The following is a 72,089-nucleotide window of genomic DNA, read 5'->3' as shown; positions in this document are numbered from 1 at the left end:
ATCGTAAATAACACTGCGGTAAACATAAGGATGCATTATCTTTTTGAATTAGTGTTTCCATTTTCTTTGGGTAAATACCCAATAGTAGAATTATTGAATCATATGATATCTCTATTTTTAATTTTTTGAGGAAACTCCGTATTATTTCCCAGTGTCTACACCAATTTGCATTCCAAAAATGACAAGAAGTAACAAGTGTTGGTGAGGATGTGGAGAAAAGGGAACCCTCATACACTGTTGGTGGGAATGAAATAATTATTAGTGAATAAATGGATACATATTTATCAGTAAACATGATGGAGAACATTTATTTCTCTCTCCCCTGCCCCGCCCCTTTCCTGCTTCCCTCCCTCCCTCTCTGTTTTCTCTTTGGAAAGTTTAGCAGTGTTTCTATTGTTTTTAAGCCTCCAGGATTTGGGCTTATGTTGAGTAGTTCACCATGCACATGACTGTGATACTCTAAGGTCTTGATGCAAGAGGGCTTTCTCAGGTGAGTGTCCAGTCTTCTACATCTTTAATTTGAGGGTCTTTGCTTTTGTATTTTCATACTCTCTTAAATAGTCTTCTCGAGTGTGTAAGCTAATTTTAAATCTCATTCATTTTAAACTTATTCAGTAAATATTTATTAGATGGCTCCTATGAGCCAGCCTCTGTGCAAGAATCTTGGAACACAGCAGGGAGAATAGCACCAGTGTTATCCTTCAGTGCGTTCCAGGGAACTTGTAGTCTACTCGGAAGGAGGATGCAAATCCAATGATGGTGGGAATCTTGAAATTAGGAGTGTTCTTTGTCTGTTTCCTTCACTGTTGTGCTCCCGGTGTGTAGAAGGGTTTCGGCCAGCTAATTAATTGCTGTACAGTGCATGTTTGTTGAAAGGATTGAGGAGGGAAAAAAAGAATAGGGTTATAGTAGAGCACTTTTATAGAAAAAAAGAAGAGGAAGAAGAAAAAGAAGAAGAGGAGGAGGAGACGAGAATGGGAAGAGGGGGAGGAAGAGCAGGAAGGGGGTAAAGAACACCACTTGACCTAGGAGATCCTTTTACCTGAGGGTTTACAAAAGACTTCCTTGGATATGGGCACTTGAACTGAGGTCTGAAATACGGATAGGAGATGGTGGAGGTGGGGAAGGAGAGTATTCCTTTTTTTTTTTAATTTTTAACGTTTATTTATTATTGAGAGACAGAGAGACACAGAGCATGAGCAGGGGAGGGGCAGAAAGAGGAGGAGACCTAGAATCTGAAGCAGGCTCCAGGCTCTGAGCTGTCAGCACAGAGCCTGACATGGGGCTCGAACTCACAAACTGTGAGATCATGACCTAAGCTGAAGTCAGACGCTTAACTGACTGAGCCACTCAGGCGCCCCAGAAGGAGAGTGTTCTAAATAGAGGGAATAGCATGTTAAAGGTGCTGTGGTTGGAAGGGGTCTCTAACTGCCTGGCGGCTGATATGGTCGGGCTGCAAGGCATGAGAGGGTGCCCCATAAAGCTGCAGAGACTGGCAGGGACCATGCCACGACAGACGTCGCTGCCTGTGCACAGGAATTTTATTTTCATTCTAACAGCACAATGAGAATAAGACAAAAGCTCCACTTTCTTTAGAAACTCAACAGTCTGGGTTGCCGGTTATCAGAATACTGTGTACTGCATTCTGATAGTACATTCTGATAGTACATTTCCTAAAGAAATGTACTCACATTTCCTAAAGAAAGAATATGAGGAGTGGTCCATGTTGTGCCCACCGGCTTATATGGAAATTTTCTCAATTGTCAAATGTTTGGAAACAGAGTATGATGAAAAGGAGCTCATTTCTTTCACAGTGGAATCTCGAAGATTTTACTATTAATGTAATTTGCCTTTCAGTTTACCTTAAACAAATTCTATTAGCATGTGCTAGAAAAGTGTAAGACATTTGAAGTCCTCGGCTGTGGACTGAATGTTTGTGTCCCCCCAAAGTTCGTATGTGCAAGCCCTAATCCCCAGTGTGAAGGTATGTGGAGACAAGGCCTTAGGAAGGTAATTAGGTTGAGATGATGTCGGGAGGGTGGGGCCCCCATGATGTGATTAGTGCCCTTATCAGAAAAGATAGGAGAGAACTCGCTTCCTTTCTCTGATTTCTTCCATGTGAGGATGCAATGAGAAGTCACCCACTTACAAACCAGAAAGACCACTCTCACCAGGAAGCGAATTGGCCAGCACCTTGATTTTGGACTTCCAGCCTCTAGAACTGTGAGGAATACATTTCTGTTGTTTAAGCCCCCTCAGTGTGTGGTAATTTGTTATGGCAACCTGAACTCCCCAAGATGCCTCTTTCCACATATTTTGAAATTACCACAGGCATTACACATAACGGGACTCATTTACAACGATAGGTATAGATTTCTAACGATAGGTCTAGATTTTTGGAAAGCTACGAATCTTGGAATGTGAAGAAGGGCTTTTTTTGGATCCCATTTTTGCTTCAACCATCGTTCCAAAGGTCCCCACGAAAACATGGTCGTCCTTGCCGGGTGACTGCTGCTTTCACGGTCACAGCTTCCAGATCTGTGACACAGCCTATTCTGTATGCCCCAAGAGTGCCCGCATCATCCTTGGCACATTTCTTGGCCAACCCCACGTCTTCCTTGCAGGCAGCCCTCCCCTCCCCGTTGAAATGGAGGCTCCCCTTTCGTGACTCTTCTTAAGAGTCAAGCGACGTCCTTATTTCCCACTCATAAAGCAGTTAAAGGGGTGCATTCCTTTTTCTCTTTCCTGCTCCTCCTACTAATCTGTAGGCTCCCGTAGGACAGAGAAGACCACACCTCTGTTCTGTCACTCACCTCTGTGACTTGGGGTAAGTTCTAAAATCTCCTCTACCCTGTGTTTCATTGTCTGTAAAAGAACAATAACAACACAAATGCTTCTATAGAGCATCTATATACTGAATGTTGTATCCTTTCTCACAACATCCCTGTGAGGCAGATGCTAATATCATTTCTATTTTCAAAATGGGAAAACCCGGCACACTGAGAGGTGAATTAATCTGCCCAGGGCTATATAGCTCACAAGTGGTACAGGTAAGCGGGGCAGCCGGCAAGAACATCTGGCCCTCAGCAGATCTATAGTGTGTGTCTTAGCTATCGCGTGATCATCGGAATCCTTTCTTATTGATTTTTGTGAGTTAAACGAGATGATTTTATTTGTGAAAAGCTGAACATGGTGCCAAGGCCAACATTGATCCTTGATTCTCAATGACGATGATTTATATTTTTCAATTAAATTTAATTTCTCCTATGGTCAGATGAAGAAAATAGAAAATTTGTAAAAAGTTTTGTTTGTTTGTTTGTTTGTTCGTTTGTTTGTGTTTGGTCTGATCTGAGCTTTGCTCTTGTTTCAGTCTTTAACCCTTAATGCAGTGAAATGAATGGAAGGCTGTCCGGAATGGTTGTGTTTTGTCTTGTTTTTCTACACAGCTCTGCACCGTTTCTATGACTGGAAACTTAAATTCTGTGTAACTCTAAGTTTCCTTTTGAATAGATTACAACAAGTGGAACTGACTTTTCCAATTACCTACTCAATTGACCTGGTACAAAGAAGGTTAAAGTTCCCACCTAATATATGATCATTAAAGCTTTTCATGTAGCTTTTCAGACAAGGCTGTCTGGGAAAGCCCTGACACAACATCATTTTTGGTGCCAGACTGATAAAGCATTTAGCATTTGTCAGTTACAGAAGGAGAAGACGATATATTAATTAGATGTACTACTTCTCCCGGACAACATGGAAAGAATTTTCTGTTTTTTCAAAAAGAAACATGTCAGATAATAAAAGGTAAATATAGGGTGGCTTAGATCATGGAAAGAACCCCTTAAATAATGCCAGAAGTTTGAAATCTATTACATGTATGAATATGTAATTATTTAGGAAACATTTACTGAACAATATTCTTCATCATCACTCTGTTAATTTCACGTTGATAATTTCACCAAGGATGATTGCCAATGCCTGGTACCAGCTAAGGTAAATGAAGAAAAGAAGTTTTGGGGAAAAAACCATCACTTACCTAGAAAACCAACTTCTCAGCTGCCACACGCCTCTTCAACTTTGTAAACATTTTTTTTTTTTTGCCTATTTCCGAAATGTTGCAAAAACAAACAGTGAGTAAATCCAATAATTGTCTTCCAAGATTTTAGTCTTAGTTGAAATCAATCATGTGGGCCATTTATCTCCTCTTTTTCCCTCCCTCCCCCACCAGCAGACCGGTGTGGGCTGGTAACTTGAATGCAGTTCATCCACATGTGTTTCAGTTTGGGGATCCTTCACCATAATTGATGAAGGATTCTTTTTCTTTTTCTTTAAGACAGACACACAGCATGCTTTAGGAACTGGGCTTCACAAAAGGACTCTAAATTCCATCTTTATACACTTTACAAGATTTTTGAACATTGAGCTCTAGACACCAGTATCCAGAGAGAAAAAATGTCAGCATCGCATCTTTCATAGCAACATTTTGTGCCCGTGAGCCAATTCATTTTTATCTTACTTAGAGAACCAGCTACTTACTGTAAAAACAATGTGTTGCATTATATTATACTGAAACCCGTAGGAAGATCTTATCTTCCTGTTAACTTACACTATGGTGCAAACCAAACTAGATTTGGTTTCTTAATTTACTTCCCTTTATGGAAATAAAAAAAGTTGTTTTTGTTTGTGAGTCTGGTTTTTGCTACAGCGTATCAGATTTCAGCATATATTCATAATAGAAACTTAGGTTTAGTTCCAACAATCAAAATAGCTGTTGCTAATGTTTCTCTCTCCTCTTTTTCTCTCTGTAAGAATAAACTGAGGCATAGAAGAGTTAGGAAAGCATCTAAGAAGACATGTCTAGAACGAGTAGTCATGACAAAATCCAGATTTTCTACCTTTGATAAGGGCTCTGTTTTAATTATATTCTAAGTGATACAGACTCATGAAGAAAATACAGATCATGGCATTTTCTTTGTATTTTAAAGTCTCCATTTAAAACATCATTTTTGGTGCCCGTGTCAGTTCCAGCAGGTGGTTACATATTCATACATTAATAAAATGTAATATTTAATTATGCCACAGAATATGTCATTATTTCCCTTCGTTCTGAGGGGCAACAATCTTTCTGCTCTTAGACATAGGGCTTGGAAATGAGAGGCAAAACTTTAGAATATCGTCTTCAGTTTTTGTTACATTTTGCAGCTCTCAGGGTATCGCATGTAATACCACTATGAAATATTTTATGAAGAATCAGTGTCTTGATATGTGCATGTTAACGTCGGCTTTGTATGTGTTCGTTAGCATTAGAGAGTGCAAATACTTGGAGAAACTGCGTATGTGCTAAACTAGCTGTGAGTCATGAATCCTCTCTGGATCTAGTCGGGACTTATCTTATCACAGGCCAGTGGGGAGCAGAGATTGTGAGGCTCCTCCCACATACATTTAGATACACAAGGCCAGCTGTCTTGGTGTGGCTGATGCCCAAGATAAATGTCGAAGATGAATACATGTGGCTATCCCGGGCTTTTTGGGGGGAAAAACTCTGTAATGCGTTACACCCAACATCTCCTTGTGATGTCAAGACACTAAGTCAGTTTGGGTTATCAACTAGTCGTTACCAGCATAGCTGAGAACTGAGCAAGAGACTTAATCGTATTATGTTCTTATTCTAATAAGAGTATTTTAATTCTAAATATTCTTTGATTCAGGACTTTCTCTTTAATGTCCCCACACGTCACATTTGCAATTGTTTTAGAATGAGGATCGATAGGCTCAGGCTTTGGAGATGGTTACCCAGAAATGTTAAATTATTAGCTCTTTCCAAACCATACTGAGAGAGAACTTTAGCTTTACTGTACATGTTTACAATGGTTTTCTTTTGCCAATTGAAGGAGACACAAGAGCTTAGCATGGGCTCATGCACAGGTTTTATAGGATGTCAGACAAAATGATTTTTTATTGAGGAAGGGTCAAGCAAGTTGTGTTTTCTGTTGTGTCACACTATACAATATGAGGGCCATGTTATAAAAATTCAGGGCTCCCACAAGAAGGCAAAGGCTAAGAATGGTGATTTAAGACTACATTATCCTGTTTCTAATTCCTTCTCTTTCTTCCTGCGGAAATGTAGTTGCAGAAGCTGGGAGAAGGGATTGGAGCGTGGGCTTCTATCTCTGCCTCGAAGAGAGTCGTAAAGTCTGTTTTACGAGTGTCTCTCTAGCCTCGTTCCACTTTTCCAAATTAAAGGAGACAATATGACAATCCCACCAGACTCTGATCTTCCATCTTAATTTGCAAACTCAACAGCAACATCAGTACCTGGTTTAAGTAGCTCCGATAACACAGCGTTGAAATTAACGGCTTCTCTATAGAAATTCAGCAAAGTGGTCTGTGTATTTTTCTTTTAAAGAATATCTTAAGCCATTCTTTCTTTTAAAGAATATCTTAATTACAGAAGTCATTATTTCTTAAAATTGACCTACTCTATGTCGATTTCTTAGTTTGGACAAACAAACATACCATGGTAATATATGATATTAGCAATGGGAGGACCTGGGTAAAAGGAATCTCAGTGCTGTTCTTACAAAGTTCCTGTAAATCTCAAGTCATTCTAAAGAAAATTGATGTATGCATTGCAAAGCCATTATACTTGTCCTAATACATTTGTCTGTGACAGCCTAAAGACTGGGAAGCAAATGTGAAGCGCAGTATTTCTGCGTCAGATTAACGGAGAGTTTTCACGGTGTAGACTGTGGCCCATCTCCATGATTTTAAGAACTAAGAGTACTTTGTTTCTTAACATATGCCATTAAAAGGACTATGTGAGCTTGTCTGAAGCATATTCACCAACTGTTGGCTTTGTAGTCAGGCCAAACAGAGTCTTCACGTATTTTGCGAGGGCCCTTCACCTGCACGGGGCTTGTCAGAGAGCTGAAACTAAACCTTGACCAACAGTGTCTCTTGATTAAGGCTTCAAACGACCACCCACTTCTAGGGGTGAGAGGCTAATTCCGACTCCCCATCAGGCCCATTTTAGACCTTAGGAAAACAAGCATTTCATTTAAGTCTTCCCAAACAGGACAGAACTTGTTAGGAGCTGTGGTTCTAGCATTGGGAACAGTCAAGATTAAACCTCAGTACTATTTAAACGGAAAAGAGGTTAGAGTTTACAGTTTATCTCATTAAAAAACAAGCAAGCAAACAAACAAAAGCTTCAGTGAGAGAAAAAAAAATGTGTGTGAGCTTTATCTACATGTAATGAGATGCCATTGATCATCTGGAGAGAAAAATTGTATCCTTTGAGATGCAAATCTGTATACAGTGCTTCTGGAATCTAAATCAGTTTCTTTTTTGCAGTGAACATTACTAATGAAAACCAAAAAATACATTAACCTGCAGAGAGAAAATAAATGTATTGCCAAAACTTTACAAATCACAGTGAATTGAGTAACAACAAAACTTCAAATGAAGGAAACAATGCGGTAATTGGGCCCCTTGTCCTATATAATACACTTGTTGGCATACATTATGGGTTTGCTATCTTCTAAGAGTATTAAATCATTGTACAAGAACATTGCCAAAAAAACTCTTCATTTCCTTTTAGTGACTTCTTACTGCCCTCAGTGGAAGTTTAATAGAAAAGGAAGGACATGATGTAGTTTTAATGACAGGAAACCCATAGCCTTCCAAATGAATAAATTCCATCACTGGCTGCCACAAAGTGTGCTAATTATTTCCTTTGATAAATTAAAAGCTATAAAAGTCCAAAGTATATAAGCATGTGGTTTACAGTTATAATCAACCTGTCTGCATCACTGAAAGTTCATATTATCCTCATTATTTAATAAACAGTACATTTATTTTTTTATTCCAGAAAATTATATCAAAAACATGTGTTAAACTTTTACTGATCTGACAGATTGCTAAATAAACTAATTAACCACCATGTTTCTGAACTTCAGGATGCTAAAATCAAGTATTAATCAATTCCCCAATACCAAACTTTGAGGGTAAAAAATAAACTATATTTATAAAGGAGATATAAGCATATTTATGAAAAGATGAAACAAAATCAAGCCAAGGCCAATTGTGTTCTAAATGTCTAAAGGAATTATAATATCATACTTGATTTCATTAACTTATTTTAAATACCACCGAAATCAAAATTTGGGAGCTGAATACGGCAATTCTTTTACTCAACCAAATTTATTATGTTCCTCTGTATGCTCTGTATGAATGTATTAGCTCCACGAATATTTATTTAACATGTACTATGTGTTCTGGGGATATAATAGTAGCCAACATAGATTCCCATCCTTGCCTTCATGTGGCTTGCCATATGGTGGGAGAGGCATGAATATAGCGATCATACAATTGTAAACTTGGAAATGGGGTCAAGGGGTTTGCAGTTTGATGAAAGCCTACCGACTCTAGGGAGAACAGTCCATGTCATAGAGCTTAGACTTTCCTCATGGAAGGGGTGTCAAACTGAAATATGAGCAATGGGTTGAAAAGGACAAGGAGAATTTCAGGCAGAAGTATGGCATACGCAGCAGCTTTGTGGCGGGACTAAGAGAAGGACCCTGGGACATCAGGGCAGGAGGTGAAGCTGACCAGAGTCTAGCTTGCCAACCCAGTGCCTTTGCATACCCTTTCCTCGAGGTAGATGAGGACTGCACATAGATTGCTGAGTGGAGTATGGTGGCATTTCATTCTCCGTCACCACCTTGCTGAAAGCCCAGATGCAGGATGTGACCTGTACAACATTCATATATGGAAACCTAATCCCTAATGTGTAAGTACTTAGAGGAAGGGCTTCTGGGAAGTGATGAGGTCATGAGGTGGAGCCCTCCTCAGTGGGGTTAGTATTCTTATAAAAGAGGCTCCAGAGAGCTTTCTTGCCCCTTCTACTGTATAAGGACCCAGCAAGAAGAGACCATGCCATGTATGAACCAGGAGGCTGGTGGCCACCAGACACCAAATCTGCCAGTGCCTTACTTAGTCTTGGGCTTTGCAACTTATAGAACTGTGAGAAATAAATTTCCATTGTTTATAAACTACTCAGTCAATGGTATTTTGTTATAGCAGCCCGAAAGGACTAAGGCACAAGACTTTGCCACTTTGTAGCAAATAAAAAAGAACAGCTTGTACTAAACTTATGCATATTAAATGAACTAATTTTACAACTTTAATTTTGTACAATTTCCAACATGTCTCAAGTTCTAACTCTACGTAGCTCTTCAACTAACGTGAACATAACATCTTGGTATATTCATCCTGGTTTTTGCTTTGTCTTGTCATTGCATTCAAACGTGGTATCTTTTGTGTTCTCAAACATTTGCTCTCACCCTATTTAGACTGGTTAGAATATAAGATAATTAATGTAATTTAGCGGACACGTACATATGGTTAAATCAAGGTTTCATAATGCCTTACATAAAGGTAATATGGTTCTGCTAGAATTTAAAGGCTGTTTTAATAATGTCTTACAGTGGAGCTATAAAGTAAATTCATTCATTCATTTATCGTATTTTTCAATGTTTATTTATTTTTGAGAGAAGGAGAGAGAGTGTGTTTATGGGACTGTCTGAAGACAGAGGACCCGAAGTGGTCTCTACACAGACAACAGAGAACACGATGTGAGGCTTGAACCCATGGATCGTGAGTTCATGACCTGAGCTGAAGTCAGATGCTTAACCAACTTAGCCACCCAGATGCCCCTATTCTTTTTTTTAACTCTTAAAAACTTTTTTAACTTTTAAGAGTCAGGTCTACTTTTATTAGGATCTATGAGAGAGAGTAGAAGCCTCAAGAAATCAGTTCTAGCCCTTGCCCAGAAGGTACCCACTCATACTGGGGAGATGGGCACCTAAACAGGTGATTAAGAGATAGGGATTTATGAGCAACAAGACTCTGACAGAGTATCTTGACTCAGGGGTTGAGGGAAGTCATTGTGGGCGGAGACTGTAGGGAGCTAGGCTGGTAAAGAATGGGGGAAGAGTCTTTCAGATGGAAAGGTCAAGCAGGGGATGAGAAAAGCATGTTGCTGGAACACAAGTGTGGGGAAGAGAGAAGCCAGGGCTGACACTGAATGGTAGGAGGGGCCAGGCCAAAGGGAAGCTTGGATGGTAATCAACTTGGACTTAATATTTTAGAGATGGGGAGCTATTGAAGAACCTTGCTTTTTCTCCTGGGATCCATCCAAGGAGTCCGTACCCGGGTTTAAGGCTTCAAATGCTACACTGTTCTTTACAACTGTGCCAGGGGTCTAGCAGGTGTGTCACAAGTGTTTTGCAGAATGACACAATCAGGAACATGGTGGGAAGACTGTTTTGTAATATAGTTTCATAGCTCAGCTTGGCATTTTAAGTCTGTCACTGGATGTCTGGGTAGAAGAAAAGTTTGAGAGGGCCCCAGCTCTAAGCACAGATGTCAGTGAGGAAAGCGTTGCAATTCTTTAGAGGAGAGAACTTCTCTTGGTGCCCTGGAAGAGAAGACACAAACCTAAGAGGAGTTTAGGAGATAGAAAACAAGGGTCACACTTACTGCTTAATTGAATGTTTGGAGTATGGTGGGAGGGCGAAATCACAGATGACTCTTTGACTCCTAGCTTGGAGAGCAGAATAGAATGTGGACAATCAGAAAAGATAAAGGCACTGAAAGCACCAAAGCATTCACACATTGGATTAGGAAAAAAATCGGTGCAACAGGAAATTTCCACAAACACAGACTTTGTTCTTATCCACATGGAATGGCATTTAGTGACACATAATTGTCCGTGACACCATTAAGAAGTTTTTCTTTGGCCAGATGATGGTACTCTAACAGTGCTTACACAGGCGTCTTCTTGGCATTGTTCAAGACAAACCCTTCCTGTGGCAAATGCAGTGCATTTTCTTCTATTCTATCTATACATTCTTTCTTGTCATTTCAGATACTTATTAATCACACCTAACCTCGCATATCTGTTTTCTCTTCTCAGTTCTAAATAAACCTAATCCTTTAGCTTCCACTCAGAGACTTTATTTTGCAAACCATGAATCACTTTGCTTCTCTTGGGATCCCATCCAAGGAGTTCATTCCTCAATTTCAAGGCCTTAAATCAGACACATTTTTCCTACATTTCTACGCCTTGCATCCAGTAGGTGTTTGATAAGTCTTTTCAAAATGATAAAATCCTGAGGACGGTGGGAAGACTGTCTGGTAACTCCTACCTGCTAGAACCTTATTTATTCCAGCCTTTTATCAGCACATTTTTAATCATTAACATGGCATTGGTGACTTATATCTGATCCTCTATAATCCTGTCTTTTGTTTATGCTGTATTCGCCTGTAACCAGGTCTTATCATCATTTCTGTACGGTTTGTTCTCCCCTTTTCACTTGTTCCGATTAAGCTTTTATTCTCATTATTTCTGTTTATTCTCAAGGTCACTTAAAATTATAATTATCTTCTCCAAGTTGCTGAGCTTCCCACTCAACTTGGTGCCACTGGTAATTTACTGAGCTCCTCCCAAATTCATCTGTGCCATTAAAGATGTTATAAAATATTTCTGGCTCAGGATGACTCTTTTGAAAACACACTCATGTTCTCCAGGCTGATATTGCATCGTGGATAACGGACTCTTGAATATTTTTCTAACAAGCTTCTGTTTTCATCTAGTTGCAAAAGAGCTTAAGTGATAGTGAATAAAATAACATACTTCGATACAGTATTCTACTTTATAGAATCCCATAGATCTGTAGATCATTTTATTTGATGCTTAGATAACTTTGCAAAGTAGGAGGAAGAAGTGTACCTTTATTCCTGTTTCAAAGGCATAGGAGCTGACATTCAGGTTAAGTGACTTGAATAAGGTCACTCAGCTAGCCATTAGTAGAACCAGCTCTTAAATGCATATTTTCTGGCTTCAAAACCAATGTCCTTGCTACTCTATCATGCGGAGCCACTCTTTATACATTAATACATGGCTTAATACTAAATTAAGATCTCTAATTAAAAAATTCTGACTGCTCTATCCCAACATTGGTCTTCCCATTCTTTTAATACCTAAGACATAATTGGTCTGTACAACACAATTCAATTCGACATATACTAGATACTGACCTAAACACTGAAGGGTACATAAAATGATCATGACACTTCCTGAGGGAGCTACTTAGTAGATATCAAGGGGACAGACACCGAGGACCACAGAGGAGGACAAAATTATAGAGTGCTATCTAGCACCTATTTATGTGGAGTTTTGAATTTTTATGTTTACTATTTTAAGAAAAATGGCTCACTCCTTGGAGGCAAATTGTGTATGTAGTCTGCATTTGCACCTTCTAATCACACATAGCAGACTCTGGGAAAATAGTATGGATGTTTAAAATACCTGGTTGAACTTCATATATATTGAATTCCTACTCTATGTCCAGTGCTGTACTAGGCATAGTGTGGAATGTGTAACTCTGTCTCTTGCAAAGGGAACACTAATGAATTGGGAATGCATGATAGACATTTAGAACACTCCTTGACCAGATTAGACTGTTGACTTTTGAGTACAGCCCAGGTTTTGAGGAGAGGGGAGGAGGAAATAAGCTTGGAAAGATCACGTTGGTCTGTATTATAGAAGACCTTGAAAGTCAAGCAAAAAAGCTAGACTTGATGTGGTAAAAAAGAAGTATAATTTCCATATCAAACAAATCCATTACCAAGGTTGAGAAGAAACGTTGAGATTATATCATCAGGGTGCCTGGGTGGCTCAGTCAGTTAAGCATCTGCCTCTCGATTTTGGCTCAGGTCATGATGTCACAGTTGTGAGACTGAGCCCCACATCGAGCTCCACCCTGAGCGTAGAGTCTGCTTGGGATTCTCTCTCTCCTTCTCTCTCTCTCTCTCTCTCTGCCACTCCCCCACTTGTACTCTGTCTCTGTCTCTCTCTCTCTCAAAAAAAGTATTAAAATTCTTTTTTAATGTTTATTTATTTTTGAGAGAAAGAGAGAGAGAGTGCGAGTGAGGGAGGGACAGAGAGAGAGGGAGACATAGCATCTGAGGCAGGCTCCAGGCTCTGAGCTGTCAGCACACAGTCTGACCTGGAGCTCAAACTCACAGACTGCAAGATCATGACCTGAGCTGAAGTCGGACGCTCAACCGATTGAGCCACCCAGGCGCCCCAATATTAAAAAAAATTTTTTTTAAAGACTGCATCAATTGTTTTGTGTGTGGTAATGTAAGCATTATGGTTTCTGTTATTTGAGAAATAATAAAATAAAGAAGAAGCCCTTCCTACCTCCTTGAAATGAAATATGTTTACCTGAGTGTTACTTTTGCCTACCTAGAATGTCTGGACATTCTTTATCTAGCACATTAATGGCATCCTTCTTTTTTTGGAATCTCAGTCTTAGCTCTTTTTCTCCTTTCGCCACACATTTGTTGCTTCTGGAGCTAATGAACTGTCTCAGCCATCATTTGTGTTGGCGAATACTTATCAAAACCATAATGTTTTCAGTCCAAGATGATTTGAGTTCCAATAATGCTACTCATTCTGTCCTTTACTCAATTGACCCATCTATTCATTTGACATGAATAGAGAAGGCAAATTACATGGAAGGAATCTGGACTGTGTGGGTAATGTAAAGAATAAAGAGACCAAAAAAAAAAAAAAAAAAAAAAAAAGAGTAAAAAGAGACAGTTGAGGGCCCTGAGGGCTCCAACCCAGTAGTGCATTACAGTGTAATACATCCCAAGCCTCTTGTATATTCTCACATTTAAGAATACCACTGTAGCGTGGTGTTCATTCCATCACATAGAATATAATTTAAAATATTTAAACATCTCATTAATACATTTCTGATATTACATAAGTTAGACTTACTTTTTTCATGACCCCGAACAAAACCATTCATGTGGGTACTAGGGGGTTGGCTAGGGCCACTCAATGGCAAGTATGCTGTTCTCAAATGGTTTTCTTGTTTAAAGATTCTGCCTCAACAACTTTCTTTCTTTCTTTTTTTATTTATTTTTGAGACAGAAAGAGACAGAGGATGAGCAGGGGAGGGGCAGAGAGAGAGGGAGACACAGGATCCGAAGCAGGCTCCAGGCTCTGAGCTGTCAGCACAGAGCCCAAGGTGGGGCTCGAACTCACAGACTGTGAGATCGTGACCTGAGCTGCAGCCGGACGCTTAACCAACTAAGCCACCCAGGCGCCCCGACCTCAACAACTTTCAAATAATCACATGCCGTTGAACTTTTGTTATCGCTAAGCACAGTCAAACCCATAAAAGTTAAATCTGAGAATGTTTAGGTCTACTGAAGTGAGAAATAAAGGTATTTTTGTAGAAAGAGGTCCAAGTATAAGTAGCTTTAAAATGACGTCCAAAAAATTGGGATATGGTGGGTTCAGTAAGGGGGACCTACTATTAGATCAGGAATAAACATAACCAGCATGTCTGGCCATGGCAGGCAAAATGTCATTAAAGTTGCAGATTAGGGTCAGGAAAACAGAAAAAAGACTATCGCAGTGGTTGGGTATGACGTTGTTAGCATAGCCGCTAGAATCGTAGCAATAAAAGCAGAAATGCAAAGATGAAAGAGTTTCAGTGCTGGCCCTCCAGAGACTTATGGTCCGGTGGGAGAGACAGACATGTAAACAGACTAGCACAACAACAAAAGAGGTGATGGATGAGAGATATGAACCAGAGCCTATGAGAGCACAAGAAACAACTGAGTCTGGAAGAAGGGGCTCCCAGTGATCAAAGCAGGGCCAGGTGTAGTTATGAGAGAGAGGATACTCTGAGCAAAAGATGGCAGTGGAAAGACAGTTCATGAGGCTAGAATCAGGTCCTAATGGGACTAGTACTTTCTGCTTGCCCTGTAAATAAAGCCATTTTAATTTTTTTTCAATGTTTATTTATTTTTGAGACAGAGAGAGACAGAGCATGAATGGGGAGGGGCAGAGAGAGAGGGAGACACAGGATCGGAAGCAGGCTCCCGGCTCTGAGCCATCAGCCCAGAGCCCGACGCGGGGCTCGAACTCACGAACTGTGAGATCGTGACCTGAGCTGAAGTCGGACGCTCAATCAACTGAGCCACCCAGGTGCCCCAAATAAAGCCATTTTAAATACCAGCATGGTATATTGCCAATCGTAATTTTAAAAGGTCACACCGGAAGTAGTTTGGAGCATGAATGGAGGAAAGAATCAGTGTGTCTAGTGGTAAGTAGATCAATGTGGGGAAAATAGCCTTGGTTGTTGTTTGGATTAAATAAATGTTGCTACATGAACAGCCTCTAGTGAGTGGTAAGCTCTTAATGAATGTGGCCTCTAGAATGACCACTATGGGCATATTGTTACTCTTATTTGTATTATTGCAAATCTCAGTGAGAAATGAGAAGTGATTAGAATATGTACTGGAGTTTCAGAAGTAGGGATGGAGAGGAAAGCCCAGATTCTCAAAAATCAGCAGGGGGAGGGGGTAGGAGAGGCCAGAATTAGGAAGATTTTGTTTGGATGACAGGGTAAGGCAGAGGGAGAGGTCTAGAATGTGCTTTGAGACTTTGAATTATGGCCCATTAGTAGATTGTGAAATCAATCTAGAGGGTTATGGCTGGCTATTAAAAAACAACAAGATAGAATAGAATTGAAAAGTTCACACGGAGTGTCACAGATAATTGTTTTGCAAAACTTTTATGTGCATGGTATATGTGAGGACATTTTCAGTGGGTCTATAGTGTATCAAGGCACTAGATTTAGCAGGGGTCTGAATGAGTCTGGTTGACTACAGTCCTCGAGGGTGGACAGCTCAGAGAAGACTAGCCCTCAGGTTCCCTGAGACCATGCTGATTCCAAGGGGGACAGGAGCTGAGAGAAAGAATGCTTATCTCTTTCTTTCAAACCTGTATATTAGATAAGAGGTCAATCCTCTTCGTGGATTAGAGATGTGAAGAAAGGGCAGAAGTGGTTTTTTTGTTTTGTTTCGTTTTTGTTGTTTTGTTTTGTTTTTAAGACATTCATCCATAGGGAGCAAGAGGAATTAGGAGTGTGTGCTCCTTTCTGCTAAATGATTTATCTTCCTCCAATTTTTGATGAGGTTATTGGTTATTGTCATACTTTTTCAAATGTTTTTGTTTATTTTTGAGAGAAAAGAGAGAGAGAGAGAGAGCATAAGCTGGTGAGAAAGAGAGGGAGACACAGAGTCTGAAGCAGGCTCCAGGCTCTGAGCTGTCAGCACAGAGCCTGATGCGGGACCTGAACCCACAAACCATGAGATCATGACCTGAGCCGAAGTCGGACGCTTAACCGACTGAGCCCCAGGCACCCCGTCATACTTTTTGTTTTCAGATAGATTGGCACTAAAATGGACTTGATGCAGCAGTTTTGTGGATTCGGAAATTCAACCTGACATCACTGCACTAAGATCTCTGAAGAATTTTTGCTCTCAGAAGGAACCAGTATCTTGCTTAAGTGTAAGAGCACTAGAGCTTATGGGTCTCTTGGTTTTCTTATTGCTCAAGGTGTTTGTTGTTATGAAGGCAAAGACTATTATAAGACTTTAGGGATGGAAACTGCACATAATTTGATTTTTAAAATAATTTATAACTGTCTATCATGAAGGCATATGTCCATGTCAAAATGTTAATTTGTGACACGGATCCAGATTCTAACTTCCAGAAAGTCCAAATCTCTAAGCTAATGGAACCAGTAGGGTACTGGACTGGGGGAAAGGAGGGAGATAGTGTGAAACTCACTGACTGGACCATAAGATTTCCAGTTTTCTAAGTTGTACACAGCTCTAGGATTTTTTTCAGTTCTTCCTTCTTCCTGACCCCCAAATACAACACCCTCCAAACCTTATTAATTCGCTCTTTGAAATGCCTTTTGATTCTGTTTCATCCTTTCTGCTCATAATACCACAAAGAATAGCATGACTTCCCTGTGCCTACATCTTTATGCCTTGCTTCCACTCTGCCTTCTCCAGACAGCCCTGCCCTAGACCCAAGGGCCCATCTTCTCAGGGGCTGCTTCAATGGGATGGTTTGCCTCACTCAAAACTCCTTGATGAGACAATTAGGTTTCCAGGTAAAAAAAAAACAAAGAGAAGGACTCTAGTCCTATCTTACATCATGCACATAATTCCAAATGGAATTAAAAGCTAAATGTGCATGGCAAAACAATAAATTGTTTAGAAGGAGATTAAGGAAAAAAACCTTCATTAAATGCAGGGTTACTAAGGGTTCTTTAAACAAACACAAGAAGCACTAACAACAATGAAAGAGATAAATAGCTCAGACTAAATTAAAATTAGAAAAAAATTAATGTTATTTAAGATTAAGTTTTATCCAAAGACACCATATAAAAAATGGAAAAACAAGCTTCAGAATAGCAGAGGGTATTTGCAACACATACCCAACAAAAGCCTAGAATCCAAAATATTTTAAAGGACTTCTACAAAAGAATATGGGAAAACAGACAGCCCAATAGAAGGAAAAAAAAAAAAAAAAACAAGCAAAAGAACAGGTGCTTTCCAGGAGAAAACAACAAAAACAAACAAAAAATACAACTCCTTGATGAATGTTTATCGTCTACAACTCAAACCCCAAATTCTGTCTTCAGGTCTTTCATAAACTTTTCCCCCCAAAGACTCACTTCCAACCAATTTCCTGAGACCCCCAAACAGTCAAATTTACTACATTTCTCAAGTAAACCTTATCTTTTCCTCTCTCCAAACTTTTAAGAGCTGATACATAGGCTGTAGCTTCTGAAATACTCCCCTGATTGCAATCACACATACACCATCAATCCCCTCAAGTAGGAGGGAAGACATATGTTCATTCATTTATTTTTAATATTATTTATTGTCAAACTGGCTAACATACAGCATGTACAGAGTGCTCTTGGTTTTAGGGGTAGATTCCCGTGGTTCATCGCTTACATACAGCACCCAGTGTAATTCATTTGTTTTAAAATTTCTCACGATCCTTGTATTCTTCCTTCGTATCAAATTTTTCCTTTCTCTGTTCATCTCCTTTCCTTTAACCAGACACTTAAACTCTTTGAGGTCGGAAAGCATATCTCCCTTTTAAAAAATCTCTACATTTTTTAGAATGTACTTTATGTAGAGTAGATATTTTTGATTGATGATAGTGGAAAAAAGGCCTTTCTGGATATTTTCTCAGTGTAAATGAGATCATCATAATAGCATCTGTAATCACTCTGAGGGTTTGCCCTTTAGCTCATTTAGTTTGAAAAAAACCTTTTCCTAAAATAAAAGTAATTTCTTTCTTTTTCCTTAATGTCATCCACATCCATATCTACTTTTTCTTCTCCCACCGAAGGACTCATGCTGATTCCACCTCCTAAGTATTTCTTGGATCTATCTTAGATCTCAGATCCTATCTCCTTCCCATTCCCACGGCCACTGCCTGGGTTTTGGTTCTCATAATTCCACCTGGAACTTTCCATCCACTCTTTCATGATGCTGAGCTGTCCTCTACACTGCTATGGGACTGAGTTCTTACACCCCTGCTTTGAAGGCTCTGTTTCCAGGCTAAGGCATGAAGCTCTCCAGGGAGACAGAAGCACAGTGGTCCCGCTTTAAACACAGACAGCCCAGAGCTTGCATCCTGGCAGTCCCACTTAGACTTGAGTGGGAACAGGAAGCAAAGGAGACAAAGAATGAATGCAAAAATCTTCCAAAGAAATGACCGCTTTTGGACAACAAGAGAGGAAGAGTAGTCAGCAATGAGTTTGGGCTTTTGAGTTTGAAAATGAAATGTATAATAAGATAGTAATAGAAATTTTTTAAAAGATATTTATTTATTTATTTAGAGAGAAAGAATCTCAAGCAGGCTCCAAGCTCATCACAGAGCCTGACGTGGGGCTTGATACAACTCTGGGATCGTGACCTGAGATGAAGCTAAGAGCTGGACGCTCAACTGACTGAACCACCCAGGCACCCAATAATAGGAAATTTATAGCAATGAGTAAGCAAATAGTTCTTGTTCAGTGAATGTTCATATGGTACCTTTGATCCTTAAAATATTCTCAGGAAATTGACAATCATTTTCTAGATTTGTTTATTGTTTTTCCGGCCAAGTCACTCAATCTCTGCATCAGTTTCCTCATTAAAAAATGTGGATAGTAATTCCTGCTCCATATGGGTATGATTAAATAAGATGAGAAATTACAATCTTAGAAAGGCAGCAGGCACGTAGTTTGGGGTGAAAAAAATGCCAAGTGTTACAAGATAATGGTGGTGGTATACAAAATATTTGACCATCTGGCACTCCTCTCCACCCAAACCAAATTAATCATACTCCTTAACACATCTCTCGGCCAGGGTGTTCTCAACATCCCCTTACTGAAAATAAAAAGTAAGTACCCTTGTCGTTCTTTAGAACCAATTCTCAATTACCTCTAATATTTCCTTATTATTGCAGAGAGTGTGAGTGATTCCTATTGCCAGAGTCCCCAAAAGTTTAACATAACTTTTGAAATACCTACAATATTATAATGGCATTATTATGTGATCATACGTTATGGTATTTAGCACATGGAATTTCATTATTACAAGGGAAATGCCTATTTGGAAATAGGGCTTATTGTTTTACTTTCTGACTATAAAATATATTTGTTGTAAAAAGGTCGGAGAAACACCTAAAAATTGAAAAAAAAAATGTCTGTAATGAGATTACCTAAAGATAACCATCATTTACAATCGATATGTTTACCTAGAATATCTTACGGCATTTAAAAAATTTTCATTGGGTTTGTTTTATATACAGTTTTGAATTCTGGTTTTTGTATTAGTTTTTGACTGTAAGATCACATCATTTAAGGGCATTTATCTCAATCATTTTGAATTGACCACAGTATCAAAGACTACGTGAACCATAAAATCTCCTGTGCTCTGGTCTTCTTGTCCTCGTTTTTTCCTTCCCTCATTTCAAAAGTGACTCGGGATGCTACATTAAATAAAACTTTGTTTCATGAATTAAAGTCTATTTAACCATTCTGGTGTTAGATACTCCACTCTCTTTTCTAAGAGATGAACCAATTCATTGTCCTTATTAGTTAATATTTCAAGTTTCACCTTGATATTATTTATAGGCTTTGCTTCGAACGTTTGCAAATAGTTAAGATGTGAAAAATTAAGTTGGCATGGTGATGTCTACATGCTGGCTTCCAATCATCATTCTTGTTTGTAAGAATAATTAGAGTGTTAAAGAGATGGAAAAAACATAGCACATTTGTTCTTGGGCAAAGAACACATTTACGTCTGGAAATTGCCCTTAAAAACAGCAACATTTAGTGTCAGCTACGTGGCAGCAGAATGGAATCCAAAGAGAATCTCACATTTTGTTATTTCTTTTAATGATTAGCTCTGCTTGGGAGGTTAGGTATATCTCTGAGGTGTGCTTTGATAAACTTTTCCTTATTCTTCTGGATGAGAAAAGCATAAAAAATATTCTTTTTTAAGGATTCATAAATGTAAGGTTACTATTTTTGGCTTCATATGACAAGTTTCCAGGCTTCTGGTTAGTGAAGGAAAGATCTGGAGGACATAAGCAAAATCATGGAGGTTGTTTTCATGAAGGATCCTTTAGAGAGAGAGAAAAAAAATAGACTATTATTATGATTAATAAATTATGAGGTGTGCTTTTTTTTGGGTCTACTTGTGTTTTAGCAGCCTATTGGCATCGGTTGCATTTTTTAATTATCTGGGAATATTTTACTTTTGGCCAGCTGAATGCTAAGAATGCTTCATGCAGTATTTTCTAATTTCCTAGTGTCACAACTGAGGTCAAGGGCTGTGAAGAGCTGCAAATCGAACAGCTCCTGAAAGTATACCCCCTGTGTAGGGTTGCTAGCTTAGAGAGAACTCCCTGAGAAAAAACAAGTATCCACACTTATGTGAATGTTGGCACTATCATGAATGAGAGGCACAATAATATTGTGATAAGATATGCTTCCTTTTTCAGTCAATGTGGGGACAAAGGAATGGAATAGAGATGAAACAGCTTCCCTGTGGCTCTTGGAGTTTAACTAAAACATACTTCCTTAAAATATTGTTTATTGCAGGGCGCCTGGGTGGCTTAATCGGGTAAGCCTCTGACTTCGGCTCAGGTCATGATCTCACGGTCTGTGAGTTCCAGCCCCGCATCGGGATCTGTGCTGACAGCTCGGAGCCTGGAGCCTGCTTCGGATTATGTGTCTCCCTCTCTCTCTGTCCCTCCCCGACTTGCACTCGGTTTCTCTCTCTCTCAACAATAAATAGACAGTTAAAAAATATATTGTTTATTGCAGTGATATTCATGTTACTTGGTTAAGGATGTCAACATCTTTACAGTCAAATTTCTCTTCAGAGGTTTTTCACATGTTTAGAAAAACTAACTCTGGCCTTCAAAATTGGCAAATAGTCCCTCAGAAAAGGAAAGACCCAGACATGTATGGGTCTGTAAAGGAATTCTCTCTTAAGAATTTTTCTCTTTGTTCAAAGAGGATTTCTTCATCAAAACAAAAGAAGCGAGTGTTGGAACTTGACTTACATGCACCAGTGAAATAATGTGAACACAGTAAAATTTAACCAGTGTCTGTCTGTTACGGACCAAATTGAATTAGTTTCTTTGAAGAAAATACTTGTCTAATGATTTTACTCACCGACTCTTAATTCTTTGCAAAAAGGATATAACTAGAGAAAATTTAAAAGGCTAGAGGAAGTATAAACAAATGATAAATTCAGGGCAAGAACTTTGCTCTGGACACCTTGTTTTGTTGTGGCTGTGTTTCATTTCTTTGCACAGCATTTTTAAGAGAACAGTGTTTGGCTGCTAGTTAGAGGGTTATACTCCCCTCTCTTTCAGGGAGAACCAGGCAAAGAAATTATGATGTGTGCCATATTGTAAAAAGAAACATTTGCTTCGAAGCTTGTAGCTGACATTTTTATGCAAGATCTTGTGCTTTCAAGGCAATGAAAAGCTGGGAAATGTTTTCCTTTTAGAGTGTGGGAGGATCTCACATTAAAATGAGCCATATTCACTGGTTTCTGATTATACATGTCATGTTTTGGCTTATTTCTTCCACTAGGTGCCGGTTAACCACAAGTTTGATATGCTTAACGTTGTTACAGAGCTGGACTCACCCTCCCTGCACGGCGGAGTCTGGACATACAGGTTTTCTTCTTTTCCTAGAGCTTTGGCAAAATGTTCCTGAGAGTGTTTTAGTAAAATATGAAGAAAGAGTTAAAGTCTTAGAGTGCTCTGTTAATTTAGTTTTGTTAGCTCATCACATGTCTGTAATTGCCATATCTCATCTTTAAATATTTTAAAATTTTCTTATTTTTTTTTCTAGTTTTCTAAAGAATTGTGTTTTTCTTGACAAGCCCAACATACATGTGAGAACCTTTATGGACCTGTCTTCGTGGGTTCCACCATCTACTTTCACCCCTGCCAGCAAAGGGCACTACAGGTAAATGAGACTCTCTTTGCCTCTCCTCACCTTGGCTTTTCGGTGGGTATATGAGCAAAGGGCACAGACCATGGGGCCCTCAGCTGGAACTTGTTCCTGCTCATGAGAAGAATGCCTCTTGATGTTGTGATCAATTATCCATATGGAGAAGTTGGGAGTAAAACTGCAGATCTCACACTTTACCCACATTGTTTAAAATGCGTATGAATTTATAAGCTTTAAAATAGAATAGCACAGATCCTGACGTAATCACCAACAAGCATAAACATAATGAACAAATGGATCTTGTAAGTTTTCTTATTCACAAATCAGCAAGTTAATCGGTAATAACACCTCTCTCACTGAATGCTGACTCCACAAAAGCAGAAATTATCCTCTATTTTGCTCACTGATGTCTCTTCAGTATTTAACCTTCCTTCCTTCCTTCCTTCCTTCCTTCCTTCCTTCCCTCAAGAAGTGTTTATTGAGCACCTAGTACACACCAAACCTGCCACGCACTGGGAGGAGAGTGATGAGTAAAACATGAACGACTCCTGTTTTCATGGGTGTGTAATTCAGTGGGATAAACAGGTATTAGACAAATGACCAAAAAAAGAAATAACAAATATAAAAATGCTAATAAGGCAAAAAGTGTACAAGAGATTTTAAGAGACACAGTAATTAGTGATACCAATAGTAATTAGTAATAGTAATCGTCTGGAGATGGTGGGGGTCAGGAAAGTCTTCTACAATGATGGTGACATTTAAGTGAGACCTGGATGATTACTAGGATTGGTCAGGAGTTCAATGAGTAGAAGAGTATCTCCAAGAGCAGCTGGAGAGGTGGTGCTCATGGAAGCATGGTAACTCATGGAAGATTGGTTAGGAATTGGGAATTTATTCTAAGTACTAAGAAATGTCATTACTGACTTTTGAGCAAGGAGTGACCCAGGTTATATTTTAAGATTATCCGACTGCTGCATGGAAATGGAATATAGGGAAGCAAGAGTAGAATGGGGGGAGAAAGATTAGGGACAGTCATAACAGCTCAGGCAAGGAGTTGTTGACTTATTTCCAACAGGGTGGCAATGAAAATGCAAAAGATAAGAGTGAGCGGGTTTGATATGTTTTGGAGGTCTGATCCATGGATCTTGGCGATGCTTTGGATATAGAGTTATAAATCTATAATCTATAAATGTAGACCTCACCAACATATAAATGGTTTTTAAAACCAGAGGGATCGTTAAGATGGCGTAGAGCAGTATTTCCCAAACTTGTTGGAACATAGAGATCCCGGAGAAATTATTTAAAATATATGCTCATAGGCTCTATCGCAGATCTACCGAGTCGGAATTTCTAGAATTGGTTAAGAGGTAATCTGTGTTCTTAATAAGCACCTAGCTGCTTTTTACAATCAGGTATATTTGGGAAACACCGAGCTAGACAACGCATATAGAATTCCGGTATTTCAAGGTGTCGGGAGGAGTGACGGTGAAAGTATGGGTATCAGGAAGAAGTACGGGAGAACAGAGGAAACATTAGGAACCACGGGGTCTGAATAAAAAATGGATGCTCTCAATTCCCCTGCTACAGACTTACCAGTCTTATGAAATGGCTTTATTGTATATTTTCACACTTCATGTTCCTTCCGAAGACGTCAGTATCTTTATTCGATATGGATTCATACACACAAGATTTTCCCATACATCTTACCAAATTATAAGGCAGCAGGCAATCGGAATTATTTTCTGCTCCTTCTGTAGTTAAAATGTTGTCTCCCTTGAGTAAAACAGTGCCCTATGAGCGATATAAGTATATTTTGACAGATTTAGAAGCCAGAGATAAAAATCCCTGCCTCATAAATGGAAGCAGCCCCAGAACCCTTTCCGTCAACATGATGTTTCCCCATTACAATGTGATCATTTAAAATCATAAACAGCAAGTATAATGAGGCTATGAAGATTGCATATGAGGTGTGACATTCTTTTCTGTGAATTTCATAACTGCCATTTTGATTTTATTGTGGTTTACTTCACCCTCAGTGGTGCTATTAGGAAAACCAAAAGAGTCTCTTGCTCTTAAAGTTTAAAGCTCTTGCTCTTAGCTAAGCCCAGGCCACTAAAAGAGAGGAGAAAATGCAACCCTACATTTCAACGTCACAGCCTTACACCCTAAATTCAAGTCAAATTATATCCGTCAGGATTCAAACGAATTTCTACAGTTATCTGTTTGCAGATTTAAAGTTTAAAGGAAAGTGCTAAATGGCATGAATGCATACGTTGCGCTTTGTATCTCTACATGAGTGCTTTCCATTGGTTGAGTTTATTCTATAAGGATTGGTCATTCTATTTTCTGCCTTGATTATCTAGTGTTTAAGTGAAGGTAAGTTTAGCCCATCTGTTTTATGTCTATGTGACATGCATCCTCCTTCTTTTTTGGCTCTATTCTCCCTTTTGGGTCTCGACTTCTATCAGTATTTTGGAAAGTCAGGAAGTCAGCCAGAATAAAATGAAGTCTAGCAGATTTTTTAATAGCATTTATTTAGGACAGTAATTCAGTGGCAGCGAGTCTACCATTAGCAACGATGTATTGGCTACTTTTATTATGCATGTCTGAATTCCTTGTCTGTCATGCTACACATAAACCCAGAAGAAAACGGTTAGCAGATTTGTGGTTTGCACTGTCTCTGAGACGTTGCTTTAAATACTTGATTCATAATCCTCTGGAGGCAAATCTCACCCTCTGGGATGGTGGGAGATCAAGGGGCTAGGATGACATGAGAAGCAGAGTTGGGCTTCTGTGCATTGCAAGACCCAATCCTTTCTCCAGCCCTAGCTGGAATTTTGAATCTCAAGCTTACGGCTAAGAACCCTGTCTCCTCGATTCTGCCCACTGCTAATTATCAACCAAGGCAATGACTAAAAAAAGTTGAAATTTAGACTCAACAGTGTATGGAAGACATACTTCCGAGCAATTCATGGCATAAGTAGGGACTGCCTGATGCAGAGGCATGTTGGGGATGTTTATGGTGACAACACTTGAATATAATGAAATATGGGTGAGTATCATCATAAGCTTTGAGGGAAGGCTAGTTATCAAAGGGCATCTGGATTTCATGGCAACAGCTGTGCCTATTTAACCTTCCGGGATAATGACTAACACTTCGCGTAGTGGCTTTTGTATCTCCACATATTTCATTTATATCAGACTCCTTAAGAAAAACATATGTCGTCGAAGAACTCAACTGGCATTTTCTTGGTAGGTGGGAAAGTTAATGAGGTAAGGAAGAATACCAAGAGAGTAGAAAGAGTGGTCTCGTATTCTAATATTGACCTCTGTTTGATTCCTTTGCAGTCTGTGTCCTCAGGATGTGATGGATGGAAGCGAGGATGGAATTAGGGCTAAATAAAATGACAAAAGTATGGGCCATAGTCATGACACTTGTCATCTCTGAAACTTAGTTTCTGCATCATAAGCTGAAATGACACCTCTTCTCCATATTCCACAAGGTTTTTCTCTAGAGATCAAGTGACGTATTTGAGGAAAGTCCTATAAAACTCTAAGATTTTATACCAATTTAAAAGCTGTTTTACTGAGATAGCCAAGGAAACGACAATTTTTAAAGAAATTAAGAAACTTTAGGGGCGCCTGGGAGGCTCAGTCGGTTGAGCGTCCGACTTCGGCTCAGGTCACGATCTCGCGGTTTGTGGGTTTGAGCCCCGCCGGTCTCTGCGCTGACAGCTCAGGGCCTGGAGCCTGTTTCGGATTCTGCGTCTCCCTCTCTCTCTGCCCCTCCCCCACCCGTGCTCTGTCTCCCTCTGTCTCAAAAATAAATAAACATTAAAAAAGGGTTATTTTTTTAAATAAATAAATAAAACCCTGAAAATGTTTTTTTTTAACGTTTTAAAGAAATTAATTTTACTGAAGAATTTTTAAGAACTTAAGAAGGTCACATAGTAGTAGTAAATAAACTTACTCAAATAAAAATAAAATAAAATAAATAACATTAGGGGAGTAAAATTTCAAAAGAAAAGAAAGTTCCTGAGAGAATAGACCTAAAAAAACGAAACAAAGCAAATACTAGTAGTAACAGCAATATTTGTAGTAGAATTTGTAGTTAGTAGATGTAGTGACAGCAGCCAGCATTTGTTGAGGATCCGACATATGCCAAGGACTGATCTGGATGCCAGGCTCCTTAGATACATTGCTTTTGTACTCACAGTTACTTTGTAAAGCAGATTAAAAAAAAAAAAATCTCAACTGGAAAAATGAAAAACTTGTGTCTCAGAGAAAAGTGAAGCAATTTGCCCAAAGTCACTCAACAAGCAAGCACAGAGCAGTGCCAACAACCACCAGTCGACGAATGTCACACGTGTCTGCACAGAACAAAAGGATACAGATTGCACTTGTTTCCCCTGACTTTGCTTTTATTCCTAATGCGTTCCTAATCTCATATTTTCATCTTTTGCATTAAGAACCCAAAGAATACAAGGCACTCGCTTTTCTTTGATTTAAAAAAAAAACAAAACACAACTGGCGTTTGTAAGAGACCATGAAGTTACCAAGATCTACAAGTGCAACTCTGTGTAAGGCATGCGAGTCATGAGCATACTGTATGTTTCTGAAATAACCCGATAGCGATTTTGAAAACACTTGTGCCTGAGTAAATGCGTTAGTGAGGTTAATGTCAGAGAAAAACAAGAAGGTAACTTTATAAAATATGCTACCCAATGGAAAATACCAGTGAAATTGCAAAATTTTCTTTTTCTTCACATGAATGTGACTGCAAGATAAATCCTAAAATGACTAAGCTTTGGATAGTTATTACTATTAGGATCAAACTGGATAGTTATTACAAATGGCAAAATAATTTAATACACACACTTAAATAATGATGCAGCCTCTTTTATACCATTAAAACTATGTTCTTCAAAAAAAACCCCATAAATATATAACACGAAAAAAAGCCCATACGATCGTGTCATCCATTGTAAGATATCACTAAGAGAAAACAAGATTCTTGTATCAGTTTAACTGAGAGTAAGTTTAAAGAAATTACTCATATCAATCAAGTATATATTATATATATATACTTATATATTTATATATAATATAATATATTTATATATATTTATATACTTATATATAAATATGTATAATTATATATATTTATATATTTATAAATATATATAATTATATAATTATATATTTATAAATGTATATATAAATATTTATATATAATATATATTTTTATATATTTATATAACAATATATATAAATATATATTTATATAACAATATATATAAATATATATTTATATAACAATATATATAAATATATATTTATATATAACAATATATATATAACAATATATATATAAATATATGTAAATATAAATATAAATAACAATATATATAAATATATATAAAAATATATATATAAATATATATTTATATATTATATATTATATTTTTATATATATATAATATATATATATATATAAAACAACCTTGCAACTTGCTTTTAAAACATTCAGATTAAAAGGAGAAACACTGGGAAGCCTGGGTGGCTCAGTTGGTTAAACATCCAACGCTTGATTTCAGCTCAGGTCATGATCTCACGGCTTGTGAGATGAAACCCTCTGAGAGCTGTTTTGCCTCAATGTGAAGTAAGTTGGTGCTCTGTGGGGGGCTCCACGCTGGAAGCACAGAGCCTTCTTGGGATTCTCTCTCTCTCTCCTCTCTCTGTATGTTCTCTCTCCTTTTTGTCTCCTCTTCCTCTGTCCCTCCCCCATTGCTCTCTCTCTCTCCCTCAAAATACATTAATAAACATTAAAAAAAAAAAGGAAAAACTCTTCCACCTATCAAAAGGCCAAAGGGTTAAACAATTTAAACCAAGTAAGCCTTTCTGTGACTGGCAGGCTTACTGGCTGCTGGTGGAAGGGAAGGTGATACAATCTTCATGAAAAGAGATTTGGAAATGTCATCAAATAACTTCGAAAGTTTCATGTTTCTTGATCCAGTCATTCTATATCTAAGCAAGCAGAGTGGAAACAGCCTAAGTGTAAGTACAGTCATTGGATTGTTGTTTTTCATAGTCAAAAGTAGAAAAGCACCATGTTCAAATAGAGAAATATTTTGCGAGTACACTTAATACGTGGCAGTGAACTATCCAAACGTTAAATGTATCTCAGAATATGATCTGATATAGTGGCTTATAATTAGGCAGAAAAAAACAAATATAAAAATGCGTACAAAGTACACACATAATTTTTATACTAGAAAAAACATATGCTAAATTTGAGTGGAGTCATAAAATGTAGTTTTTCTTTATAAGCTCCCATATTTCCAAGTTTTATACAATGAGTATATAATATAAAAAGCTTATATGAAATTGTTCATAAGCGTATTGCATAAAGTTCAAATACATTGAGTGATACTGAGCAATAAGCCATTTTGACAGTTAATTAATGAAGTAAGTAATGAACCCTAATAAGCCATCCTTTATCTATAAGAATAAAAATATCATTTCCGAAAAGAGCTTTGCATGGCATTTTGTTTGGCTTGAAGGGGACCCTGACATTGTCAGCCATGAGATCCTTCACTCGTTTAAAATGAATCTATCAATGCCACCGCTTTCTTTCCCTGGAAGTAGGATTTGTACTTTTTCCTATTTCTATTGTTGTATTTTCTTAGTTATCTGAATAATCCATGCTCAGAGAGATAATGTGTTGGCAATCCATACTGGTTATTTCTTTCTTCATAATCACTTAAAAAGTAAATCCTTCAGGAGAACATTTCTTTAGCTTACTTTTTCATTATTTCCAGAGGCAAAAACTGGCAGGGCAATTTATAATTCAATTTTTGCTAAATCCGTGACACCCAATATATATGTCAGGCATTTCAACGGCAGGGTACTTTGGGGATAGGTGATAAATTGTACTGATTATAAGTGCAAGCTGTTCTTCTAAAACATCATATCAAAAAGAAGGTAGGTATTATTAGGAAAATGTAATGTATCTTTAGATTGTCCAGAAACATCAGAGATCATCACTTCACATGAATATATTCCCCTTAGTGTTATACAGCAAAATATTATGGTTCTTACCATGTCTTTGATAGCACTCATCTGGAGAACGGGGAAAAAAGACCCTATCAGTTCACAAACCTATCATGGGCTGGTAGTCTTTCAGCAGCCACGTAGTTCTTAGAGCTGCAATAACTCATACCTGCCAGAAGTGACTCACTCTGAAACCCGAAACATGGCCCTAATCATTTTAGGACCATGTTGGTATATAGGAGCAGTATAAATATTATTTTATAATGTAATCTCCTCTGATCTTTTTAAACATCCTTTCAGTGTTCCAGATATTTCCTTGTGTGATAAGGATGGCTTAAGCAAAGCCACCGAATCTCTTAGGTTATCTCCAGAAAAATGCTGAAAAGAGTGGACAATTGAAGTGTAAAATTCTGCTTTGGTGGTATTGCGTGTACACACCCACACATGCTGCAGTTAAGTCTGGCATTCCATTAATGAGTGAAGCAATTAAGCAGAGCAAACCGGTAGGTTACTCCAGGCCTGAGCATGGGGAAGGGGCTATGGGAGCCTTTCACCTCTAGGTCAATGGTTTCTGTTTAATCGGGCTGTTAATGACTAAAAGTCATTGTTTCCATCTGAGAGCTGTTTGGTCTCAACGTGAAGTAAGTTGGTGGTCTGCTATCAGTTTCTCATGTGCAAATGTACAGATCGTGAAATCACTGCTGCTTTGGCTGGGCTGTGGGACAACTCAGTAAAAATCACACTGTTTGAGGGAAATGACCAGGCAACTCTATCTCAGACAGAGCATGCCTCAATAAGGAAAAGTATTCTTAAAAAGAAAGTCATGCAGAAATAGTTGACATAAAATAATAGAGGATTCATGCATTTGCTTTTACTACTTGCGGTAGTCTTTTTACATAGTTGCTTTGACAAAACTGAACTTATTTGAACTTCAGAGTTCATGTATATGGTAGAAGCCACGCTGATGATAATATTTTAAAATTTCAGAAATCAGGGGAGCCTGGGTAGTTCAGTTGGTTAAGTGTCTGACTTCAGCTCAGGTCATGATCTCATGGTGTGTGAGTTCAAGCCCTGCATCAGGCTCTGTGTTGACGGCTCTGAGCCTGGATTTTGCTTTGGATTCTGTGTCTCCCTCTCTCTGTCACCCCTCCCCCCCCCCCCGCCAACATATACTCATGCTTTTTCTCTCTCTCTTTATCAAAAATAAATAAACATTAAAGATACTAAATTGCAATTTCAGAAATCAAAGCTCAAAGAGGTCAGGGCTTGCCTAAGATCACACAAGTGGTATGTTTTTACATCAGTGCTGGAGTAGTAAGAGAGCTTCTTGGAAGAGGTGGCTTGGGAAGGGCTTCCAAGAACTGGGAGAATTTGGGTAGAACAGAAAAGTAAATGATACTTCAGGAAGGATGTCAGTAGAAGGAAAATTAAAAAAGGCATAAATTAGCACAATGTCACAGTAGAATATATTACATACATTTTACGTCATGTGTTCCTACAGGAATGCGTTCGGATCGATTTTGACATATACACGCAACTACATTACTGAACACCAGTATGTTCACACAGACTGAGCTTAGGTAAACAATAATGAATTGTTAGTGGTGTTCTCTATACAAAATAAGGTAGCATTAAAGATCCATTCAGAACAAAACATATAACTATTTGTGAGGAAGCAGATGTGAAGCTGTTGCTGGAAATAGACAAGAAGTATACAAACCTCTTTTGTGAGACATGGGGCAGTGGTGGAAAGATAAAGGCTGTTATGGTCCTAATAGTAAGCTAATAATATGTCTTGATGAGGGAAGAAAGGCTTCTGGCAATCTCACAGATAAAAGAAGTTATTGTGGGCCTTTTCAGTCAAGAAAATTCCCAAAGTCCATAGAGCATCTTGCTAGAGTTGTTAGAGAAAGTTGAACCCAGATATCTGTGCTTCTCAACTGGGAGATGTGCTCTCCCACATGCAGAGATTGGAAAATAATGGAGTAGTTTTTGGTTTTCGCTGTGATAGGGACACTAATGGGCCAGGTCAGAGATGCTCAGCTTCAGCCCCACCCTGTGAAAACTGGTCCTGTCCCCAGTGCCAATAGTACTCTGACCAAGAAAGACAGTTAATGTTTTTCTCACCAGTTGCTCTGTAGACCCAAGACTATAACCCCAAAAAGCTGACAAAACAAGAAAACCAATACTCATTACCTCAACATTTTAATCTTTATTTACCCTTCGCCTACTTCATTTTTGCCTTTGCTTTTGAAAATGATATTCCTGCTAAGATTATCACTAAATTAAATACCTAATCTAATGGGCACAAAGTTATCATCTTTACTAGACACACTCTTCTTTCTGGAAACTCTCTTCTGTGTCGACTTCCTCAAGGTCATTCTTTCCCACTTTCCAGATTACTCCTCAGTCATCTCAGTAGGTTTCTCTGGCTTCACCAACTCCTTCTTGTCACGTTTTTCCCCATGCCCATGGCCTTGGCTACCATAACTGATGATTCTCAAATGTCTATCTCCAGTGTCCAATCAATCTCTTGAACATGAGACCAGTCGTGTCTAGACAAGACCAATTGTCTACTGCACATCTCCTCCTTCACGTCACATAGAGACATCCGGGTTTGCAAAAGTGTCAAAATCATGCCGCTAAAATCTTCTCCTTTCTGTTTTCATTCAAGTGAAACATTTTTATTAAGCGGAGCTAAAAATAAAAATATAAGTAGAGCATGGAACATGCCTTCTAGGTCAGCTGAATAGATAAATATAAATAATTACAAAAAGGGTATTCACAGTTCCATGGCAGACAAAAGAGGGAGGGCTCAACTCTGGAAAGGGACATAGAAGAGAAGGTGAGTTGTTACATTACAGGAAACATCTTAGGCTACACAACACTTAAGCTCAGAGTTCACCACATGATCAAAGGCATTCTAAACAAATGAACTAACAAGTAATGTGTGCGTGAACTTGAGAAAGATTAGGGCGTGTTCCTGCACCTCTCTGTTATTTGGTATGACCTCGAAATGCATGGGAGGAGGGCAGGAGAAGTGCAGTTAAAGATAGGCAGCAACCAGATCACAAAGGTGTTTTATTTCCATGCAAAGTAATTTGGGCCTTATCCTGCAGGTAACTGAACAATTAGATAAGTTTAACTAGAGGTCACATGACAACATCAGTCTTGTTTGGGGGATGATTGTTCTCAGTATGGTAAAGAGGATGATAAAGAATACAGGGCAATATGGAATGAAGACAAGGGCCACATAGGAGGATTTTTAGCAGCCGATTTAGAAATCCTAAGGCTCTGATTTAGGATGTCAGCCCTGGAACACAGAGTAAAAAGTGAGGTCCATATTTCCTATTCTGTGGAAGTAAAATCAGCTGGTCATGGTGAGCACTGAACTTGGAAAGTGAAAGAAAGGATAGAGAATTGAGGATGACCACCAGATGTCTGGGTTTGGTGATGCAGGGCATGATGTCATTGAAAGAAATGAAAACAAAAGAGGAAAGGAAAGTGAGAATATGCCTTTTTAAATTTCACCATGGGCTTAAAGAAAACACCCTTAAGCTGAATAATGACCTCTTTAGTTTAGGTAGGATCTGTCCTGTACCAACCCTTTCTTTCTTAAGACATTAAGCTTTGGGCTTACCCTTCATGGTTGAATGGGTACAGTGTAAAGAAAGATAGAGCACTGGAAAATGTCTCAAAAAATATCATCCTTATATTGAAATGCAATGTGTGATATCCGGCATGTTAGTCAAACTATCTGAGTTCAATAGCCTTATCTGCTAAGAAAGCAAAATAATACTTCACAGTGATGCTGTGTAAAATAAAACGGCCCATTTTTAATGTACCTACATATATTCTCTACACTCAGGAGTCTCTCCAAATTGGATATATATTTTCCTTCCCACAGTATGGTTTTTCAAATGGCTCCAAAAATAGGCCAAATATTCTCCAGATAGTCTTTCCCTTTTAAAAATAAAATCATGCTTCTGATTGAACTCCTATATTTTAGCACCTTTCACAGAGAATGAATAACTTCTTGATATTATTCTCAGTCTGCTTGATGTGCTTAGAGATTCAGCAGTCTAGACTTACCTAACTGTGAAGCTTTGTGGCAACTATATAGTTTTCTAAAAATAGTGGTTAGGAGAAGCTAACCACCTTTAAAGGCAGGCTTTAAGAGTACAAACAGTTTTTATAAAAATTACCATACATAGAGGCAAATGACTGTAGCAGTTGGAATCTGAAAATGAAATTTTCCTCAGTGTGGGAGTGCAAAGGCATGAGCAGAGATGAGAAAATCTTGACTTTAGATTTGGTAGGTCCAATTGAGGAAACACTTCAAAACTGATGGCTAAAAGTGGAATTTGATGAAAGAGAGTCCCAGAAAACCTAATAACAAAAAAATATATTATTTACAAAAGCAAGATTGATGAAAACTTTTGGTATAAAACAAAGCAGACCTAGCAGCTAAATTTTTATGGAATTATTCCAGCCACAGAGTCCCTTATTATAATCTATATAATCTGGGTTAGTTGATATGGTTGTGTGGCTGATTTATGCTACTGATAACAGAAGCTTATAAATTTCTTGGAGGGAAGTATAGGCCTTTGTAGTGGACCGTGTTTTAATTCACTTACATGACCCATTTCCACTAGCAGCAATGTAAGTCTTTTATATAAATCAGAAGTGCCTGCCCTTTCCAAAGTCTTGTCTATAGCCTTGTAGAGCCATTAAAAACATGTCAAGATGGAACATAATTGGCAGAACTTTGGATCTAATCCACTTTCCCCTATTTAATGCTATGCTCTGGCTCATAGATCCACACAGAAGATGGATGAGGCATTTGCATTTTCAGCAGTTGTTTCCAACTAAATATTTATAGTAATATGAAAAAGAGAGGGGGGAAAACATGTGTTTATATAAAATGAAATACAATAGAGAAGTAAATATTGATGGACTTTGTATAGGCCTATATATGGATGAGCTGACTGATAGAGGGAAGGAAGAATAAGACTGGAAGAAGTCCTAGGACTCAGCCTTGAGTGACTCCCTACGTGGAAAAGCAGGATAAGGATGACGAGTTGTCAAAGTTGAGTGAGCACGAGATGCCATTGAGGAAAGAAAACTATGACATTTGTTTTTACCGAGAAGCCAAGAGAAGATTGGGTTTGGTTTTGATGGGAAGGTGAGGAACAGTATCTAGAAGTGGAGTAAGGACTTGAGTATATTTACCTGCCAACAGAAAGGATCCAGTAGACGTGACATGGACAAGGAAAAAAAGAAAGTGGAATGCCAAAGAGATCTTGTTTATGTGGGTTATATCTACTGATATTTACTGGATAAGAAATTAAAGCTGAAAAATTATTAAAATCTTCACATATTGGGGCGCCTGGGTGGCTCGGTCGGTTAAGCGTCCGACTTCGGCTCAGGTCATGATCTCACGGTCCGTGGGTTCGAGCCCCGCGTCGGGCTCTGTGCTGACCGCTCAGAGCCTGGAGCCTGTTTCCGATTCTGTGTCTCCCTCTCTCTGTGACCCTCCCCTGTTCATGCTCTGTCTCTCTCTGTCTCAAAAATAAATAAACGTTAAAAAAAAATAAAAAAAATAAAAATAAAATAAAATAAAATAAAATCTTCACATATTAATTCATTTAAGTCACCATGACAAACCCACTGCAAATTAACATAAACAACATGTTTTAGAAAACTATAAAATAAATTAGTGATAAGAGTGTCACCATTTTACACTTTCTCAATTCTTTCTAATATCACGTTCAGTAGAAGACAGCTGGGTTCTCATGTGTGCATCTGCATTCAGTTGGTTGCCTTATGTTGGTTTGGTTAACGTGTATTAAGAAAATCTGGTCTCACACGAATATGTAGTTGAATAATGGAGGAAATGTCGGTATGTTTCTTTAATGCTACACTAGAATTCACCACATGGTAGTTTCCTAAAGATTATAAACTCTGAAATCTTATCATTAAATGAACTTTTTGCACTCTACAGTCCATTTTTCTATCTTATACTTTGAGCTGAGTTATGCAGGTGTTCTAGACGCTGAGAGATTTTACCACACAATGTTAAAAAAGTCACATTTGTTAATACTATCACTGATCTCATCAGAAATATCTTTAAGTACTGGGTGGTTCATAGATCCACCCAATACTTATGATGTCAAGATTATGGTGTTAGATACAAGTTTCCCAAAACTTGAATATTCACTTGAAAGCTAAAATTTTGTCTTTGGCAATACTTTGTTTTCCTTAGAGTGGCAGGTTCACTTAGCTCATTTCCAAGAAAATGTCTGCCAGATACCTAAGCCTGAATGACCATTGTTTGTCTATCAGCCATTCTTTCAAGTAAAATAATGTTTCATGAAAAAGCTCTCAATTCCAACAATTGCTCAGTGTTTATCCTCAAGATTACTATCATTTTTCACGATGCAGTAGAAGAGTCTTAAGTGTACCTTCTATTATGTTACACAGAATATTAAAGGGATGAGTAGTCGTGGTCTGAAATTTAATAAAATTAATAATTGTTACTGTTTCATCAAAGTCCTTTTTAAAATGTTTTTTAAATTTTTTTGTGAGAGAAAAAAGTTTTATTTATTTATTTTTTATGTTTTGTTTTTAAATATAATTTATTGTCAAATTGGTTAACATGCAGTGTGTACAGGGTGCTCTTGGTTTTGGGGGCAGAGTCCCATGGTTCACCGCTTACATACAGCACTCAGTGCTCATCCCAACAAGTGCCCTCCTCAATGCCCATCATCCATTTCCCCTCTCCCTTTCTCCCACCCCCACCCATCAACCCTCAGTTTGTTATCTGTATTTAAGAATCTCTTATTGTTTGCCTCCTCTCTGTAACTATTTTTTTTCGACTTTCCCCCCCCTTCCATGGGGGAAGGGAAGTTTCTCAAGTTCCACATATGAGTGAAAACATATGATATCTGTCTTTCTCTGACTTATTTCACTTAGCATAATACCTTCCAGTTCCATCCACGTTGCTGCCAGTGGCATGATTTCATTCTTTCTCATTGCCAAGTAGTATTCCATTGTATATATAAACCACATCTTTATCCATTCATCAGTTGATGGACATTTAGGCTCTTTCCATAATTTGGCTATTGTTGAAAGTGCTGCTATTAACATTGGGGTACATGTGGCCCTATGAATCAGCACTCCTGTATCCCTTGGGTAAATTCCTAGTAGTGCTATTGCTGGGTCATAGGGTAGCTCTATTTTTAATTTTTTGAGAAAACTCCACACTGTTTTCCAAAGTGGCTGCACCAGTTTGCATTCCCACCAACAGTGCAAGAGCGTTCCTATTTCTCCACATCCTCGCCAGCATCTGTTGTTTCCTGAGTGGTTCATTTTAGCCACTCTGACTGGTGTGAGGTGGTATCTCAGTGTGGTTTTGATTTGTATTTCCCTGATGAGGAGTGACGTTGAGCATCGTTTCATATGTCTGTTGGCCATCTGGATGTTTTCTTTGGAAAAGTGTCTATTCATGTCTTATGCCCATTTCTTCACTGGATTATTTGTTTTTCAGGTGTTGAGTATGGTGAGTTCTTTAGAGATTTTGAATTCTAACCCTTTATCTGATATGTCATTGGCAAATATCTTCTCCCATTCTGCCGGCTGCCTTTTAGTTTTGTTGATTGTTTCCTTTGCAGTGCAGAAGCTTTTTATCTTGATGAGGTCCCAAGAGTTCATTTTTGCTTATCAAAGTAATTTGTAAGCAAGCTGCCTTTTTTTTTTTAAGTACAAGTATGTAGAAGTGAGGAAAACAATGACTAGAACATAGGTGTTGAAACTGCCTTGATTGGTGCTAAGGCATCCCAAACTTCTACCTGCTTCATCAGTGCAATGGTCAAGACAGTAAAATATTCAAATAATGCCTTAGTATTATTATGGGAGTAGTTTTAAACTTGTGGACACCATGACATTTTCTAAGAAACCTCTGGGATCCGTGGACCACACCTTGAGAAGTGCCACTCTAAGAATTTATAAAGACAGAATGTAAATCCATATGAGAAGATATTATTAAATACATATTTCTGGGACCATCAGAAATTTATTTGGAAGGAAAAATTTATATCCTTGCTCCATATAATACAAATAAAATTGTAATAAATAGATACATGCTTATGGTTTCATTAGCTAAAACTGTTAGAAAATATAAGTGGATATGTATTTAATTTAGGGATGAAGAAGACTTTTCTCTGCATAAACACAAAAGAAGAAACCATAAAAGAAGATATGGATAGACTTTTTCAACAACAAATGGAAAGACTTTTTCATGTCAACCACCTTCAGTGTCTAGAGAAATATAAACAAACTGGAAAACTGAGAAGGAAATATTTGCAACACATAATGGTTAAGGAGCTGTACATTTTATACATAATGAGCTCTTATGAAATAATCAGGAGAAAGGAAAACATGATGACATAATTTTTTTTTTATAAATTTTTTTTAACGTTTTTATTTATTTTTGAGACAGAGAGAGACAGAGCATGAACAGGGGAGGGGCAGAGAGAGAGGGAGATACAGAATCAGAATCAGGCTCCAGGCTCTGAGCCATCAGCCCAGAGCCCGACGCGGGGCTCAAACTCACGGACCGTGAGATCGTGACCTGAGCTGAAGTCGGACGCTTAACCGACTGAGCCACCCAGGCGCCCCTACATAATTTTTAACAAAAGAACTGTAAGTGGCCAATGAACAAATGAAAAACAATGTTCAGTCTTTCTACAGTCGTAGAAAATTGGCGAAGATAAAAACAAAAAATTATTGTATTAGTTACTGATTGCTGTCGAACAAATTGCCCTAAAACCTAACAACTTACCATAACAGACTGTTTCTCACAGTTTCTGTGAGTCAAGGATCTGGGGCAGCTTAGCCGGGTGGTTCTGGCTCCGGGTTTCTCACGAAGTTACAGTCATCTCAAGATTGAGGCTGAAGGATTCTCTTTCCAACATATCACGTCTGCTTCTCCACTGGGCTTCAACAACATGGTGGCTGGCTTTTCCCAGCACAAGTGATGAGACAGAGAGATTGACAGAGAGAGACAGAGAGAGAATAAGACAGAAGTAGTCTTTTTATAACCCAGTCTCTGAGGTAGTAGCCCATCATTTCTACTATATTCTATTCAGTAGAAGCAAGTCATTACGTGTTTCCCACACTAAAGGGGAGAGAATCACTGGACACCATGTTAGAGGCTGCCTAATACACGGATAATCTCCAACGTAGCCAGACTCTGATGGCACAGGTAGGAGAAGGTACAATTTCTATCTCTCTGGAGGAATTAGGCAACATGTACCAAAACTGTAGACATCTTGGCCCTTGTGACATAGCAATTCTACCTCTAAGAAATAATGAATATAAAAAGTATATAAAAGAGATTCACAATAATGTGTTATAATAGTGAAAAATTGGACGACACCAAATGCCTAATAATATTTAAAAAATAGTTAAATTATTATACATTCCAGGAGTATAAAATTTGCGACTCTTAAAAATATTTTTGAAAAACTTTTACTAACAAGGGCAATTACTTGCGATTTACAGTTTCTTGGGAATGTGCTATATGCTGATACATTTTTAAAAACTTAATGCATGCTTATATGCATTGAACCGTGTTTAGAAGGATAAAATTCTAAATGTTAGTGATTTTTTTTGTGTGTGTGGCAGGGGAAATTTTTTTCATTTGTGTTTTTTTCTATTTCTCAAATTCATCTATACTGAGCCTTTACTATACAGGCAATCAGAAAATATGCCCTACCAAAGTAATGAATTAATTTTTAAAAAAAATCAACAGAAAAAGAACTTGGAGAGAAATGACTTTGAGACCAACTGCTAAAACCATAACATAGAGTATAATAATTACATTTTAAGCTGCTATAGTTATGATTCTTTTTCCATACTCAATATAATATTACATGAGCTGAATGGCATCATAGTATTAAATATGCCTTTATAAATAAAATTTGAGCTAATGAGAGTGGGGATTTAAGGCAAGTCCACAGTTTTAAAGTTCATCACTGAAAAGTGAATGATCATTTCTTACTAAGTTCCTGAAAAAGTGAACAAATTCCAGGTTCTTCATTAAATGACTGTCCTGTTCCCAAAGGACACGAATTGAGAGACTTGAGAGGTTGTTTCTAGTCTAAATACAGCGGTTTTGACCAATTTGATTGGAATTCCATTCCAAATTTTTGCTTTTAAGAGAGAATGTTAGTTCAAAACACATTGGCACGATTGAAAGTAAATTTCCCAAGCCACTTCTGGGTGTCTTTCCTTATACCAGTGGTAGTGCTAGATTTGGCTCAAGTGAAGCATGCCTCTTGGTGATTCTCATACTTTCTACAGGCTCTTTATAACATCTTATTTCCGGGTACATGCCATTTACAAGTGAGAAATTTTGTAACAGGTATTTTTGAGACCATTTGGTATCATGTCGGTTAATTCAGATTTGAACCAAGTAGCTACACATAAGCAAAAAAAGAAGAAAGAAAACCTAGATGAATGCATTTTTTTTAAAGTAGGCATTTTGGAAATCCACTGAAGAAGTCCCATTTTATAGCATGTTCTTACATGATACATTCAAAGTTTAGGTTCCATGTGGCGTTTCACAATTGCCCTGCTATGATGGGTTTTAGTAGCTGGCTCATTGTATTATATCTTGGGAGAGTGTTTATTATATTTTAAAATTTGGATCTGGGTCCATAGTTAAACTTAATGCCGACATTCATAAGAGCTTGATAGGCTCTATCTCTGGCTGGAGAAAGCTCTTATTGTGGTCAATTTAACTGAGCCAACAATTAATAATGTCAGAATACCATTCTGCAAAGCAGGGCAATACTTAGTCAAAGTGATTCATATTAGCTGAGCACGAGCAAAGAAATCTCAACAGGCTATTTCAGAATCCTGGACTGCCATTGAATCCATTGCTCTTGTGAACACAGTGGAAAGAATCAGGGTTCATGCTCCTGGCTGTTCGGACTTCTTAGTAAATGTTTCACTGTGTCCCATGGAGAAGACAGAGTGTTTTAATGTGGGAAATGGAACCTTCTGTGCTGTCTGTTCTGGAGAAAAGAATGCGGCTTCTAAAATATTACTTTTTGAACTTCCTGTACTGTATTTATACAATTCTGACTCTTTAAAAGGCTAAACTGTGTTATGACTAAACCAGTCACTGATAGACCTAATTTGCTCTATGAGAAAAGTGTTCTCCACCAACTCTGTTCAGTTTCCTTTGTGTGGTGCAATCTTTCCCCAGCCTGTTTGACTCCACACTCAGCAGAATTTTGCCAAGGAAGCAGGAGCTATGGGAACCATTTCTCCACTTACCATGCTAGATTATTATATTCCACCTGAGAACGTGTCGCAATTTAGTGGTGAAAAGCAAGGGTGTGGAAGGAGACAAAACTGGAATTTAATCTCATCTTTGGGTTCACTTCACTGAGCCTCAGTTTCCTCCTTGTAAAATGAAGGCAATAACCCTTCATAAAACAGTTTTGAAGATTAAATAAAAGTGTGTGTATAGCACAGTGTCTCACAACTAGTAATTCCTCAATATATGCTAGTTTTTGTCCAGACAACCAGAATGTTCGATTTCGTTTGGCTGTGGAAAATGTGTCCAGGTTGATGAAAATGCGTAAGTGAATTTTCGAGCACTAGCTGGAGAGCCATCTTTATATACACATTGTAAAGTAAAAAATAGAAAATGATATCAGAATTGAAAGAACAGATTAAGTAAGCAATGTCTTTTTATTTTTTTGAAAAAAAATTGCAACCCACAGTAAGAAACACATTTGACCTTGTGACCTAGTGTTCAATATAGACGTGCCACACTTGTAACCCAAATGAAAGTTTAATGGAGCAACACTCTTCTAAGTATGATATACTCTGATATTTTCTTTCTTTTTCTTTTCTCTTCTCTTCCTCTCTGGTTAGAACGGACTAAGTTGATTTCGTATGCACTAATCGTGTGTAAACAGTAACTTGAAAAACACTGATTCAATGGAGAGTAAATTAATTTATTGCACAAATTTGTTTAGTACAGTATTGGTAATTAAGCATCATTTCCTCTTACTTGCATTTTATAATTTTTAATTATATTAATGAATGTTTGCCTCTAAAAGGGGAATGAAACTAACAATTGCTAAGTATGTACTGTGCCAGATAGTATCTATACTGTTTTGCACGTAACTCCTGTTTTGTTACACACATCTTGCAGTTATCCGCATGTTATAAAGAAACCAAGATTGCAAGAGATAGACTATCTTACCCAAGAATTTAAACCCATCGATTTTCCACTGTCTCTAAATGCAAGAAGCTGAATAACTTACAGTGACACATCTGTAAACTTTATCTCTGGGCTACTGTATTTTATATTCTTTCCATGATTAAATTGTGCACCCTCGATCACTTAAGAGTCGAATTCGAATTTAAATTATAACACAAACATTTGGAAAAAAGATCACACGTTAGTTCCACTTTGTATGATCTTACTAAAGAGTAGCCCTCACCAAGAAATTTTCTGAAATGGTAGGATAATTAGGCTAATTTAGCATTTCACAAAGAGTGAAACAGAATTTCCTGGCATGTGATGATTCTGTTCTATGATGGTAAATACAATAGTTTCATATTTTTTCCCATAAAAAATACTTTTGGAAGAGACAATACAGGAATCTGTATTCTCTTTTAGTTAGAAATAAACCAACTTTGATAGTACAATCATAAACCTAGAAGGATTTCAGTTTGATTCAGTGTTTGAAAGAATGACCAAACTCTAAGTTTATTTTTTCATAGTTCTTTTCTCTTCTACAGATTCTTCCCCACAATGGATTAACAACAGACATTTGAAGTTGTACTGTTTAAATATCTTTGAATTATTTTTGTTTAAAAATGTCAATGGGTACGATAGGAAAAGTACATTTTTTTCCCTGTAACTTCAAAACAACTGAACAGAACCTTTGGATTGAAACCAAGAATTGAATGCTTTAGCTTTAAGAAGATTTTCCTTTCTGAAAAATAATGAATGAGTCTCTTTGCAAGTTTAACTATTTCAGGTTTCAATTCTCTGACTTCCAGTATTCTGCTATGTTTGAAAATGTAATGCTTCATGAATAAGTAAGCATTTTTTTTTCTTTTTCAGTTTTCTCTCAAATTTTAAGGCATGGAAGCTTCAGATATATATCAAACCTCTCTACAGATAAGTTGCATAATGTTTTTAAATATGTAAAAAGAAGGATTTAGTCTTCTACTTGCTCTCTGTGGGAAATGAGAAGAGCTTCATCGTTGTGATATTGTTAGAGGTGCACAACACTACTTAGTAATTTTCATTTTAGTGGACTACAGAAAATGTGTGCAGACCGTGAGATACCCTGGAGACAGATGAAGATCCACAGTTTCTGAGACTTTGTGTTAGGACTGTCGATTCCTGAGTTCTGCTTGTAGACACAGCCAGACGTGCAAAGCAGGCAGGTCACCATGGGCCTTCCGTTTTAGGAATCAGAACACACAAAGGCATCTGGTGAGCTCTGCTCTGACTTCCAGGATGCCAGGGCTTTCTAAAGCCATCAAAGCTTACACTTGCCACCTACTTAAAGTGCACACATTCCTTGGCTCACCGTGTCCCAGGGGAAACCTTCTCGAATCTTCTTTTGTGGGGAAGACCAGCCAGTGGAAAATATGAAATTTGCAAAGGCAGATTTAAATGGTAATGACTTTATGAAATTGTTCTTAACATTTTTAAATGTATACTGGTTCATTTTTTTTTTCGAGAACACAATACATCCTTTTTGAGTTTCCATTCAAAGCCTGCTGTATCTATAAGGCAAATGCACTCCTTCTCCATGAAGGAAATTTGTGGAGATAAGATGAATGGTAATTATCACGAAGAGTTAAAATGGTGACTCAGTTGATAGGTGAAGGTTATCAGAAGGAAAATATGGAATGATAGATTAGCAAACTTGTTGATGGACTCACTTTGCTTTCTTATTTTCTGAAGTGCTCTTTGCAACTCTCTGATAAAACCAAATTTGTGACCAAGTGCTGTAATACAAAACAATACATAATATTAACTTGGTGGGAAAGAAAATGCATTCTCCTGATTTGTTTTATGGTCTCCAAAGTGATTTTACTGAATATGTGTAATTTATAGGGCGAAGTGAAAAATAACATACTTATTCACTCTAAGAACGTATTATTTTTGTTGACCATAATGGAATATTTTATGATTACATAGAAAGAAAGGAGTAATGTGTTTAGAATTGTATTTCAGGATGATAAATCTGGCATTGTGTGTGCTAAGAAGAGAAAAACTGTGAGTAGAAAAAGTAGGTTCATTTCCAGTGACAAAGATTATGTTTTCAAAATCAGTATTCAACATTAAATTTATTATAGTAAGACAGCCATATGGTAAAGAGACACCAGAGATAAGAAAAGGCATCAGAGTTTTAGTTAGAATTTGCTAACTACTGACCTTGGCGAGTCACTTTACCATGCGGAAATTTAGCTTTCTGAACTATCACATAAGAATTAAGTCGCCTGCAGCATCTTTTTAAGTTCTAGAACAAAAATCTGGCAGAAAAAAACACCATTTCACCAAAAACAAAGTCCCTGGGAAACTGAGATGAAATTCCCTTCTCTGCTTCCTAGCCCAAGACTCCACTCTACAGCCTGGAGGAGGCTCTGAAGCACCAACTTTGAGGTCGACCATCCTGCAAGGTGTAACCTGTCTCCTCAGCTCTGCGTCTTTACTCCCTCTCCCTGAACTCTGTGCTTTGGCCATTCTGTAGTGCTGAGTATTCCATGAAAACATCACATCCTCTTCTTTCTCTGGGTCATTTTCCCTTTCTACACCAATCTTCTCTATATTTCTGCCATAGCTACCATCTCCATTCGTGGATACTTTGTTTTTTTGTCATTCATTCTCAACTTAATCCAGTGAAAGTGCTATAAGTCACCTGGCATTCGAGTACCGAGGTTCAAATTCTCAGCCCATTACTTTGGGGGACTTTGGGGAAGCTACTAAATCTGTATTTTCCTCTTTAAATGTAAGGGCCCATCCTTTATGGTTGCTATGGGGTTTAAATGACATATTACATGTATACCTGCCACATACTAAGCCCTCTTGGAGTGTTTACCGATATTATGAACCTCACAGCTGTCAATGTTTACCTGTGGAATCGCCTTATTTAGTTGGCTTGTCTGCATACACCCACTACTGTTTCCACATCCCACTTAGACCATGTAGACCTTGAGAATGGCAACTAGGTCTTGTTCACTGCTGGGTCCTCAATGCCTAAAATATAGCCTGTCTTGCGGTGGAGGCCAAACAAATTTTGAATGAATGCATGGTTATTCCATCTTACCGACTAATAGGCGGAAGGCTCAGACAGCAATTCTAATTCAGAAATCTAATCTGTAAACAACTAGAATGGTTTAGAAATTAATGTTTTAGCACCTAGAACGTTTGGCATGCCAACAACTCATTTGAAAAAAATATTCTTTTGAATATTTTGGTCTTTTTAGGAAACTAAGCAGGTTTGACTTCTCTCCCTAGGGAATACTGCTCTTTGATGATTTGTTCTTTGGAGATGAAAATCCATGAAGCTCCACATTTTTTTATTCTATTTAATTTATTTTTTAAATTTACATCCAAGTTAGTTAGAGTTAGTTACAGTTAGTTATAGTTATAGTTATAGTTATAGTTATAGTTATAGTTATAGTGCAACAATGATTTCAGGAGTAGATTTCCTTAGTGCCCGTTACCCATTTAGCCCATCCCCCCTCCCACAACCCCTCCAGTAATCCTCAGTCTGTTCTTCATATTTAAGAGTCTCTTACGTTTTGTCCCCCTTCTTGTTTTTATTTTATTTTTGCTTCCCTTCCCTTGTGTTCATCTGTTCTGTGTCTTAAAGTCTTCATATGAGTGAAGTCATATGATTTTTGTCTTTCTCTGACTGACTAATTTCAGTTAGCATAATACCCTCTAGTTCCAGCCATGTAGTTGCAAATGGCAAGATTTCACTCTTTTTGATTGCCGAGTAATACTCCATTGTGTATATATGCCACATCTTCTTTATCCATTCATCCATCGATGGACATTTGGGCTCTTTCCATACTTTGGCAATTGTTGATAGTGCTGCTATAAACACTGGAGTGCATGTTTCCCTTCAAAACAGCACACCTGTATCCCTTGGATAAATATCTAGTAGTGCAATTGCTGGGTCGTAGGGTAGTTCTATTTTTAATTTTTTGAGGAACCTCCATACTGTTTTCCAGAGTGGCTGCACCAGTTTGCATTCCCACCAGCAGTGCAAAAGAGATCCTCTTTCTCCGCATCCTCCCCAACATCTGCTGTTGCCTGAGTTGTTAATGTTAGCCATTCTAACAGGTGTGAGGTGATATCTCATTGTGGTTTTGATTTGTATTTCCCTGATGGTGAGTGACGTTGAGCATTTTTTCATGTGTCTGTTGGCCATCTGGATGTCTTCCTTGGAGAAGTGTCTATTCATGTCTTTTGCCCATTTCTTCACTGGATTATTTGTTTTTTCGGTGTTGAGTTTGATAAGTTCTTTATAGATTTTGAATACTAACCCTTTATCTGATATGTCGTTTGCAAATATCTTCTCCTATTCTGTTGGCTGCCTTTTAGTTTTGCTGATTGTTTCCTTCACTATGCAGAAGCTTTTTATTTTGATGAGCTCCCAATAGTTCATTTTCGCTTTTGTTTCCCTTGCCTCTGGAGATGTGTTGAGTAAGAAGTTTCTGTGGCCAAGGTCAAAGACGTTTTTGCCTGCTTTGTCCTCGAGGATTTTTTTATGGCTTCCTGTCTGACATTTAGGTCTCTCATCCATCTTGAGTTAATTTTCATGTATCTAAGAAAGTGTTCCAGGTTCATTTTTCTTCATGTTGCTGTCCAGTTTTCCCAACACCACTTGTATGCAGCTCCATATTGATAGAGTAAGCTGACAATATGTCTAGGTCTTTCTATCTTTGGATCTTGTTGATGAAAGTAACATAAACTAACAGATTTTCATTTGGCCAAAGTAGCCAAGAAAACATTCTGTTACCTATTTTCTAAAATCTAACAAATAATTCAAGAAGGACAATCTGGAGGGGCACCTGGGTGGCTCAGTCAGTTGAGCGTCTGACTTCGGCTCAGGTCATGATCTCACAGCTCATGAGTTCGAGCCCCACGTTGGGCTCTGTGCTGACAGCTCAGAGCCTGGAGCCTGCTTTGGATTCTGTGTCTCCCTCTCTCTCTGTGCCTAACCCACTCGCAATCTGTCTCTGTCTCTCTCAAAAAAAAAAAAAAACATTAAAAAAAAAGAAGGACAACCTGGAAGGATCCAAGAGACAATCTGTGTTAAATTCCGTAATGAAACATGTTTTATTTCTATTACAAAAATGACAAAACCTCGTACAGATTCATGTCAAGGCCACCAAGGTTTCCAATGGAATATAATCATTCTCATTTTATGGAAGAAGAAATAAGAGAGAGAAGAAAAAGAAGTGATTTGTTTGGTTATTAGGAGTTTAAACCCAGGTTTTTTGCCTACCATTATTCTCTCCAGAATATAAACTATTCCCTGAACTTTCTCTACTCATGCATTGCCCACCAGGTTAATGTTATCACATCCCCTTGGTCATGTGAGTATCTGGAGCCATTCTCACCCCTTCATCTACCCTCTATTCTCCATCTTCTTCTGGACCCTTCTGTTGGTCACCAGGTGTTTTGTTCTTAAAGAATCCCCCTCTTCAACTCAAGTGCCACTACTAAACAGTAGCAACTCAGGGGCCACTTATGGATGAGTGTTACTGAAGTTAGGACAAATCTGTAGTAAGTTCATTTCCCCTAAGATGTCAGTCTTAAAGGACAACACTCAACTGGATGCCTAGGCTCAACTGGATGTATGTGGCCATGACTTTGTAAGTAGACATTCTGCATTATGTGTCTAAACAACAAAACAATTTAACAACAAAAAACAACAAAAAAATTTACTGTGAAGATAAAGCATTCTTAAAATATGAGACAAAACAGTATCAGGGAAAAGGAAAATATATAAGTATAGAATTTGTTTTTTAAAATTATGAGTATTCGAGTGTTTTTTTCAAATGAATCATTGACTCTATACAATATATGAATATCATTTTATAATTAAAAACAATGTTTATATTTTCTGACTATAGAGTCATTTAAAAATAGAAGTTACCAATACCTACCCTGATTCTTTAAATGAGGATTCGCTTGCATCAATAATTTTGGCTTTGTAGATCATCTTGGGGTTCTTTCTATGATTTAGTCAGTGATACTGAACAGGCTCTAAAGCAAGAAAAGAAGGGAAACTGTATAAAGTAAATAAACTTAACAGGCAGAAGATACATGTACCCAGAGAGTTCAACAATTTAGAGGATTTGCCTGACTTTTTTTAAGTCCCAAAGTAATCTGTGTTGATTATAACAGGAAACTAGTCTTCCAAATTAAAAAATGTACATGTGTGTGGTCAAAACCCTCTTTAAAGAATGCATTGAAAAATGTAAAAGGCTTGTTTAGGAAATCGGGATTCCAATATTCTCTCTTTGTTAAGTCTCTGAAAATATTTAAGTCAATCATACATGTGCACAGTTCTTACAAAAGGGTGTATGTGTAATACACTGACGAAACAACACTGTTTTGTACATAGCAAAATTGTGTTCATGCTCACCATGGATGAAATGTGCTCACAATTTTTATTTTGGATCTCGTTGATGAAGATAACATAACTTAGTAACCAGTGTTTCATTTGGTCAAAGTGTTGGAGAAAATAATCTATTGTCCATTGTCTAAATGCTGACAAAGTCAAAGCATAGTTAAAAGACCTCAATGCGACAATGCTATCATTTCCCTGGTCAACATTTTAGTGACGCTAAGTGTCTGTGACAGCTTACAGGTGATCCAAAAGCAATCCCTGTTACCGTGAGGTCTGAGTTCTAAATTTATAATAACTTTTAACTGAATGTAGCAAACTAAATTCTGTGTGTGTGTGTGTGTGTGTGTGGCTGGGATGGGATGGGGGATGGGTGCTGTGGTAAGAGAGGGAAAAGGGAGAAAAAGAATGCAAACTGGGAACTAGTTAATTAAAATAATAATGATGTCAGTCTTTTTACGTTGGAAATATGTGCTCCATCGTGCTCAAATAATGGGGAGTGCAGATTTCCTGATAAGACTGAGGGACTGTAGTTGGCGTTAGATGAATGCTTACCATGTGTGACCAAGTGGGAGGAAAGTAGGGTGAGGCAGGGAAGGAGAGAAATAACTCACTTGGCGTCTCTCATGGTGGTGTTGAATCTCTTTTGCAATGGTTTGTGTGTTACGTATGGGTTATGGGAGTTTGCTCTTTCTTTGTGCCTGTTGCAGAGAAATGCCTTTTGGCTCAGATTAAGTTGTGATCACTTCACTTTGGCACCTCTTCAGTGGTGTCAGCATTTACAGTTTATTCCCAGCCACGGCTGCAGTAAAGTCTTCTGAGTCTCAAAAGCTAGGGAATGCAGACCCAGGTTGCACTGTGGCGTTTTGGAAACTTGCCAAACTCCCTAAGGTAATGACAGCGAAGTCATAAGGCTGCACTTGACTCTCTACCCATGACCCAGTTTATTACACTGTCAATGGCAGCTCTTGCTAGTTAATTGGGTTTGTTACAGCAAAAAGGGAATCAGGAAGATAGAACAGGCCAAATACTTCCACCAACATTTTGTAGGGTATTTAAACTGGAGGGAGGAGTTCTTGGCTTTTCCCCAGACACTAAAGAGAAAGGAGACAGACAGTTGAGGTAGAAAGTCTCATACACTATGCAGAATATTATGATTAAAATCTCCTAAGTAAACTGTGCTGCTGGGTATCCTTTATATTTTGTCCTTTTGAAATCCCAAATGTTTTTGAAATTTGAAAACTCAAACTACTGGCCTACGAAACCCGAGAGAACCAGCAGACCAGAAAAGGAAACCTGGCATAATAAGAATAAACAATGATTCTGTTGAAGATGGATGTGAATTGTCAAAAGAGAGGTACAATGCAGACAAATTTCAATCTCTCCAGGCCTTTTCCAATTCTTCTGCTTGTCTTTTTATTTATTTTTTTTTCCCTCTGACAGCTCCCTAGAGTTTTCTGATGTCTTTCTTAAACAATTCAGGTAGCTATGATTCCTTTATTGGTAGTTCTTAATGCCCTCCAACGTGTCTTTGCATTCTTTGACTTCCTAAAGATTTCCTTACACCTTTATGTGTGATAATAATTACATTTTTTAGAAACCTAAAAGTCCTAACTATATACCTGTAAATAATTTTTTTTTGGTTTTGCTTTCCTTTGTTTTATTTATTTTTTCTTGTTTTTAAAGGAGGCAAAATGCTACAATACTATATTGCTGTTTCCTGACATCACTTCCAAAGGCAGTAACTCAAAGACAGGTGGCGCTGATGTCACCAGCTCTGTGACATCTGGGCTTCCATTTTATCATTTGCAAGATAGGAATATTCATATTGCATGGTTATGCAATGATTGCATCCTGTAATGCCCAATGCATATTAAGTCTTCAATAAATGCTAAAATATTGTTTTCTTGTAGAGAAGGTAGAAACTGAGACAAGTGATTTTTTAAAAAATCTACAGAATTCTCTACCCGAAGCTTTATTTGTCACCGATATAACTCTAAGACCAGATAAACATAATAGATCTGACTTAGGTCTCTCCATCAGGCCATACCCAATAACTCAGAATTCCTCAGCTTTGACCATTTCTCAAGTTGCACTGACAGTTCACATTGTAGTCTTGTATCTAGAGGTGAAAGATATCAATTCATAAATAAAAATAATGTCTTTATTATCCTTATTGCCTATTCACACTGCGTGCTGTTTTGTTTTGTTTTGTTTTGTTTTGTTTTGTTTTTTGGTTTCCCTTGAGGAAATACCTCTCCAGCCAAAATGTGTCTCTTCTATAAAGTCCAGACCTCAGTAATATTCTTTTTAAAAGATTTTTTTCATTCAGTAAATACATGTTAATCTCTTCATTTATAGCCGACCATGTAAAGTTATTTGCAGTACTGGATTATTTCATCTTTTACATTATTCTCTAATCACTTTATATATTTTTTTAAGTTTACTTATTTATTTTGAGAGAGAGAGAGAGTGTGTGTGTGAGTGGAAGAGGAGCAGAGAGAGAGAGAGAGAGAGAGAGAGAGAATGTCAAGCAGGCTCCACAGTGTCATCACAGAGCCTGAGCCAGGGCTCAAACCCACAAGCCATGAGATCATGATCTGAGCCAAAATCAAGAGTCAGACGCTTAACCGACTGAGCCGCCCCCAATCACTTTATGTTTTTGAGTCTGACCTTATTTATTCTAAGACTTGAGTCAAGGGTTCTGATGAAAGTTTTCCCTAAAACTATGGGTTTACCGTGATGGTAACTGGTTATTTTCCAGGCCTAAGATGGAGCACACAATCAGTATGAAAAGCAGAAACATTGCATTACTAATTACTAAATACTACTAAATACTAACTAAATACTAAATACTACTAAATACTAATTAGGCAGAACCAAACCACCACCATGATACCTTGGTTTTCTTGAAGCGGACAGGGCTCAAACCCCTTGGAATAGTTATTTTTAACCCAACTCTCTACTACAGTGGTCTCCAAAGTGGGGTGCACAAAACGATCCATTAGGGGTGCAATAAAATATTAGAATTTCTCCTCTTACTTTTTCTTTTATTTAACAAAAAGGAATAACTGAGCTCTACTACACTAAGTAAGTTAATTGTTACTGGTTCTTCCCTCAGCCCGCCATTGGTCCTGTATGTCAGATGACTGCACGTCATGCCCTCTACGTAAAGTAAGCTAAGGCAAGAGTGCTAGCTTACTGTGAGAAGGTGTTAGTAACAATACCTTTATTAGATCATTTGATCTAATTTGATCTCTGCATATTGCAACATGATACAGTTTGGGGGTGTTCCCGTTATGTGGTTTTATGGCTATCACTAAAACAGCCCCATCATAAAAACTAGAAGCTTAAAAATATTTTTTCTGGAAATTGTTGTTTAAAACAACATTATTAATGCAAGCCTAAGGGATCAAAAAGAAAATAGCAGCCAGGACTTTTTTTTTTTTACTATTAATAAAGCTCTTTGTCAGCCACTAAAAATGTAAAAACATTGACAGTCACATCCTATTTGTCAAATGGTCAGCCAGAAGAAAAATACCAAGAACACTGGCTACATAAAATGAATTTACATCCACCACCTTTAACTTGAACCTTCCATTAAGTATATTGTGTAAAAAGATATTAACTAATGGTATTCTGAAGCCATCAGATTTAACTACTCACTTCAAAATATGGTTTCCCTTTTTTTAAAATTCTTTTTTTACATTTATTTATTTTTGAGAGACAGAGAGACACAGAGCACAGGTGGGTGAGGGGCAGAGAGAGGAGACAGAATCCGAAGCAGGTTCCAGGCTCCGAGCTGTCAGCACAGAGCCCACCGTGGGGCTTGAACTCACAAACTGTGAGATCCTGACCTGAGCTGAAGTCAGATGCTTAACCGACTGGGCCACCCGGGTGCCCCCAAACATGATTTCTTTTTTATTTCTCATTATCAAAGTATTTTTATTTATTTTTTTATTTTCTAATGTATGGAATTAGCATGGTAGTACACATAAGTAATTTATAGAGAAATGAACAAAAATGATGGGTATACACAAAAAATATCCTTATAGAGAGGTGTGAAAGATCAAACTGTAGAGACTAGTGTTCCTCTAGAATGGAAATGCCTTACTAGACTGTAAGACTCTTGAGGGCAAGTGTTATAAACAGGGGAGTGGATGAATGAGTAGAGACTTCAGTGACTCACATTTCTTGACTTTGGGGCACTTTGGCATCTTCCAGTGTTTAAGGAAGCAAATGCTTTATTATTTATTTATTTATTTATTTATTTATTTATTTATGGGGTAGAGAGGCCGAAGGAGAGAGAGAATGTTACGCAGGTTTCACACTCAGAGCAGAACCCAAATTGAGGCTCGATCCTACGATCACTGGATCATGACCTGACCCGAAATCAAGAGTCAGATGCTCAACCCACTGAGCCTCCCAGGCACCCTGAGACAGCATTTACTATAAAGAATATAAACCCTGAGGGGTGCCTGGGTGGCTCAGTCAGTTGAGCGGCTGACTTCAGCTCGGGTCATGATCTCACAGATTGTGGGTTCGAGCCCTGCATCAGGCTCTGCACTGACAACTCAGAGCCTGGAGCCTGCTTCGAATTCTGTGTCTCCCTCTCTCTCTGCCCCTCCTTTGTTCGCATTCTTTCTCTCTCAAAAAAAAAAATTAATAAACATTAAAAAAACTTAAAAAAATAAAAGAATGCAAACCCTGAGTTTACTCCACTCTGAAATTGTAGCAACAGCAGACTGACAAAAATAATGATGTTAGTTCTGACCTCATCAAATCATGAAAAGATAGTATCCTCTTTTTCGATAAAAATTTATCTCTATCTGTATGTTATGTTGCTTTTTTGTCTGATAGAAATGATATATCTATGAAAACATACATTTTCTTTGTTTTTAGAATTATCTCTACATCTATGGTTACTTCTAGACTTCAATATTTTGCCTATTTTCCAAGACTTACTATTCTTCTTTGATTAACCACACTCTGCAAAGAGACACATGTATGCTAACTTATGACCAAACTTCCATGATATTGGAATTATGGGCTCATTATTCAATTCCACATTTATTCAATTCCACCTATTCTGAGCTTTAGATGGTGATGCTTGTGAGATGTGAAAACAAGTTCTTATCTTCAGGGACTAAAGTAGTGACTTTATGTTTGCAAGCTTTAAATCATGTGTATGCATGTGTATACATGCAAATGCACATATACATACTTTTTATTTGGTATGAGGTTTCTCATTGAAGCCAGATGTAAAATACAATCGGAACCTAGGTTTATAATCCTAGAGGCGCCTTTCCAAAACGTAAGACGCATTTTTCTCTTAAAAATATGATATAGATATGAGTAGAAAGATGAAGGCTTAGAGAAGTGTGATCCCATCGTGCGTTTCTTCCAGAAGGAGAACCCATCTCGTAATGGCCGGAACAAAGGCATGAGATCAGCATGGTGTCTGAAGATGATGAGGAGACATGAGAGGAGTTGTGGAGCTGATGTCACCCCAGGGTCCCAGTGTTGGACACAGGTTTACAAACGACCTCCTTTCTCTAGGTTGAGAAATTGTCCCCTGAATTAAGGAGCCAGGACACTTCCTAAGAAAAACTACTATTACTAACGACATCTGAGCATTTTCTGGCAGTTCAATGTTTTTGCACCTTTGCCTTCACCCCACCTTCCACCCCCACTGTGTGTGTGTATTTGCATATATATATATATGCATATATATGTATGAGCACTATCCTGCTTTAGTGGCCTCAATGCCTCCATTGTGGCTGCTTCTAGGCTTTTCTTTGTGGGCTCAAGAGAAGGCCATCTCCCAGATGCCATCTGCATGATTCGTGTTGAATGGGTCACACCCTTGTACCTGCTCTGCTCTTCAGTGGTATCACGGCACTGATCTACTGGTGTGTGGAGAACACCTTTCAGCTCATTAACCATTACAGCTTCAGCTACTGGTTCTTTGTGGGGCTCTCGATCGTCGGTCAGCTGTACCTGTGCTGGAAGGAGCCTAATGGGCCTCGTCCCCTCAAGCTCAGTCTTTTCTTCCCCACTGTCTTCTGCCTGTGCACCATCTTCCCGGTGGCCGTAGCGCTTTACAACGATACCACCAACTCCCTCATCGGCATTGGCGTTGCCCTCTCGGGCTTGCCCTTTTCCTTCCTCATCAGCAGAGTGCCAGAACACAGGCGACTTCACTGTCTCCGAAGGATTGTGACGTCCACCGCATGGTACCTCTCGGTCCTATGCACGTCAGTTGCTGCAGAGATGGATTTGGAAGATGGAGGAGAGATACCCAAGCAACGAGATCCCGAGTGTAACTAAACACCGTCTAGAATTCTAAGGTGCAGAAAGCGGGGGGCCTCTTGTCTCTTGCTGGCTGGAGCCAAGGAAGATGAAAAGGAAAGTACGCTTCTTCGCTGAAGCTGCTCAGACCAGACTTCTGGACGGGTGCCTCTAATCTTCGAACTTGCTTTCTGAGAGATGAAAAGTAATTTATTTGTTTTGCTACGCACTCTTCCAGATTTCTTGTAAAAAAGAGACAGCATAGCAGACTGTGGTGGGGAGCATGTCAGGTGTGGGCTTGGCTGTACTAGTAGCACATTCCCGCGTGTGAAGATGTTCACTCACTTCTGGGTGTGCCTACCCACTCCTTTCCTTTAAAAGGGCCAATAGGTGGCTCAGTCGGTTAAGCGTCCGACTTCAGCTCAGGTCACGATCTAGCGGTCTGTGAGTTCGAGCCCCGCGTCGGGCCCTGGGCTGATGGCTCAGAGCCTGGAGCCTGCTTCCGATTCTGTGTCTCCCTCTCTCTCTGCCCCTCCCCCGTTCATGCTCTGTCTCTCTCTGTCTCAAAAATAAATAAATGTTAAAAAAAAAATAAAAAAAAAAATGAAAGGGCCAATAATGCTCCAAACTTCCTGTCTCCTTTAGAGAGACATGAAACTGTCACAGGTGCTAGAAAATAAAAGGGTTATGTTCTATACACACACACACACACACACACACCTCCACAGAAGCATCTAGAACAACTGCTCTTCAATTCCTTCAATTCATAAAATAACTAAGAGGTATTGATTCCTATATTAGACTGTGGCTTGTATGGAACATAGAGACATTCAATTTTCATTTAATTATTCATCTATTAATTAAGCAATGAATGTTGACCACCTAGTATGTCAGAAACTGCTTAATTGTCCCATAGTAACAAATCTACCCTTCTTCATGTTAGTAAACTCTGGACTTCTCACAGGACACAAGCCTCCCAGCTGGATCCTCTCTGTTGGCTAATGTGAGCAACATCTAGGTCACTTCCTTTGAAGAAGCTTCTTACCCTCCATCTTCTTCTTTTTTTTTTTTTTTTTTTTAAGTTTATTTATTTATTTTGAGAGGGGGAATGGGCAGTGAAAGAGGGAGAGAGAGAATCCCAAGCAGGCTCCACAGCTGCCAGTGCAGAACTCAGTGTGGGGCTCAAACCCATGAACTGTGAGATCATTACCTGAGCTGAAATCAAGAAGCTTAACTGATTGAGCCATCCAGCTGCCCCAAACACCTTTTTTCTCTCTATCCAGGTGTAGAAGTGTAGATGCAATTCCAGGGAGCTAGCTTCATTCAACCTTTTGGATGAGGGCAATACTGAGGCTAACAGGGCAACGGAGTAAAAGGAGCCTGAGAAATATGACCTTGTACTCCCCAAGAGTAATATGACCTTGTGGAACACAGATACCGACCTACCTGCCCTGGACAGCCAACTCCCAGTTAAGCCCGTTCCACAAACGAGAAGAAACCTTCCACCTTGTTTGGGCAACTGTGCCTTTGGAAATCTCTTAGTCCGTTTCCTAATGAGTAGACCAACTTTGGAGATGATAGCATGGAAATTTGTGTAAATATTTAATAAAATATTTTCTTAGATATAAAATAATTCTGCCTTGTACCTTTACAGCATCATGCTTTATTCATACTTTCCTCCCCCACCCCCCCAACCCCCGCTCCTTGTAATACCTCTTATCCTTGGGCAGAAATTCTACTTTTCTGTTAGGGTTTGCTCAAATATTACCTACTTAGTAGTTCTTGTCAGTATTACCCCTCACCCTGAGCCTACCCTGTGGGTTCTATACTGTCCCATGAATGATCAATCTCTTCCTCTGTGCTTTCACAGCGTGTAGTTTTTGTCTAATATAATAACCATGCATAAGTTTGCATACTCCACCACAGAGGCTTTAGAACAAACACCCGCATCTTACAAATTTTTCCATTCCCCTGACATCTAGAGCAATCTCTTCAATAATCGAACAAATGTTTACGGGGTATTCATTGAATATCAGCTTTATTCTTTGTGTATTTATCAGGCTAAAAGAGTACATGTTCCTCAAAGCTCATCGGAAGAAAATATTCCTAGGTGCTCCTTTTCTGTTTATCAAATGGAAAAGTAGTTGTTATTTCAAAAATTGCAAGAGAAGCGTATCTTCTTTTGCTCCGATTAGAGAGTACTAACCTGCCTTGAAAGCACACGCCAGAAAAACTCACTGTTGTTAGCATAAGATAATGATGATTGTAATAACCCATTTAAAAGACATTTCAGCTGCTCCTGTTTTATTTTCCACATAACAGAGCTATGGGCTGTTTCAGTAGGATGTTTTCAGGACATGGTATATATTTTTATTTCCTTACATGCATCTTTCATCCTTTTACTGACATTTATTATTTTTATGCAATTATCCTAAAAGGAAAGCTGTGGCCAGGCAATGGGTTGTTGTCTGCCTCTGAAAAGACATTCATATCTCGTGGCTTCACTTTCAAAGTTCTGGGATCAGGAACCCTCGGGCCCATTTTTAAGGAGGTTGTGGGTTAGTGAAGCTTCACTGGCTCCCAAAATGTCCCAAATGAGATTACGTGATGGGCAAGATCAATTTACTGGAAAGTACTTAAGCAATAAATCTGGAGCTTTTTGTCTCGTCACTGTTTCTTTCAAGCTTTGTGGCAGAAAATTAAGCCGCAAGAGCCTTGACAAATTGGATATTACTACATCTAATTGTGTATGTTTAAGCTTATCACAGTGAATCGCTGCATTGTAACCGACTAGTGTGCCAACAAGGCCTCTGTTTAATCAGCGCGGTGCCGTTTAACAGCGATTAATCACCCAACTAAAATGTCATATTAAGGTCACAGAAACTTGAAGGCTAAGAAGAGAGAACATTAAAGCCAGCCGATAAATAGAGGAAAAGAGCATGTGGTTGTGCCAAGGGAAGTCAAGGACTCCGGTTTGTCAGAAGCTGGTAGAACATCTACCGGGAGCACGGGCTTCACTTTCAACTCCGATCAGAAGCACTTTAGTTCCCTTGGTGGGGAAGGAAGTCATTCTGCCAGTTCTTTCATGAACTTCTGTCTGTAAATAAGCAACTCCTGCCCACAGGATACTTGAAATTGGTGTCCCATTTTACAGGTGTATGTATCTCCATGAATACCACCTCACGGTTTTTATGTGAATTAACTTTTTAATTTTTGTGGCTTCCCCCCCTCCCCCCACCCCCGCCATTTCTTTTAAGAAGAAAGAGGGGCACCTGAGTGGCTCAGTGTGTTAAGCGTCTGACTTCGGCTCAGATCACCATCTGGCAGTTCCTGGGTTCCAGCCCCGTGTCAGGCTCTGTGCTGACAGCTCACAGCCTGAAGCCTGCTTCGGATTCTGTGTCTCCCTGTCTCTCTGCCCTCCTCCCCTTGAGCTCTGTCTCTTTCTCAAAAATTAACATTTAAAAAAATAATAAAAACAAAAAAGAAGAAAGAGATCAGATTAGATACGGCACTCAAGACATGACGAAATAACATCGCCATTTTGCACACTTGCAAAATATCTACAAAAAGGAACAACCGGAACGATTTACTTTTCTTGTTGGCAAGGGCGTTTTTACTTCTTAGCAAACTGGCCAAAGCGAATGTTACAGGGCCAAAAGAAAATGACTAAAGATATGTTTTTATTCTTACTTTTTTTTAAGTTTATTTATTTATTTTGATGGAGAGAGAAAGCACGACTCAGGGAGAGTTAGAGAGAGAGGAGAGAGGAGGATCCCAAGAAGGCTCCGCACCAATAGTGAGGATGCACTTGGCTTGATGCAAGGGCTCGAACTTGCGAGCGGGGAGATTATGACCTGAGCCGAAGTCAGATGCTCAACTGACTGAGCCACAAAAAAGTGCCCCTTTGTCATTTTTATTTTTAATGCCTACAGGGGAATAACAGAAATGGGTAGTCTGACAAGTCCGTTTAAGCCCCTTCACGAGATAAAACTTGTCGGAAGTGGAAATAACTAGACCTAAGAGGATCTAGAACAGAGACTGCTTGCATGCAAGGACTCTGTCCCTCCAGGTTCGTTGTAAGCACTTTAACCATGCCTGGCCCTAATAAATATTGCTTGACTTATTGATTAAAACAAAGCTGTGGCAAATGGTAAATAGAAAAAAAAAAAAAGGCACACCTAATGTCTCTTTTCACGAAGGAGAACTAGGTAATTACTGTTAAGCTCATAGACTCCGTGTAGAATTTTGAATTATTTTGTGACGTGATAAAACTGATTATAATGACCATTATTTAGACTTGGAATAAATAGCACAGAGACTGAGAACAAGAGCCATCTCAAATAGGAAGAATGGATTCGTTTTTCATATCCAACTGATTTTTTCAGCAGGTGGGGTTTCCATGTTTTGAGCAAGGTCCACTGAGACTGTCCTCCAGTTTCTGGAGGGCTGTGTAGGCCAGTACGTTACCCACGAGGCCCATGTGGCTATTGAACACTTGAACGTGACTAGTCAAAATTGAGATGTGTTACAAGTGTCAAATACGTACCAGATTTCAAAGACTTAGCATAAATAATAATGTAAACTATTTCACTAACGATTTTGTTTATGGGTTACATGTTGAAATGAGGCTATTTCGTGCTGAGTTAAATGAAATATATTACTAAAATTAGTTTTGCCTGTTTCTTTGCACTCCTTTAAATGTGGCTTCTAGGAAATTTAAAATTACATATCTGGCTCACATTATATTTCCATTGAACAGTACTGGTGGAAACCAATGAAGAGTCACCTTTGTTGGTATCGTCATTGACCTAGAGCAGATGTGATCCAATAACCCAGGGGTGAAACACTTTCTGACCCATTCTAATTTACTAAACCAGGCTGTCTCCCGGAGCTTTTAGGTCTTAATCAAAGAGATAGAGTTGCTATAATACTGAATGGAAACTAAATCTAATAACATCAATAGTATACTTGACAATTTTAGGATTAGTTCTGGAAATACAGAAATTGGCATTATTCAACCTAAAGGAGAGAGTGACAAAACACAATTTAATAGGCACCTCTTAGGGACAAGCTAAAATGGCAGCATGGAGGTTGGAGGTTAACTTAAATGATTTCTTAAGAGTCAGAGTTGTTTAACACTTGAGACAGGTTGTGACTCTTCTTTTTCTGGAGGGCAATGATAATAAGGTAGGGTCTCCTCTGAAGTCCTAGATAAGTATAAGATTATAGAAGACAATTTAAGATAGTGACTCCAATATCAGCACTTCTGCAGATACCTGGAGTGTTTCTGAAAGTTGGTGACAAGACAGGACAAGATTACTAGCCCGTACAAACACCGTGAGCCTCTAATTAGAGCCATCTTTAATTTCTCTCTTTAGATATCAAGGAAATTCATTTTGAAGTGTATTATTTTGTGACATGTCATCATTCTCACGGTAGCTGCATTTAAAATTTACCAAAATACTATATTTGAAACTTGACTGAAATCCCCTCAATATCTGAGACAGTGTATTGTATTACCTTTTCACAATTATATGCGCTCATGTGTATGTAACTATGTTGTATTTAGTATAATTATAAATCGGTACATACACTATAGGACATAGTAGCCATTCAAAAATATTTGACGAGGGCGCCTGCGTGGCTCAGTTGGTTAAGCATCTGACTCTTGATTTTGGCCCAGGTCATAATCTCACAGTTTGTGGGTTCGAGCCCTGCATTGGGCTCTGCAGTGACAGTGTGAAACCTGCTTGGGACCTCTCTTTCTCCCTCTCTCTCTGTTCCTCCCCTGCTTGTGTTCTCTTTCTCTCTCTCAAAATAAATAAATAAACTTAAAAAAAATCAACACGAAAATACTTGATGAATGAATAGATATATTTTGAATAATAAAAAAAAATCAAATATATGTACTTCCACAGCTTAGGTAGAGAAAGCAATTAAAGTGTGCCAGAAATCTCCACCTCCCTAATTCTGGTCCAATACATTCATACAGCAAAATCTTAATAAGCAAATACTCCACTTAAATGTAATAGAGTTTGGATTTTTTGCCAGTGAGATGTAGTATTAGATCAGTTCTGTTTTAGTAAGCTAGCAATACTTTCTCTAAAAATACTGATGCTTTAGAATATTTTGCAAGATAAGTTCTTCTGGGGATGGCTGGGTAGCTTAGTCAGTTAAGCATCTGACCCTTGATTTTGGCTCAGGTCATGATCTCGTGGTTTATGAGATCGAGCCCCACAAGCCCCAGGTGAGGCTCTGGGCCATGACAACATGGATCCTGCTCAGGATTCTCTCTCTCCCTCTCTCTCTGCCCCTCCCCAGCTCATGTTCTCTCTCCCTCTCTCTCAAAATACATAAATAAATAAACATTCAAATCTTAAAAACAAACAAACAAACAAAAACATAAGTTCTTCTGGTAGTATGCTATTAAGTTACTAAGTGAAGGAATAGTCACTATATATATCAATATGAGAAAACCAAATGGAAGTCCAAAGATCTAAAGAAATACATTCTACTTAAATACAAGTGCCTGGTAAAGTTAAAAGCATGGCTTGTAACCTGTAAGGCTTTACCCCAAATCTCATTATATCCAAAATAACTTCTTGAGTGGAAGCTTTTGGATGTTATTTTAAGATAACGTTTCTGGCCTCCATTTTTATAGTGTTTGTAAACTCATACGCTGGAATCTTTGGTGAATCACAGGTTTATTTTTTTAATACACTTATGTCCATGCATCAATTTTTAGGTAGAAACATCTGAGTTTTCAGTGGTCAGGAGCCAATCTTGATTGGGGAAGGAGTGTTCACACAACGCATGGTATGATATCCAGGTGTGGACAAAATAATGGACACCCGGATGCATCTCAAGTGTCTGCCACATAAAGAAATTGATTAGTAGAGTTCATCACTTAAGGGAATGTATTTGGGCTATCCTTACTCTGTTACTGAGAAAAAGTAATTTTATTCTGATCCAAGATTCAAACAATAAAGCATCTATTGTTTCTTCTTAAACTATCAGCTTCACGTCCAGCATTTCTAACGATGCTGAAATTAGTTAACTTCGAGCCATTTACTCTACCTTTGGCTGGACATGTTCCTTTAATTTAAATGCCATCGCACAACTATTTGGCCTTTTATAAAGGTCACATATTTTTCTTCTAAGTAGAGTCGCTCTAGCTATGTCAGAGAAAAAGGGTATCCATTCTTCCAAACAAGAGACTTATATTCTCACTGATGAGGATCCTACAGTGAGCCACTCAAAGTCCTGTTACCTTTTTTTGGAGGGTGAGGGGGGAAGCTACGAGTGCCTGTATAAAAGATGACTTAACTACTCAGGTATCAGTAACTTACTTTGCCAGTCGGGATAGCGATACTGGATTGGGTCGTGAGGTTTATACCAGCACCTGGAAAACTACATCGCTCCTGTAAGCAAACCATATGAAAAAAACGAAACTATCACATCAATTTTAACATCTTTCCAAGAAGTTAGTGGAATTGATCCTCTAAGCATTAGGAAAACATACTTCAATTAGGATGCTACTTGGTAAAAAGAAAATATATTTTGGGAGGTGCACAGTGAAATTGCTAAAATGTCCTAAAAAATAAATAAATAAATTTCCGCTCTGTCCCAGCCCCCACCTTCCTTTGAATAAGTAGCTAATGCTCGGCCCAGGCCATTTAATTCTTAGTACTTTTATCAACATGAGAGGTCCCAGCCTAAAACAGGGAACTTGTTTTTTTTTTTTTTTTCCTTTTTATTTGTTTTCTTTTCAAGCTATCGATGATATGCCCTATCAAATTGAGATGGATGGTGCTTCACTAACTGGCAGTTCAAGGAAGTCTTACCCTGCCTTGTTTACTTGAACACGTTTTAGACCAGCCATTCCGCTTCCAGCCGGCTCTGCCCCGCTGTCCAGAACTGAGGGGAAAAGCAGTCCATGGGCCCATAGGTTGCTGATAAACTAACCCCCCATTTGGCAAGCAAGGAAGCAGAATGATAAGGGCCCTGATTTATGTTTTATCTGTCACTACGTTTTCAGTCAAGTCGGGCAGCCAGCCTGAAATGACTCAGTTCTGTTATCACCTCAGATGCCACAGGTTTCTTAAGTGAGGCCGATTCTCTGGCGACTTTTAAAGAGAACTTCATTTCACCTCTTGGAGAAGGTTAGCCATGCTGCTTTAAGGCACTCGCATCCGGCTCAGGAAACTTCGAGGCTATAAACTAGTCTGTGGGGCTCCTCCACTCTGGGGCTAATTCTTAGCTGCCCATATCACCTACATATGAATGGGGTAATTCTTTTGGGAACACAAAACCGGTCTTGATAATCTTACTATGAGAAGGCTTTAAGTTAAAAAAAATTTTTTTAAACGAAAAAATATGTGATAATATGAAAACTGCCTACATGTTTCTTTTTTTTTTTCTATTGGTGTATTTATTTCTTAGAACACTTTTCCTAAAATGGAACAGCTGTCATATTCCAACAAGGTCCAAATAATACAATAATATAAATTTTCTGACAGGTGGAAGGAAAGTGTCTTAATAGATACCTTTTTCCAATTTACAGAAAAGCTTTATACAGGTTATTGGTATCTCTATTTCCTCCCTACAATCTATTCTCCACAGAGCAAGCCTGAATAATCCTTTTTTTAAACAGATATAAGATTATGTTAATCCTCTGTTTAAAATCCTGCTATGATGCTCATTATATTCGGGACAAATTTCTAATTCCCTACCATCGCTCCTCAGACCTTAAAGAACCGACTCTGGCCTATTTGCACAACCTCATCTTTTGTTTTGTTTTGTTTTGTTTTTTCCAAATTTTTATTTAAATTCTAGTTACTTAACATCCAGGGTAGTTATGGTTTCCGCGTATACCTTTCTATTCAAATTTACCTAAAAAGAAAACCTTCTACAAACGATTCAGAATAAAATTCAGGTTGACTTCAGATAATGCAAAGTAACTTGAAGAAGATAATCTGTCTTCGGGGAGAGAAAGAGTGTCAGTGGATACAATTAGAAAGCAAAAAACTCCTGTTTACTCCGTGATGGATGCTGTGGTATGGCAATGGGGGTCAATGGGAGATTAGCCTACATAAAAGCAAGGGAGCGTGTCTTTATCTAGTCTACTAACACAAATCAGTAAATGAAAGCCCTCCGTACCTTTCCCCAACCTGTTTCAAGTTGTTTCCCCTTACGTTTAAATTGGCTTGTCGTTTTACAAGGATGGATGGGTATTATTTTTAAGCTTTTATTTTACAATGAAAGAATGTGAGTGTTTCACCAGTGAAATTTTCCCATGGAGACGGGAATAGCAATGAATCATAAACAGTGTAAACACTCCCAAGCTCCTTCCATACATAAGGTTATATCCTAATATCTTCTCTCCCAGTCATGTTTTCTTTCCAAACATTACATGAGGAGAAGTGGGGAAGAAGGCCATTGGAAGCTATCTTTTGAAAACAGTGGTAGTCTATCTCCTGTATTCTCAATAGTATAATCTTTTTGGTATCTGCCATGGGCTCAAAGAAAATGACTATGTATTTCCCCTGAGGAATATTGTTTGGTGATGCCCCTCCCCTCCTCTTCCCTCAGGATGAAATCTAAACTTAGCGTGCAAACTAGACCTGCCACTGTTTGCCTATCTGGCCTCATCCATTGCCACTTTCCACACACACTTTTCACACAGGTCACACTAAAGTACCTGCAGTTCCCTGAATATTCCATGTGCTTACCCTTTATTGAATTTACTCCTATGAGAACAACAGTTTTGAAAGATAGCAGTTTTGATCACTACTGTCTCCCCCAATGCTAAACCTCTTTCTAAAACTTACTTAGTGTCAAATAACTAGTTGTTAACTGAATCATGTGTACATGCCAGGCCCCTTAGTCTGGAAAACCCCTCTCCTTTTTTCCTCTGACTGAATTTTACTTACATTTCAAAATGTGGGTCACGTCAGGGAAGTCCTCTATCTCCCATCTTCAGATCAAGGAAATACATCACTTTCGCGGCCTCTTATTGCACCACTGCACCCTTTCCACGTTTTCTACACCGTATTTTGATAGTTTGTATCCACTAGCAGGCAGGGGACTCTTCAGGGTGCAGAGAACTTGTTTTCCAGTTCTGGGTGCCTTGTGTCTGCTTGAGTATATGATGAGTTCAATTAGTGCCCAAGTCCTCTCCATGCCCAAAGGCCCGGATGATGCGTTCCCTAATTAACCTTCCAAATGTCTTCGACTTCTCCCCTCTTTCCCTCGCTCTAATCCAGCCACGAGGCTTCCTTGCTGTTCTTCCACACACAATGCAAGCCTTAATGCTTCCACGCTCCGTACCTTCTGCCTGGATTGTCCATCCTTCAGATATCACCCTAAGACTGCCTCACTGTTCTTACTCAAATGGTCGCCTGCTCCTGAGGTCTCATCTGCTCTCCCCACCTAAACCTGCAATCCTTCCTTACCCATTCCTGACCCCCTCTACCCTTATTACCTTCTAACGTGCAATGGGGATATAGTGGTTTGTAGGGTCATTGTCTGTGATATGTCTCCCACTTGAACAAATTTCAAAAGTAAGCTTCTCAAAAGCAAGGATCTTTGTTTTATCCATTCAAGTAGCTTACACCCTTATAAGGAGCACAGTAGGCAATCAATAAATACTTGTTGAATAAATAAATGCTGATTATATACATATACATCTATGTATGTATATATATACACATAATTTATAATTACTCTTTTAATCTATATCTATATACAATCCATTACATAGTTGAATAACACTATTGTCTACCTTAACACATGTCCTTTCTTTCCCTTAATGAAAGTTATAAAGAGGTTTTCACTGTATCTTTTGAAGGCCAATATACAACCTAATGGAAGTCACAGTCTAGTTCTTAGTGTGACATTTAAATTTTCCCTTTTAACCAAATGACCTGCCTTTATAAAGAATACTTTCTTTGGCTCGAACTTTTCACAAGCTTGCAATCTTGCCTCATAAGCCACAGTTTTCAGCTCCTATTTAAAATCACGGTTGATTTTAAATTGGTCTTCTCCACTTTTGATGACTTCAATAAAAATCATGTTGTAGGCTTTTAAATTCCTCAGTGTATTTACAGAACATGTCGGTCGACTGAGAAAAAGATGCCAGAACTGGTGTTCCTGAGCCTTGGCTTCTGAAACTTTCTCTCGTTGTGCAATTGACCATGAAAGAGTTCATATTCCCTATAAAAATATTTTCACTTTATTTATTCACCCACTGTTTGACCACGAATATATATCTATTTTTAACCACTAACAAGCACAACATGAAAATATTTATCTTTCCTTTCTCATCACCACGTTGGCACTTCACCACTGGCACTGGGCATGGAAAAGAGAAATCACTGGAAGTCCTGGGTACATTCTGCCGTTCTCTGCATAGTCTTGTCATTAGAGAACAGGGAGATCAAAATTTTGCTGAAACACAGCCATTTGACGCTTCTCTTGAGTTTACGTATGGCTGATTACACGTCAGATGTAGGAAATAAAGTCATCATTTCGCTCTTGTTGTTTTTGATTTCCCCTTCTCTATATGTCTGGCCATGCCTTTCCTATTTTATTTCTTCCTTTCAACTTTTTTGCAGGGTTACTTTTTTGGGGGCAACTAAGGAGGTTATCCCATATTAGCTTCCTCATTTTGTGTTTACTTTGTGTCTGTGTATATGTGTTTCTATTAAGATAATTACAATAATCTTGTTATTACCCAGTTTCTTTTCCCTGGCTCACAAACGTCACATCTCCATGGAGTTGTCTTGGGTGTAAATGTGATCTTCTGGATTTGTGTCTACTAACTAACAAATGAGTCGGTTGGCATGGAGTGAATCCATGTTAGTTACCTGCATAAGAATTCTGTACAACGGCACACATAGTTGATCTATATTCTTAAACCGCTGTTTACCATTTATAATAAGAGATTTGCACATACTCTGTTCTTCAAAAGGTATCTTAATTACTCCAAGAACATTGTCCATGTCTTAAACACATTGCACCAAGACACAGAATATCTGGGCTTTAGAGACACGGGAACAACAATTCATTTGGGTGGACACGAACAAGTGTAGGCTGAACCAAATGGTATCATTATTTCTAACGTCGACTAAATATCATCTGCGCATATTAAGCAAAGCGTTCGTGTTGATTGTATATCTGAACAGCAGTTGTGGTATCCTGTGCATTGAATGTAATCTCTGTAATCCAGCAAGGTTAAGTATCCTTTCAAAAAATTACTTAAAATTTTTTTAATGTTTATTTAATTTTCAGAAAGAGACAGAGCGTGAGCAGGGGAGGGGCAGAAGGAGAGGGAGACACAGAATCCGAAGCAGGCTCCAGGCTCTGAGCTGTCAGCACAGAGGCTGACGCGGGGCTTGAACTCACGAACCATGAGATCATGACCTGAGGGAGCTGAAGTCGGACATTTAACTGACTGAGCCATCCCCGTGCTCCTAAAAATAATTTTTTAAAGCATCTTTACTCGAAGTCTTCAATTTGTTTAGTAAAAAAAAGTTATAATAACTTACCCTACACTAATACTTTCATGTTTATGAATTTCATTAAGAATAAGTTTCCTCCGGCTGATTAAAATAAGTTTCTGGAGGCAACACTGGGAAATATTCAGAGGGATGGAAGGGGGTAGATTATTGAAAACCTTCAGGTTGGGTGCATCCAAGATGGCCAAGTCCAATAGACTTCTGTGATGGAAGCTTGCTCTTAGGCTGGGGCCTTGGGAACTGTGTAGAAACTGAAGAATAAGAGTGTGAGAGGCTAAAAAAGGAATCTCTGCTTCACTTCATGTGGTTGTAATGATCCCAAAACTTTATAGTGGGAAGGATTCCATTTTTATAATAAAATGTAGAGTAGGATATGTTAAACTGTCCCTTGGCTTCATCTTCAATGTACCTAGAACTTAAGGCCCTTTTCTCCACTCAGCTGGACTTAATTACACTCCATGCCTCAATGGAAGGATATCAGAGACCAAGCCTCAGGCCATATACAAGAGATCAAAGATTTAGGAGAAACGGGTTAGGGGTTTTTTCATTACCAGATTCTTTCACTTGGAAAAGGAGTTGGAGGGGTACCAGATAGGTAGCTGCTAACTGGACCTCAAACCTCAGCCTGAGCAGACAATCAGGCACTTTTTGTCACCAGCACCCAGAGGTCTATGCAATCCCAGAGACCGTTCATGATCCTTTCAGGTGTCCAGTGGATATCACCTGTCCCTGGAGGAGTGACAGCTCTCCCTCTTTACTTGCTAGTCTTCTCTGAATGTTGAATAGATGGTTTAGTTCATACATCACAAGGGAAAAGTGACCCATCACACACACACAGACTTTCCCTTCTCTTAAAAAACTCATACCTGCCGACAGTTACGCATAAGCTACAGACAGGAAAGGGCACAAAGTGGACTGGAGGTTAAGAAATATCCTGTATCTTTAAGAGAGTTAGACAGTCCAGTAGATAGAAAAGTGAAACCTACATTCATTTCCACTTACTCTGGAATTCCTTTGGTGCCTCACAACAAAGCAGGAATTTTGCTTCAGTCATTTGGATAAACTAATGCCGGATAATTCTAGTGCAATTCCTGAATATAAATTATGAAGGTTCTTAAGAAAGTCTATAAGTCTAAAGAAAATAACGTTAAATATATTGCATTATAGTCTCTGCTCCCCCCCCCCCCACACACACGGCCAATGGTACAGTTTGCCATTTATTTGGTTTATCCTGGGTGTATATTAATAAACCACAGAATGCTGCAGTAAAACATTTATTCATTTTAGGACTTAAGGCATGAAACAGCCACCAAACAGAGATGATATTCCAATAGACGTGTCAAATGATGAATGATATCAGTATTGGGATATGTGCAAACAGCAGACGTCACTAGCGTTGACAGGGTTGTGACTATTTCTCTAACAGACTGTGTCTGTCAGGGAATGCAGTTTGATTCTCAAAGCTAGCCCTTCTTTGGATTACAGCTTTTCCAGCTGTCATCTAGGAGAACCCCAGAGCACCGAACAGTGGCTGCTTTAGTAGAAAATGTAACAAACAGTTCCTCCTATAGTCTTTGTGAATCTGAAGTGAGAGACTGTGTTCTCATACCCTCCTTTCTGAGTTTTTTCTGAGGATGTCACTGCTTCTGATCCTGGCTTTGGGAAAGAAAGTTTGAATCCCTTGTTATGTATTTATTGCTGCCCCAGAGTGCCTCAACAAAAACTTAACACTTTTTCCATCAGCTTTGTTTTTAAAGGAAATGGTTTAGAAATAGCCATGTGTTCAGTCATTGCCAAGGATATTAGTGAGAAAACACCTAAAATATGTACAGCTTATGTCATACCATGGCCTAATAAATTAGTACAAAAAAAGTGCAAACCCTCAAGAATATTTAATGATGACAGTATATTTTATCACACTGTAGCAACATATATAAAAACAGTCTGGAGATCTAGACAGTAATTTTAGGGACAAAATTCACAATCCATTTCACTTGCTTTATGATATTATGGGCGTCCAGATACGGAAAACCCAGTTGGATATCCAGACTGGAGACACTCAAGTTCATCACTGAGACCTTATCTACCAATTTTTAAAAACAATTTTCAAGTATACACAAAAGTATAAACAACACTACAGTGTGCCCTCATTGAGAGTCAAGAGTGATCAACATTTTGCAGCACTGTTTTTTCTTTAGACACCTCTCCCAATGTTTTTAAAGAAATATTTGGAAAAAAAATCCCAGATGTCATGTCATTTCACCCGTAAATATTGTCAGTGCACAATTTTAAATTCCAAGGACTTTTAAAATTAACCATCAGGCCCTCACACCAATAAAATTTTATCATTGCCAAATACCATCTATTTTCATAGTTCTAGTCTGTATTCAAGTTACCCTAATTGTTTTGAAAATATCTTCCTATGGTTGGTTGGTTGTAATAGGGATCCAAATAAGGCAAACGAATACAAATACTACATGGTATCATTTATATGAGAGTACTCTTAAAAAAAAATCTCAAATTCATTGAAACAGAGGGCTGAATGGTGGTTGCCAGGGGCTGGGGTGGGGGGAATAGGGAGAGCTTAGTAAAAGGATACACATTTTCAGCTCTAAGATAAATTAGGTCTGAGAATCTAATGTATATAACATGGTGACTAGTGTTGATAATACTGTATCGTATAATTACAATTTGCTAAGAGAATAGAATTCTAATATCTTCACCACATATACATATTTATATATATGTAAATATGTGTGTGTATGTGTGTATATATATATGATATAGTGATGGTTGTGTTAGTTACCTTGATGGGAGGAATCTTTCACAATGTGTGTGTATCAATATACATATCAAATCATTATATTAGATACTTTAAGTATCTTACATGTTGATTATATTTTTAAGTATCTTACTTGTTGATTATACCTCAATAAAGCTAAAAAAAATTAATATCAAACCATTGCGCTTTTTTGTTAGTCTCTTAAGTCTCTACTCTGTAATGGTCCCCTTTCACCCCATTCTCTTTGCACCATTGATCGATAGAAGGTTTAGAATATTCTGCATTCTGGATTTGGCAGGTTGCTTTCTCTTGCTCCCTTTTTTGTTCTTTAGATTCTTCCTGTAAACTGGTAATTAAATCTAGAGGCTTGATCACGTTCAACTTCAATTATTCATGGACCATGCTGAATACTTGTTGCAACCAGTCATTAGACACCTTTCTGGTCCCCTGCTCTTAGTATAGCTAAGACCAACCAGTGGGATCAGATGGGGTCAGTCTGATTCTCCATTATAAGGATCCCCATCACTTAAATTTTTTAGCAGTAACTGATGACTGTTGTATAGATCCATTATTTCATTGGCAAATAATACTTCTCCTATTTTGTCATTTCCAGAATTCTTTTATAAGGGGATTAAGAGCACACTTATCTCAATGAGTACTGAGTAATATATACAATTGTTGAATCACAATATTGTATAATCGAAACTAATATAACACTGTATGTTGAGTATATTGGATTCAAAATTTGAAAATCAGAACCCAAATAAATAAATAAAGTTTTACATCGAGTCTCTTTAAAAAAAAAGATATTTTATTTTATCAATTATGTAGTTATCCTGAATGCACGGTAACTTTCCCCTAATTCATTGATACTCAGGATTACGTGCTATTGTACTACCAACCTCGAAGATACCCAAAGGGGGTTCTTTTTGGTGTTGCTAGGACGCAGAGATTCATTTTAACCCATTGCAACTATTATTTTTACACCAAAACTATCTCATCTTAGGCTAATGGGAGTCTCTTCAAGTTGTCTCCTATGCCCCTTTAGCATGACCCAATTCTTTTTGGATAGATTCCTTCCTTCCTGGCATACTAAGTTCTCCCAAACTCATCTTATACCTATGCTGGACCTGATTAAGGTTATTTCTCTAAGAACGCTTCATTCTTGTCAGTGGAAAATCTGACCAAAATTTGACTTTTATAAGAAATTATGCCCTTGAGTCATGGGCATAAACATTGCCTATAGCGTCTTCCACATGTATTTCAAAATTCCTGAAGCATTTCAAAAAGCTAGACACATAAAACTTTAAAGTGGGCCTTTCGAAGTTTAGCCAGCCAGTTGTTACTTCTGTAACAATGTAAAAATTTTATATAAACTTGTAGGTAGCATGTATAAGTCTTTTCATTTGTATCTTTAAAATTTTATTTAAAAACAATTTGGTTTTCTGAAACAGGAAACGCATGTACCACTGTTCACTTAGCAATATCAAAATATAAGCATTATATAGTTTAAGGGATGACATTATTTCTTTTAATTTATTTTTACTTATTTTGAGAGAGAGAAAGAGAACAAGCAGGGGGAGGAGCAGAATCCCTCCTCCTCCTCCCCCTCCTAGTCTTCTTTTCCCTCTCTCTCCCTCTCCCTCTCCTTCTCCCTCTCTCTCTCCCTCTTCCTCCCCTTCTCTTTCCCCCTCCTTCCACCTCTCCTTTCTCCTCCTCCTCCTCTTCTTCTTCTTCTTCTTCCTTAGTTTGATTACTTGAGTCTTAATAGGTAGAGTTTAAATAAATAAATAAGATTCCAAGAGTTAATGTTACTTAGGTCCTTAGGCACCTGGGGCTGGTGTAGTGCTAATCAATATTTTGAAATAACAATGCCAAAGAATCTCATGAGCACACTCAGCATTGGGGGACACAGATGGGTGACAACTGAGGTGGAAAGAATTGGAGGTCTCTGGGTTACTGGGGTACTGGCTGGTCTAACACAGCAATCCTGAAATTGGCCTAACTGGATATGGACTGTGACCACCCCCTTCTGTCTCTCTTTTACTGCCTTTTGACTCATATAGGTCATTTATTTTTAGATTTTATGTGCAACACTTTTCGTTATCAAATAGCTTCTTATGGCCTTCTGGAAATACTGGACAGACTAGAGGTGGTTTGCTCTTTTTCTGTTATGAAATAATAGCAAATCCTTATATAATATTTATTCTGTGAGCCAGACACAGTCCTAAGAACTATACATAGATGAACTCATAACAGCCCTGTGACAAGTCTACTGTTATCCGTCCCTTTTACAGAGAAGAAAATTGAGATGCCA

The 72,089-nt window shown here is 38.3% G+C and overlaps 1 long non-coding RNA gene across 1 annotated transcript; it reads right to left on the bottom strand.

The window, feature by feature from the left end:
* Positions 1-43,070: 43,070 nt before the first annotated feature.
* Positions 43,071-54,361, bottom strand: LOC122237638. Its single transcript, XR_006216224.1, has 3 exons — positions 54,182-54,361; positions 47,718-47,817; positions 43,071-43,538 (listed from the first exon to the last, which is right to left on the bottom strand). It is a non-coding gene; the product is annotated as an uncharacterized LOC122237638 (long non-coding RNA).
* Positions 54,362-72,089: the final 17,728 nt, after the last annotated feature.

Source organism: Panthera tigris, chromosome B1, assembly GCF_018350195.1.
Source record: "Panthera tigris isolate Pti1 chromosome B1, P.tigris_Pti1_mat1.1, whole genome shotgun sequence".
NCBI classification, from domain to species: Eukaryota; Metazoa; Chordata; class Mammalia; order Carnivora; family Felidae; genus Panthera; species Panthera tigris.
Note: the sequence above shows the minus strand (reverse complement) of the source record. Positions and strands in the feature narration are given on the sequence as shown.